Source organism: Athene noctua, chromosome 11 (genome assembly GCF_965140245.1).
Source record: "Athene noctua chromosome 11, bAthNoc1.hap1.1, whole genome shotgun sequence".
Classification (NCBI taxonomy): Eukaryota; Metazoa; Chordata; class Aves; order Strigiformes; family Strigidae; genus Athene; species Athene noctua.
In genome coordinates this window covers 24,965,178-25,032,366 of record NC_134047.1, presented here as the reverse complement: position 1 = coordinate 25,032,366, position 67,189 = coordinate 24,965,178, and the positions used below count along the sequence as shown (strand labels likewise).

At 54.1% G+C, this 67,189-nt stretch overlaps 2 protein-coding genes across 2 annotated transcripts; one reads left to right on the top strand and one right to left on the bottom strand.

The window, feature by feature from the left end:
- Positions 1–8,850: 8,850 nt before the first annotated feature.
- Positions 8,851–16,267, top strand: LOC141964575 (G-protein coupled receptor 83-like). The gene is made up of 4 exons (XM_074915140.1): positions 8,851–9,554; positions 10,332–10,457; positions 11,747–11,880; positions 15,673–16,267. Exons 1-4 carry the CDS (start codon positions 9,171–9,173, stop codon positions 16,265–16,267), a joined length of 1,239 nt encoding a protein of 412 aa, XP_074771241.1. The 5' UTR covers positions 8,851–9,170.
- A 15,356-nt stretch (positions 16,268–31,623) lies between these two features.
- Positions 31,624–45,030, bottom strand: EDA2R (ectodysplasin A2 receptor). The gene is made up of 9 exons (XM_074915406.1): positions 44,965–45,030; positions 40,015–40,125; positions 39,339–39,517; positions 38,633–38,718; positions 38,226–38,390; positions 37,617–37,763; positions 36,666–37,147; positions 36,071–36,119; positions 31,624–35,663 (listed from the first exon to the last, which is right to left on the bottom strand). The coding sequence occupies exons 2-9, from the start codon at positions 40,099–40,101 to the stop codon at positions 35,374–35,376; spliced, it is 1,485 nt and encodes a 494-aa protein (XP_074771507.1). The 5' UTR covers positions 40,102–40,125; positions 44,965–45,030; the 3' UTR covers positions 31,624–35,373.
- Positions 45,031–67,189: the final 22,159 nt, after the last annotated feature.

The following is a 67,189-nucleotide window of genomic DNA, read 5'->3' as shown; positions in this document are numbered from 1 at the left end:
GTAACTTTTGCTCTTGCATCTGGAAAGGGAGAAACCCACAGGGCCGTGATTTAGGTCAGTCCCTCGAACAAGAAAGTGGGACAGAAGCAGGAAATCAACATTCCTGAAACCTCGTCTGGTACCAGAGGTACCTGAGCTTGAGAGGGCTGACGGGCTCTCCTCTGCTCTGACAGGTACTGACCGGCGGAACAAAGCTCCCCTAAATCCAGAGGGAAACCTGAGAGTTTCAGAAATAATTTGAAGCTTCATTTGAAGCCAGTGGCAAGGAGAACACCTTCCAGCTTGGCCGGGGAGGGGGACTGACCCCTGCAGAGGTCCTGCAACCTGGAGGGTATGAGCTGTGGGCAGCGTGCTGCTCCTGCTGCTGTGGTGGCTGAGGGATGACCCCCACGGCCCCTGGGACAGCCTGGGGGGCTTCACTGGCTGTGCTTGCTAATTATAGGTATTTTTTCTTTTTTTTGTGAGAACCTAATCTTCTGGCTTAATGAAGTTGCGTGTTTTTTCCTTAAGTTGGATTAACCAGGAACTGAGCAGAAGTCATCTGGGGATGAGTCTCTGGAGCCGAGGCCCCAGCGCCAGGCCCCGAGGGAATGGCCTCAAGCTGCCCAGGGCAGGGTCAGGCTGGCTCTGAGGAAGGATTTCTGTGCAGAAGGGGCTGTTGGGCGTTGGAATGGGCTGCCCAGGGCAGGGGGGAGTCCCCGGGATCCCTGGAGGGGTTGAAGAGTCGGGCTGAGCCAGCGCTGAGGGATCTGGGGGAGTTGGGAATGGTCAGGGGGAGGGTCATGGTTGGGCTGGAGGAGCTTCAAGGGATTTTCCAACCCAGATGATTCTGGGATTCTGTGAAGCTGGCAAGTGCTTGGTGTTCCCCTGGTGATACCAAACCCAAAGGGTGTGAGTGCAGGTAACCCCCGGGGTGTCCATTTGGGCGGCTTCCAATGGGCACCCCCATGGCCGCGTGTCCAGAGGCTCCTGCAGCTGCCGGCAGAGCAGGGCTGGTGGTCAGAGACCAGAGAACTGCCCCCCTACGAGAGGTGCTACACCCTAATGTATTTCCTTTCTGGTTTTGCAGACTCCTTCACTTGTTCCCCAGTCCCAGTGCCAGAAGATTTAAGTTTAAAATCCAGAGCAGCACCCACACAATTCCCTGGAGGAAGGTGCCGACAGCAGAGCAGCCTCGTACCAAACACGGGGCTCCAGCTGGCTCCACATGGAGGGGAAGAGGCAGGGACTGGCCAGTGCCTGACTTCATTCCCAGTTTAGGCTCTCTGGTTTCTTTTGGGTACCTGATCTTTTAAGAAACAACCTACAGTAGGAAAAACTGCCTTTTAAATATTTATGTGCATGCTTTTTTCTTTTTTTTTTTTCCCCAGAGAAAACTAATACAGTGAAGAGGAAGAAATCGGCCCAGAATTTACCCTGCAGTGAAAGACATATTGATGGGTCTTAACTTTGCCCTGTGTGACTGTTTCCATTTGAGTAAGTTGTACGAAATGTTGCAGATAAAAGAGCCAGAGTTTACACATGTAATAAGTTTTGCCCAATAATTGAAGGTAGGAGCAGCCTCCACAGAGGATGCTGGCTGGCTGCACTCTACAGCCATATGCTAGCTGGGTGGTTTGTGTGTGTATTTCTTGCCTGGATTAAGATTCTGTACCAGTAAGGAAAGAAATGGAAAATTACTACCTTGTCCACAATTATTTCAGAAAGCTAAGTCTCCAAGCAGCTCTGGAAATCTTTCTGTATTGCTTGATCCCAGGTCCAGAGATCACTCCTCAGTGCTCTTTAGTTCCTCAGAACTGCGATTTTGAGGCTCCAATTTTCTCAAGCGCTGCATTTTGATAAGAGACTCAAGCCCCTGAACTGTTTGTTTACTCGAAGGTGTGGAGGTGCCAGTGTGGTGCTGCATAACCACGAGTCTAAACCACAATATTTTTCCAGCACCTGAAACCAGCCCTTCAGCAAAGTCCCAGCACCGCTCAGCAAACCTGAGGCTTTGCACAACACTGAAAACTGCCCCTCTTCATTTCAGATCCGTCAAATCATTCCTCTTCTGTTGCAGTGTTTCTCCTGAGGAATTTCTCTGAGCCCGCAGCCCTGCTGTGGTTGTCCGTGTGCCCGAGGCAGGCAGGTGATGCTGTCCTGGGACAGGCAGACCATTGCTCTCTGCCCGGTTTGCCCGTTCCTGGGGCTGGCTGGGCTGCCCGTGGCCCCGCAGTGGCTCAGTTCCTTCCAGAGCCTTTGTGGAGAAACCCAGCTGAAATCTCCCTGGGTACCAAGCTGGCCCCAAGGGGGTCCTCCTTATCCATCTTGCCTGCTTCCAGCAAGGAGATCCTTCCTCTAAAACAAAGGTGTCTGGACTTTCCCTCCAGCGAATCACATTTCTCCATGTGTGCATTAATCCTCTTTTTCAGGCTGCTTGGAAGGGAAGTTGGCTGTAACATAACCGGGATTGCCCTTGGAGCCCATTTTAGAAAGGATGCCACGTGCCGTGTTCCGTTCCCTCGGTGGTAAGGCAGGCTTACCTTGTAAATTAAAAAGCCCGATAATCAGTAGTGTTGTATTTGAGCTCTTTATCACTCCTGGGGAAGTGTCATTTGGAGTACACTCTTTAGACTTCATTATTATAATTTATAAGCTCCTTTGACTGAATTAGCTGAAAACTATCAATTAAATGCCTGAGTGAGTGACTGTCAAATCCCCTCCTTTCCTGATTGCTCATGCTCCTGCTGCCGTTTGTTTGCAAATACAGAGCGAGGTGCTGCTCAGCCCCCCGTCACCTGCCGGGGCTCAGCTTTGCAGAGGATTTTGCCCCCGTCCCCCCACCAGCACGCTGCTGCCCCGTGAGGCTTTTTCACTGCTCCGAAACCCACCAGAGCCTGGGCACCCCGTCCCCTCAAACCTCCGTGTGCGCCGCACGGGAAGGGGGTCGAGGCAGAGCGCTGGGAGACAGGGGTGACGTGGGGGGGTCTGTCACTGGCCCTCGGGCACCGCTTCTCCCCGGCCTGGGAGGGGGGAACCGCAGTGAACCTTCCCAGGGCCCGGGTTCTCCTCAGGGCTCCACAGCCCAGGCGTTCTCCGGCCTGATGCCTCCGCTAACAGCTGCCCACAAACACGTTTCCCACCACACTGGGGTCCCCAAATCGGGGGTCTGGTGGGTGACTGGGGTCGGGTCAGAGCTCAGGAGGGTGCTGCTGCTGCCGTCAGCTTCTCTACCACTGTCCTTAGGCAACTTTCATCACCTCTCTCCCTTTGGTCAGAGCTGCACAAAGGGACAGAGTTTTAAAGTAAATTACTAATATTTGAGTCTCCTCTTCCTTCATTCCTCCCCTCCTTTGCTATGTGAGTCACCCCAGCAAACCCACTGTGCCTTTAAATTAATCAGGCCTTTAAAGGGAACAGAGATGTCGAGCTGTTCCAGGGTGCCATTATTTAAAAGCCAGGAAAATGTACAGCAAATGTGGAGGTGCCACCTTGGTCTTCCTCACCTTGTCAAGTGCATCTGAACCTCAGGCTTTGCCTCCTCAGCTCATGACAGGTGAGGTGCAAATGAGAGGCCTGGGCAGGCTCTGCCAGCTCTCCTGCCTTCCGGTCTCAGACACCTTCAAAAGGTTCAAAGTAGCAGCATCCCTGCTGCAAAGCTTTGCCTGCGGAGCCTCACATCAGCAATGCGCTCCTAGACAGGCTGAGCTTTAAGTCTGAGATGTGGATGAGTTTTGATCTTTTCATCAAAGGCAACTGGGCTGCTTGTGAACCCAGCAAAGGGTGGGTATAAAGGGAGTTTTTGCATGGTTGGCCCTGAACTAGGGAGTGTCCCTGTTTACTGTTTCTGTCTCTTTACCAGGAGGCTAAAAGCAATCTGCTGGGGCTGCTGCACCCGGGAAAAAGCTGCAGACAGAGATGAAGAAATAAATGTGCACAGAAACAGTCACATGTACATTGCACTTATCTTCCCCACTCCTTGTCAAGCCACTTTTATTGGCAATGAGGTTTCTGTTAAGGAAAACATGGTTTGTTTGCTTTTCTGTCCTGTGCTCCCACACAGAGGGTGAAGAAGAACTAAAGAAGAATCTCCTAAAGGAAAAAACCATACACTAAGGAGTGTTAAAGGCTCAGGGGCTTCCGGAGCCAAGAGTCCGCCACAGCAAAGGAAGGAACGTTCCTCAGATGAGGTTGGAGGGGTTGGCCTGGGGCAGAAGGCTGCTGGCCTGTGAGGAGCCAGGCTGGAGCGCTCAGAGGTGCAGGTAGGAGCTGTCTGTCTGTCCGTCTGTCAGTGTTAACTTCTCGTGAGTCAACCCCGTATGGCCGCGCACTCACCGGTGGGATGGGGGGAGAGTCGGAAAAGGCCCTGACCGTGTGTAAGCCCTGCTCAGCCATAATGAAAGCGCCCCTGCGTTATCAACACTGTTCTCAGCACAGATCCAAACCACAGCCCCATACCAGCTACCGTGAAGAATATTCACTCTAGTCCAGCCAAAACCAGCATATATCTGCTGTTTTTTCATACCACAATGGAAATCATGTGGCCAGCTGTCAGGCAGTAACTGAACATGCTGTCAGTGGCATTCTGCATGATTTCAAGGAGGAAAAAAAGGGGAAAAAAAAAAAAATCAAGGCTGAAGATCCAAACCCCAGTGGAGTCACTAGACAATACCCATCAGGTCAGGAAGAAAGATGATTTACAGCGTCATATTGGTTTTCTTTGTTCTGCCACCCAAACATTTCAGCTGAAAATTCAAGGACTATCAAATCCATTTCAAAGCCTTCCTTTTCCAGCTGCTCTGAAGTTCCATTATTAGTAGCTATTACGTACTTCCCATTTGTATTTCGAATAATAAAGTCTAAATTGCAGCTGTCCACAGAAAATCAAATGCAATTGCTATTGCATTGTTGCTCTTTCCTTATTTCTCCTATTGAAGCCCATTTTGTAAAACTTACCCCTCCACTGACTCACTTGTCATGAATATAAGTGCTATTTAGAATATATGCTAATGAAAGATTTTAATCTGAAATAATGTGTTTGAAAGCACTGCTCCCATTTAGATGGGCAGCCAGTGCCAGATCATACTCTGACCCTGGGGAAATTGTGCCTGAATGTCACTGGAAGAGGAGTTTGCTCTTCCCAGCTCCTGCCACTTGAATTTTAATTTGACTTAAGGTAGTAGATGAATTTAAAATTTGGTTGTGGTTTCCACTTGACATGTGAAATGTCAGTTGTTCAGAACTCTGGGATGTTTATCCCAGGTTGGGAAGCCTCCCCAAGGCTGCTGCTGAGTAGCATTGTCTGGAGGGAGGCTTGTAGTCCCTGCTTAGTAAGCCGAGCTCAAATCAAGCAGTAATTCAATAATTTGAGCCGAGCTCAAATTCAAGCAGAAGGGAAGCGCTCTGGTGTGGAAGATCTTGCTCTGCAGTTCAGCAGTTATTAACCTAAGCCCTGGCTGTGCTGCTGACACCTTAGGTAAAGCCAAGCTGGCTTTTTAAACTTGTGTCTCAGGAGCAAGAAGGCGTGTGTTACCTACTCAGTTCCCTGCTGTGCACATTAAACAGTGCACGCAGGTATAAGGCTCAGTAATAAATATTTCAAGGACTCAGCTATTCCTTTTGTGCCTTAAAATTTGATGGTGATAACAGAGTAGACATCAATATTTTAGAACAAAAGGAGAGTTCTTGCAGCTCATAAGTTATAATGCGCCTAGCGCCTGTGTATCTGTGGTATTATTAATCCATCTGTCTAGAGGGCATCTAGACCTCCAAGAAACAAAAAGACCTGACATTTAAAAAAGTGAGACACAAGAAAGAAATATACTGAATGTCTCTGTGGAGACTTTACAGGCTGGAGATAATAGAGACAGGCAGGTCACTTGAATTTTGCCTGAGAAAAAGAGGCAGAAAACTCTAAGCAGTTTGATTCCACAATACAGCTGTTCCTGCTTCTGAAACGTTTCTGTGTGTCGGCTCGACGCTTGTCTAATGACGTGGAAGACGCAGGTCTGGCAGCTCTGTCGAGCGCCCGTGGGACAGGAGGTGGTTGGCGTGGGGCAAATCAAGATTGTGCAGTGTTGACGTCAGTCAAAGTGTCAGCGTCACCAGAACCTTGGAGCAGAAGAAGACTTGTTTTGTGGCTCTGAATTCTTTTAAAATAGCTTTCTTTAGTCCAGTGCTTTGAACCGTGCCTTTGGGCACGTGACTGGCGATGATTTTGGCCTCCGCTTGGATCTGGGGTTACAGATGGTGCCGGTGGGTTCCCCGAGCCCTGGGGGCACAGGTGCGGGTGGCAGCAGCGGAGGACCACCGCGGCCTGTGACTGCCCGCGGGGCCCAGCCCTGGCTGCGTGGGGGCCAGCTGGGCACGGGGGGTCAGTGCCAGCCCCGGGAGAGTGGGGCGGGAAGGTGAGCGGCTCCCGGGGCTCTTCCTCTTGGCCGAGCAGAGGGCAGCGAGCGGGCCAGAGGCAGAGCCAGCAATGGCAGCAGAGCAAGCGGCGAGGCGGCCCCGAGTCAAGGCAGAGGTCTCCGCTGAGCTCGCTGGGCTTTTCCAGCCCCTCTCAGGAAGGGGGTCCAGGCACGCTCCGCACGGGCTGCTCTGGGAATGAAGGTGGGGAGGAGATGGGCCTTGTACCCTCGGCATCAGTGTGGGTGTGCTCTGGCAACCCACGCAGAAGAAAAAATTCAGGTAATATTCTAACGGCGGTTAATGACTTTTGAGACCAGTCAGATCTCTTAGAAGATGAGGCTCTTGTTCCTTTTTCACAAGAACTTAGCACAGCTCATCCTCAGACGGGACAGTGCCCACGTCCCCACGTGTGCCGAGCATCCCCTCTGCTCTTTCTTACGCCTTTAAAACGGGAGAATTCGGTGAAACTTGTCAGCACCGCTTTGTCCTGCTGAAGGGCCGCGGAGGGACACACGGGTGGATCCGCGGAGTTCTCTGTGCGGACAACTCCGGGCCCCGCCCGCGCCGCTGCGGCACCTGCGAGCCCGCGGCGCACAACCCCGGGAGGATTTTTATGAATGGGAGGCCCCGCCCCTCTCCCCGCCCCTCGCCCCACCACGCGCCCGGATTGGCGGGGGGGCGGGGCGGGGCTGCGGGGTGAGCGGGGGGGGCTGCATCCCGCCTCGGGATTTTTTTTTTTTTATTTTTTTGGGGGGGGGGGGGAAGTGCGTGACTTGCGCGGGAGCGGGCCCGCAGCTGCGCGGGGTTCCGGCGGCGCGGGGGGCGGCGGCTGGCGGGGTCCCGCGATGGGGCGGGGGGGCTGCATCCCGCCTCGGGAGGGAACCGGGAGCGCCCGGCCCGGCCCCGAGCCGGGGCGGCGGCACAAGTTGCGCTGGGGCGGGGGCTGCGGGGGGACCCCCCGTGGCACGGAACCGCGGGCGTTCCGGGGGCTCAGCGGCCTCTCGCCGCCCCTGCCCGGGACGGCCGGGGGTCCGCGCTCTGCCCGGGAGCCCCCGCGGCGGGCAGGAGCGTTCCCCCGCGCCTGCGGAGATCCGAGGAGACGTTCCGGCCGGGAATCGGGGTACGGCTCCATCCCCCAGGCTCGGCCCCCCGGGGAGCCGGTCCCGGAGGACCCGGCCGAGGCTCTTGGCCGCTCGTTTAGTGTCGGGGGGCAGCGGCGGGGCCGCCCCGCCCCTACGGGCCCCTTCCAACTCCAGACACTCTCTGATTCCGATTGGATCGAAAATTTTTTTCCTGGGGAAGAACAAGGTGCGGCCGCGCGGGGGGTCAGGTCAGGAAAGCGATCCGGCTGGAAACGGTTTAGTTAATTTTCAGGTGGATCAGCTCTTTGATTTGACGGTGCAGGGACCTGCCGCCTGACAGCGGCTTTGCTCCAGCGGCATCTGCGAGGTTTTGTCGCGCTCTCTGTCCTTCCCAGGCTTCTTTCGCTCGGAAATTTTCCCAGGAAACGTCCACTGCCTGTTTCCAAGGTTGGTTCTTCTCTCCGTCTCCTGGATGATTCCTCCCTCCTTCCACCCCGCCAGGCTGCTCCAACACCCGCTGGCTGTGCGGCGCATCCCCCCGCGGCCCCCCGGCGCTGCGCAGGGTAAGGACGCACCCAGCCCCCTGCACCTCATTTCTGTCACAAAACTCCCGGTGGCGGTCGCAGCCCAGGCCACCGCCGCGGCGGAGCGTTGGGGTCTGTCCCCGCCTGCCCCCAACCCCCCCGGCAGCCTGCGGGACCCCTCGGTTGGTGCTCACGGGGCTTGGCGGGGTCGGCACGTCCCAAAGCAACCCGCCGCCCTCTCGGAGAGCCCAGCGGAGCTCGGAACGACTTTCTCCACCCGTACGTAGCCTGTCTGTAAAGCCCGGTGTGCACAGTTAGTAGATTCCACCTAATATCAATAGATCAGTGCAATCTGGAATCATCAGAAATATCTAAAAATGGGTATCGGTAAAGCTGAGGAAGCAGCGATTTTTGTCTCTAGGGAACTGTCTTGTGTATCTCGCTGGTGTTGGTGTGTGTATGGTGTAAGTGGCTCCTCTGTGAGCTGCACGCCTCTCCCAAGTCTCACCTTTTGCAGGAAAGACCCTTTTCTCCCTGAAACTGAAACACTGGAAGCAGAATTCAGTTGTTTGGAGGAGAAAATATGAGATAGACTAAAGTCAACTTCTGATGTGATTTCTGGGTTCTGAATTGCTTCAGGATAATTGCAGGGGTTAGATGGAGACAAAAGCTACCCCGCTCTTAAGAATGATCCTCCAAATGGCTCTGCCTTTACATTTCAGCAGGAGAGAACCAAGTGTTCTGAAGTAGAGGCTGAAAGCACCAACCGTGTAGCCTTCTGTGGAACTTGGAGGAAAAATGGACTTGGGTGAGAACAAAGAAGAAAAAGCTGACATGGGATTAAAACATCTTGAACCCCCAGCTGAGGTTTTCCTACATTTGCTACACGCAACAGCTGGTTCTTCCTCCCTGCCCGCCTGTGGAGCTATCGCTCTTCTTGGTGTATGCAGGGGTTGAGGGCGTGTGGTCCCAAACCAGCCCCTTTCCCACTGGAACTGCTCCCCAGTGCTGCTCCTGCCCGGGGAACCCACCGCACCTTGGAGGCTCCCTCCAGCTTCCCGTTTTGAGGTGGTTTTAATGGCAGCTGCATCTTCACCAGCTTCCTGGAGAGCTGAGCAGATGGATTGTTTGCTTTGTCAGCTGGAGCTGTGACCCCTGCGGCCTTGAGCCACCCACCATGCCCCGCTCGCTGCTTCAGTCACACAGGTCACAGATGGTGGAGTTTCTTCAGGACTTTGACCATTACTCTTCCTTGGCCAAACTCATGTCAATCTACCAGGCAACCAACAGGACCACCTTCAACTGGACAGACAGCCGCATTGTTGAGTGGGAGAAATTTGCTGAGCTGGCTAAATATGAGCCAGAATCCCAGAAACCAACAGTGAAAGCTCTTCTAATTGTGGCATACTCGGTCATCATCATCATGTCTCTTTTCGGGAACATGCTGGTGTGCCACGTGGTGCTGAAGAACAAGAGGATGCACTCAGCCACCAGCCTTTTCATCGTCAACCTGGCAGTGTCTGACATTATGATCACACTGCTCAACACGCCTTTTACCCTGGTAAGTGGCCCACGGTGCTGGCCCTTCGGCCAGGAGGGGACTCGCTCACCAGAATCCTGGTGCTCACGCCCTCCCTCTCTGGGCACGCTCTTCTAGGCCTGAGGCGTGAACCCACCACCGTCAAGTCTAGGGGACAGCTCTGCCAGGCAGTAAAGCACTGCCCAGCAACCTGGGGGCTCCCTTCCCTTCTTTAGACTCTGTATCTCCTGAAAGGCTCTAAAGTCTTTCCACATATGCCACCAAACCACAGCAGAGCTTCCTGGGGAATGCAGAATAAATGCCTGGGTGAACACGTACTTCTGGTGTACATGCAGGAGAGCACTAGAGCCGTACTTAAAACTTAGTGGGTCAAAACAACTCAAATGCCAGTCATACTCAGGTGACTGGAAGAACGTAGTCAAGCTTTTCAGAGCTGCCAGTTGGGCAAAGTCTTTGGTGAAAGCTCTCCAGGCCTGAGGGGGGTTTATGTGACCAAAACTCAGCCTGCTTTTTCCAAATATAGTTGTCAGTATAATCAAAAAGGTAGAGCTGCTGTTCACAAATGGTGTTTATACAAATAGGCCAGGAGGGCTACGACACCACCACTGGTTTAATCTGCGGGGTTTGACCATATAACCTCTTATGTAAAGGTGTTTTGAAATGCAAGGTAGCTAATCTTTGTTTGGGTTTCAGGTGGAGCTGCCCAGCCAGCCAGTCAAAACCCACGTGCCAGCTCAGGCTCAATCCAAAGGTTTCCCCGTGGATTTGCTGGCTGGTGACCTGCTGTCTTCCCCTCAGGTTCGGTTTGTGAACAGCACGTGGATCTTTGGCAAAGCCATGTGCCACATCAGCCGCTTCGTGCAGTACTGCTCCCTCCACGTCTCCACGCTGACCCTGACGGCCATCGCCCTGGACAGGCACCAGGTACCTGCCCTGCCGCTCCCCCCCGGCTCCTCGCGAGCCCCTCTCAGTCTCGGTCCAGCCGTGGGTTCAAGGCGGCTGAATCTTAGGGGTTAGACCCAAGAGTATCCAGGAAGAAGGCACTAGAGCTAAATTCAAAGGTGCCCCTCGTGTGTCAGGGGTAGGAAGGCTTGACGGACTTCTGTAGGCTGCCAGGTACGGGGCAGGAGGGAGAAAACAAAATGCAGCATCACGGGTTTCACAGCAAAGTCCCGGACTTTCAGTGGAAGAGGGTGAGGAAACCTTTGTCAAGTAGGTTGGAAGGAGCCAGGTCCAACCTGTCCCCCAAGTACTGCAGGGCAGGTTGACTCAAGAGGCTTTGAAAGGCAGCAGAGCCAACGCTGAGCGCAGTGTGCTTCTTCAGCTGTGCAGGGAACTTCTCCAGGCTTTTTAGTTTACCACCCAAAACCTGTAGATCACCAGGCTGCAGCATCCTGAGCTCAAATTCTGATGCAGTTGCCTGTTTGTTCTTTTGCTCTTCTTTTCCTGTTGAGCATTTGCTGCATCTTCAAGTCACAGGACAATTGGAGTGAAAGGAAATTCTGAGTCTGAAGTGGTCTGAGTCTGCTGTGGAACTAATGCTGGACCAGTATAAAGGGGAATGTCAGAGTGGGAAACACTGGGAGGACACTTCAGAGCTGTGAGAGGCCTGTACCCCCCATCTGCCTGCAGCCGGGCTGGGCCAGCTCCTGTGTGATAAGTGATGTAAATAACGTAGAGGAGAGAGGGCAGCTCAGGCCCTGTGTGTGTCTCTAGAAATCACTCTTCTCTCCCGTACTATCAGTCAAATAGGATCTTCCAGAGTCTCAGGTTTCATAAGCTCTTTGCTTTTTCATCTAACAAAGGAAATTTCATAAAAGGTGAGTTAATGCCTCAGAAGAGGCGTGGAGGGCTCAGCTTCATAGGTTCAGCTAGAACAGGAGACTCTTTATGAAGGAATAAACAAACATACCCATAAGTGAAGAAACTTGTGTAGATATCTTTTTTTTTTTTTTCCTACCTAATGTAACACAATTTAAAGAAAATGGTCCTCACAGAACAAAATAGAGGAGAAAGTTTATTTGAAAGCACTTCTGAGCAGACTGAGAAGTACAATGTTTCCCATTTCCCAGCGTACCCTAATAAGCAGGACATTTTCCTAATCATGACTGTCATTTTCTTAACAGCATCAGATCACGTCGAACAATGCCTCTGCTGTGGTGAAGGGACTTTGCTTTCCCGTGCAATAAGTCACGGTGAGATCTCTGTTGCAGGTCATCCTGAACCCGCTGAAGCAGAGGATGTCGCTGACGAAGGGAGCGCTGAGCATCTCTGTGATCTGGCTGATGGCCACCTGTTTCTCCCTACCCCATGCCATCTATCAAAAGCTTTTCCAGTATCACTACAGGTGAGTTATTTCCCCCTCCAAGCGGGCATGAAGAGGCCTGGTAGCCCGCTGGGGCAGTGGCTCACAGCAGTGGGAGCTGCTGGAAGGGCTCCCAGGCCTGGGGAGGGATGTGGCGGAGTCGGTGGGTTGGTGTGGGGTGAGATCTCCCTTCCCACAGCAGAGGCACAGCCCGTCAGGATGGGCTTTGTCCCGAGGGCCTTTCCTCCCCCCTCCTCACGCTCGCTCAGCACCTTGGACCTAAGAAGACCATCTCTAGCCAGCTTGCTCAGGCAAGGAGGAAAGAGGGAGCCAAAGCTGCAGTTTGAAAGAAACACCTGGTACTGGCATTAGCAAGACTCTACAGAAAGAATGGGGAGGAGAGGAGTGCCTTTGTGAGTCAGGGGCCAGGAACCCTGGATCTCCAAGACTGCATATGCTGATTGACTCATTTTAGCTTCCTTGTACTTCTTCCATCTGAATTTATGAAACGGGACCAGCCTTTCTTAAAGCTGGAGGGTCCTCTGCCCAGTGTTACATAAACCGGAAAAGCAAAAGAGAAACCTCCACCTCCTCCTCTGCGGTGAAGGGCTGGTGAGAGGAACAGTGCTTCGTCAGGGAAAGAAAGTCGTCTCAGCGTGCTGCTCTGCCTTGCGTGGCAGCGAAGGGAGCTCTTTGCTTGGCTGAACACAACAGCAGAAGCTATTAAAAGGAGGTGAAGTGGAATTTCACATCCATGTGAGGACTGCTGAAGTTTCAGAAGAAAGTGAAGGTTCTGATCTAGAGGGGAAAAAAGAAAAGAAAGGGAAAAAAAGAAAAGAAGGGGAAAAAAAGTGCTCCTCTTCCCCACTTCCAGCTGGTCTAGTGATGGCCTTCATTGCTGGGAAGTCATCCTCTCTACCAGGGAGAAATAAAGAACCGGACGATTTGGGTTGGTTTGCCCTTGCAGTCTTTTGTTCCTCCATGGTACCCGACCTGTCCCCCCAGCCCCTGGCATTGCTAGGACTCCTCCTGCCTTGGGAACAGTCCAGCTTCACAGACGGGGGTTTTTCATGGTGTGTGTCGCAGGGCTGGTGCCTGCACTTCTCAGGAATGCCAGGCTCGAGGCCGAGGGGATAATCTTACAGAGAACGGGATTTTCATCCCGAGAGCGTCGGCCCGGGCAGCGGGGTCAGGGGCAGCGATGGGCATCAGGAGGAGGATTTCTGTTGTAGGTACTGAGCTCCTGTATAATGTCAGCACAGCCCATCAGCATGGCAGGGAGGGTGTTTGACTGCCCGCACGGGCTTTTTATTGCTGTGTGTATACGAGAGGTTATGCAAAATGGGACGTGATCTGGGGCTTCACAGCTCTTCCTTACTTGTGCTTGTGAGTGATTTGACTGAGAGACACCCCTGCAGGGGATACAATATCTTTCACTGCTTAGACTTTGTAAACAAAGTGCTGGGTTACGCCTGCGCTGGCATTGCTTCACAGCTGTGCTCAGGGTATTACTGAACAAATTGCTCATGAATGAACAAATGCCGCTATCTGTTTCGTGGCACCTGTCTGCCTTCATCCTTTAGCGCGGCCGGAGGAAACCGAGCCTTGTGCCGGCATGAGGCAGCTCGGCGATATAAGGACTTCCAGGACGAGCTATTCTCATCCCTGCCTTCCATTGAATAAAAACTACAGTTGTAATATTGCTCGTAATAGCTCCTGCGGGGCCGGGGGCTGCTGAGAGTCCCCCCAGGGAGCTGCTGGGCTTCTGGGACAGGAGGAGATGGGCTCCACCAGCATCAAACCTCTTGGCAGTGTGGCCAAGTCCACAGTCATACCACAGTTTACCAAAACACAGCGTCCTGTCTGGTTTTGCTCTCAGCCAGCCTCTTCCCTGATTTCATCACGAGCCTCTCCTATAGCCCTGTGCCCTCCTTCAGAGGGTGTGAGGGAAGGGGGGCATCGAGGGCAGCAGATGGATTTTTGGTTACCTGTGGGCTCACGCTGCTGCCTGCTCTCATCAAACGCGGGTTTAAGCTCCGCAAGCACCAACGTATCACTCGTGCTAGTCCTCAGCTGCACTCCAGCACCGACAGCCACGGCCCAGACACTGTCCTGAGCTCAAGGTGTTCCCCCAACAGCCGATTCCTGGGGGGTTGGTGAGGGATGACAGCCCACGGCTGCCCTGGCACCTCTGCTCTTTCCCTGTGGATTTGCAGGAGGGCAGGGGCTGGCTTCACCCATGGCGGCGGCCAGCTGAATCCTGGGGAAGGACAGGTCAGGAATGTGATTCAGAAAGGATGATTTTCCCTTCTGCACCAGTTCCCCTCCAGAGCAGCATCTCCAGGGTCCTGCTTGGCCACGCTTGTGACCTGTCATCCCCCTGACAGCCCCGTGCAGCCCCTCCTCGCAGCCGTCCGTTTTCAAGCAGTCTTCTATTTGTGGCACAAAAGCCAGCTCCAGAGGTTGAAAACAGGATATTAAAGATATTAATCTGCAAGGAATAATGCAGCATGATGGAGACTAAAGTCTGTGATGAACACAAGTGAGCAGAGGACAAGGGTTGAGAGAAGGGCAAGATGGAATAAGAGAAAGGGGGAAAAAAGGAAAGAAAAGGAGAAAACATCCAGTGGAAATAAATATGAAGAGAAAGGAGCACTCGCATGTTTCATCACTTCCAGACATCTGCTGTGGGACGTGGAGGGGGACACGTGGTGCTGTGTGGAGGGTGCTGGGGTGCATCGGCCCGAAATGGGAAGAGAGCCTGGATCCGCGGGGTTGGACAGGACAGACTGTGCTGTTAAAATAAGCTATCGCTTATAGTTAAAGTCAGCTCTTGTGTTAGTTAACCATTAGAAGTTAAACTGTCAGGCTTAAGTTAGACTTGAGTGAAGCAACCAGTTTTTCCAATAATCATGCCTGTTTTAAGATGTAGCGATAAGGTTTTAACAGCTTGTCTCCTGAAAAGCTGGGGGAAGCGGAAGGGCTGCCTGTGCAGGGGGGTCCGTGTCCCCAGCACCCTCTTCCCCTGACATCCGTAACTCCCCAGCAGCAGTCTCCACTCTGGCCAAGGGGCTCCTGCCCTGCTCAGGGGCACAGGCAGGTCCCCAGCCTGGCAAGGACAGGTCAGCACTCGTCAGTCCCAGCGTTCTGGGCTCACTGGGCTTGGCCAGACAGCGGCTCGTGTAGTCCACACCCAAGAGGAGTAACATATCCCGGGCTGGATTTAGGGTGGGCACATTCAGGGAATCCTGGGCATAACGTGTCCTTTCTCTAGGCGTGCAGGGATCACCCGTGGGACTGGGGGAAAGCAGGAGATAGGTGGGTCTCAGCCCCCGCCCTCTCTCCTCCTGCGCTGGGTTTCTGGGGAGGTGTTGCTGTGCCCGGGCAGATGTGGCCAGGTCAGTGCTGCTTTCACAGCAACCTGAGAATGAGCCATCAGTGCCACCTCTGCCACGCTAAGGGGACACAAGGGACTTGCTCAATTAAAATCAACTGCAAATTCTAAGAGAAAACTCCAGTTTGTCTTTCTAAGAATTTCATTGATTAGCCAACACAACAATTTAAAGGGAAAGGAGATACCAATACACAGTAGCCAGACTTACCCTTGGTGAGACAGGCACAGCGAACGTAACGAGAAGACTTTCTGGGAAATGGGGGTTTGGCTGAGCTTTGTTTTGTTGAGATGGGCGATACCTGTCCCTCCCCTGCCTGTTGTACAAATCTGAGGTGGCTGTTGTGGGTGGCGCGAGAGCCCCGCTGTGGTTTGCCAAATTAGCAGCTTCCATGTGCACAGCACTGGCCACGTGCTAGGTGTGTATTTCTTTGCTTTTCAAGGGAAGCCACTGTCCGGAGTTTGTGCCTCCCTGATTTTCCTGAGCCCGCAGAGCTGGTCTGGAAGTATCTGGACCTGTCTACCTTCCTCCTTCTTTACCTCCTGCCTCTGCTGATCATCACTGTCACCTACACGCGCCTGGCCAAGAAGCTGTGGCTCCGCAATGCCATTGGGGACATCACCACGCAGCAGTACATCACCCACCACAGGAACAAGAAGAAGAGCATCAAGATGCTGATGCTGGTGGTGGTGGTCTTTGCCGTCTGCTGGTTTCCCCTCAACTGCTACGTGGTGCTCATCTCCAGCCTGGGCATCAAGACGAAGAACTCCCTCTACTTCGCCCTGCACTGGTTTGCCATGAGCAGCACCTGCTACAACCCTTTCATCTACTGCTGGCTGAACGAGAGCTTCCGCTCGGAGCTCAAGTCCCTGCTCTGCATGTGCCAGAAGGTGCCTGGGGCTCAGGACAACGCGCTGCTGCCCACGGCCGCATCCTGCCGCGAGGCGTGGATGGAGCAGCCCAGGTACAGGAAGGGACCCGCCTCGCAGACCCTCTGCTCCACCATGAACACCCAGACGGCCAACACCGACCTGTGAGCCCAAGGGCCGAGGTGAGCTCGCCGGATCTGGTGGGTACCAAAGGGCAACCCCCAGCTTCTCCTTGGGAACCCACGTTGCTGCTCTGGTGTCTTACTACTGACTTGGGACTTGTAGGACGGTGGCAGCCCCTTTACTCGGTGCAGTGGGAGTGGAGCCTCGCAAGGACCCTCCCTGCGAGCCCACGGCTGCAGCAGGTCCAGGGAACGGGCGTCTGTGTGGGGGACACGGAGCTTCAGGGACGGGGGTTCCTCATCTTATTTACTCGCAGGGGGGGTACGGGGTTTCTGTCATTGCTGGGGCTGTCCTGACACGGGGGCTTTGCGGGCAGCAGAAAGGGACCCGTTCTGACCTGTGCTTGAAGGAAGGACTTGGACATCCAGCCTGACTCTGCTCACATGGAGTTTCCCCAGGTAATTTATACCAAAGCCTCCCCGCAGAGGAAAAGGTCAGTCAGTAGCAATTCCCCCTTCAGATGGTGCTGCTCATCCTCCCCCTGGCACCTGCCCTGGTTCTGTCCCAGCCCTCCCTCTGCTGCGGCAGAAAAACAGCCCCGGGCGAGGGCAGCGGGAACACGGGAACACTCGCCGTGTCAGCAGCGGCAGCCTCAGGCGGACTAACTTAATCCATTGAGAATTTCTGTTTGTTTTTATTGTAAAGATATTAATTCAGGAAATAAACCTACACTGGCGCTAAACAAAAGGCCACAAAATATTTCATCAGGGCTGTAACATTCATTAACCGAAGAATGAAATCATGCTCTGTAATTAGTAATTGCTGTAAAAGAGTTTCACTTAAGCAACGGAATTGACTCAGACCAAGAGGGAAGGTTTAGTTTACAGTCCCAAGAAAAATGCAGTTTAATTTAGCTACACTTGGGAGTCAGGTGAAAAAGAGGATGCATAACAAAAGAAAGATTTAGTACGCAAGAGAGAAAAAAAAAAACAACATGGAAAAGAGACATTAAAGGTGGAAAGAAATCAGTGATTTCTCAGCAGCATGGAGCAGTGGCGGGGCGCTGGGGGGCAGGAACTGGGAGGACCTCCTGGCCTGGCCAGCGATGTCCCTTTTGCCATCATATCATCCCTCTTAAAACTTGCACCAAGACCAGAGAGGCCAGAGTTCTCCTCTCAGCTTCCCTGGTTGAGCTTGTGCAGGGGACTTCTCTTACTTGGAGAAGACAGCCAAAAGATGGGCAAATATTTACTACTTACCCGTCCAGGCTTTGGGTTGAGTAGTTGCAAGTCCTTTGCAGAATAAAGCTGTGTGTGTTTTGAGCACAGTTCCTGGGTGATCCTTCAAAGCTCGGTGCTGGTGACTGTACATGCTGCGATGGTGGCGGAGGGGCTCCGGTATGGACCAGCCGGGGTAGTTGCTCTCTACTCCTCAGACCTGAAATTCACAGGGAAACATCTCACTCATCACAAAAACCCAAACAAACTGCTTTGGATAAGGAGTATTCAGCACTGTGCAGCCTCACCTTGAGCAGCAGTTCTGGGCCCCAGAATTTAAGCAGGATGTGAAGGTCCTCGAACATGCCCAGAGGAGGGCAACAAAGGTGGTGAAGGGCTGGAAGGGATGTCCTGCGAGGAGCGGCTGAGGGTTCAGGCTTTGTCTGGTTGGTGAAGACCAGGGGATGGTTTTCAGCAGTTTAAAGGCTGCTCGGGGTTGAGGTTATCCCAGTCTACCCTGGCCATAGCCTGGGCTGAGCTTCTGCCTGAGGAGGCAGCGGGGGGACGCAGGTTGCTGGCAGGGACAGGGATGTGCACCCACCACCCTCCTGGGGGAGGGCAAGAGAGCCCAAAGAAGGGAAAGTAGGGATTGAATTTTTTCCCCATTTGCACAGTGAGAGGGAACAGGAGGGGAGGTCCTCATGTCCAGGGCACTTGACCCACTTGGCCACATCCCTGCACCTCAGGTGTTGTTGCAACATCGACACAAGGAGCAGCAGCAGAGGCGGATGAACACACGATCCCTGAGGCCCTTCACTTGGAAACTAACAGTTATTTGAAGATGGGAATTTAAGGCAGCCGGCCACGGGGGTGCAGGCACTGCCCTGTCTGTGTAGAGCAGGGTCCATTTTCAGTTGAAAAACATCACTGTGATTTTTTTCAAACTGTTAAAAGCATCTCTAATTAATGAGCATCACCTCATTTAACTATTAAGATAAGCTGACATTTGCCTTTTTACTGTTCCTCACTCATCAGCTTTTACTGAACAACCCTCAAACTACCATGTATTCCACTTTAATAAAACAGTATTTACTCCCTGTAGAAAGGTGGATGTCAGCATGAAGTTTATGGTTTCTACTACAGAAGTGTAACAGTCCATTTCCACTGACATATCTGCAGAAGTTTAAGGGACTTTTTTCCAAAGACTGCGAAACTCAGCATCCTTCATCCTTTGGTTGCTATAGTACGAGCTTTTAGCACAAGCTGAGGCTGTAAATGAGCCATGCTCGTAAGGTACAGGGGATGGGCTTGTCCCAGGGACTGGAAAGTTTCCTTAGAGAGTGGAAATGTGAGTGATGGCATCCTTGGGGCAAACTGGGAGATGGCCACGAAAAGCCTGGGAGGTACCGTGTTGTATGGGCACAGGAAGGAAAAAAAAGTCCTGGGAGGTCCGGCTTTAAAAGGAAACACTGGAAAAAGCACCCCTGCGTCTCAGAGTCCAGGACAGGGATGAAAAATCAGCAGAAGAGAGAGTTAAGCAACAGTTGGGTAAAGCGTGGAGTCACACAGAACCTGGCCTGGGAGAGGAGGGGACAGACCCCCGGCACTGAGACCCCCCGGCGCTCGCTCTAGAGCTGGAGGACTTGATCTGGGTTCTTGAACTTCCCTGACACGCTCTCGCAGGGCCCCTTCAGAAAACAACGTTTAAACTCACTGTTTGCCAGCAGGTAACAGGATTCACGCCAAGTAATAGGTAGAAAGGAGGAGCAGGAGGAGCCCCCCGTGTGGCCAGGGCCGCAGCGCCCGGTGACCTGCGACAGCAGCTCCCGCCAGCGCTGAGACGGCCGCAGGGCTCGCTGAGCTGTGATTCATGGCCTCATTTGCTGCTCACAGTTACTCAGCTGGTTTAGACAGACACTCATGAAAAACACTACTGGTGTCACCCGAAAACCACGCAGAGTTTAGCAAAAACACTCACCTAAAATTTCATCCTGGACGAGCATATTCTTAATTTGCTCTTTTATTGCTCCAGACAAAACTTTCCAGGGGTCTTTGAGTAACACCTGCAAAGTGAGCATTTCAGAAAGAAACATCAGAAGGTGGGAAATTCTGTCCTGTCCCCCCAAAGCTCTGTCACAGCTCAGGGAGCTGTGCGTGACCCAACCCAAGCGACAGCCCCGTGCTCACCTGCCGCCCTCTGTGTGCCTTTCCATAGGCTGCTGTGCACACAAACCTCACAGTTTCTAAAGAGATATTTCTATGTTCTCCTTCAGTGTACATATTACACATTGGGCTTCTATGAAATAACCATAGCAACAGCGCTAACACTGATACCTTCCATGAGAAATATTAAGCTATGGCTCTCTGAAATGAGATCTGCCTCACTGTTGGCAAATTCTGGGGTATGAGCCAAGCTGGGGATTAAATCCCATCCCCAGGGCTGTTTTACAGTGCAAGATGGATAGATAGAAATTTTCAATAGTTTCTTCAGATGTTTGTCCAAGAATGCTCGTACAGACTGGCCGCTGGTTTCCTCAGAAACAGCCAAATTTCTGGGAAGCAGCAAGCAAAGCCTGGAGTGGTACCTGCCCTGTGATAGGAGAGTTGATCTGTGAGCCCCTGTCATGCCTAGTGCCTGTGGGTGAAGTACAAGTCTCTTAACCTTGTGTTGAGTCCATCTTTAATATTTCTTAGGTTGGTTTTTTCCCCTTCTTTCTTTAAACAGCTGCATAATCTTCTGGAGGAATCAAAGACCTCATGCCAAAGGAGTGGGTCTCTCTTCATAATCCGATCGATGCAGTTCACCATCTCTTGCTGTGAAAAATAACCTAGCTGGTTTTCCTTGGATCTGTCAATTGTAGCATCTCTTCATTGCTGAATTTTTCTCCCCTAAATGGGCATGATGTAAGAGCTGAGTGTATCACATCTTCGTAACAGCTTAGCTATCTAGACTGGTAATTATCAATGCCTCAATGAGATCCAAAGCCTCCCATGCTTTGCCCATTGCCTCGAGGCTCTTGTATCACTTGAGGATGCCCTGACTAACACAGCAGCACTCTCTCAGCAGCATTTAGGCAAATAATAGGATGCACAACATAAAAAACCTAAATAAACTGAGCTATGTTGTTTGACTTGGGCAGGAGATCACATCTCTGCTGGACAGCCGGCGCTAGGCTTGCTGCAGCACTCAGAGGACTTACCTAGCCAAGGCCTGGGAAAGAGAATGTAAGAAATTCTGCTTTTGCTGAAACAAGTCCAGGTCTGAGCCAGCTCAGCAGGCAAATAGATGCTTAAACATTCGTTAATTTGTCTTCAGCCATGCCGCTCACCTGTGGGAACGGCTTCCTGAGGGGCGCCGGAGGCAGCCTGGTGTCCGAGATCAACAGGACCAAGGGAGAGGTTCCAAACACGGGACCCCGCTCCCTGCGGGGTGTTTCTCCCGTTCCCAGCAGGACTGTGCTGGCTGCTGCGGGTTTTGTGCTCAGAGCCCTGCCCTGGCCGGGGCAGCGGGCACGGCAAGGTTGGCTCCCTGCAGCCCGGCGCTGTGGCACCCCAGGCTGGGGGCTGGACAGGAGCGTGGGGCGGGAGGAGAGCCCCCCCCGGGAAGCCTGTGCCCTCCCCAGAGCCCTCATCATCCCACAGCAGCGGGCAGATGACTGGGACCCGTTCCTGGCAGGCAAAGCCCTGGGGGGCGAGGCCCTGAGGGTGAATTTGGAAGGCAGACTGCTGAAACACTGAGTTACCAGAAGTCTACTCCAGAGAAACTATTTGAGCACACACAAATCAGTATGCAGGGATCCAACAGAGACATGTCTGAGTGATTAACAACCCAGATTTATTAAGGTTAGCTCATGCCAAATGCATCTAACTGCCTTCAGCATAGTTGCTGATGAAGACGATAACAGAGAACACAGTGCAGGGGATACCTGAATTCCAGAGACAAATCCCCTTATATAGCCCCATCGCATAATGAACAAAGAAACCACAAAATGCCAACTAGATTAACAAAAAGCAAGCAGAAGAAAAAACCACAATGAGTCAGAAAATTAGCTCAGGAAGGAGAAACAGAGTACAATTATCATCAGTTAGCTCTTCAAGTGGAAAACAGTACCGAGGGGCTGTCCAAAGCACGCTGAAGGAATAAATGGAAATGTCCTCACTTGAATGCAGATCCAGGCCCAGGCAGAGGGGAAGTAGGTGGGTCAGTGTCAGAGACCATCCTCTTGCACCAAGATGTAACTCAGCAGATCAGGTCACTCCCAGACCAGGGGGAGATGAGGGAGGAAAAAGCTGGAACCTCACCCAGGAGGTTCAGGTGCGAAGGGCACACCCAGAATTAACACCTGGAAGCTAACGAGCAGACACGCTCTGCCACGGGCAGCGAAGGAGAGTCTCTCCCTCCAGTCAGGGCAGCTGGCTCTCCCCTCGCGCGGGCGTGGAGCAGACACGCCTGCTCCCCTCCAGCCAGCACCTCCTGCGCTGCGGCGGGCAGAAAAATGCTTCTGATCTGCCCCGACTTTGGCTGCAACCCCAGCAGGAACACTGAGAGGCCAAGGGCAGGTTCAGCACACCCAGCACCATGCTGCAGCCAGCTCGGGGTTTAAAGATTGAAGGGTCTCACAAAGCTGCCCTGTCCCTCCAGTGCTCAGCAGTAATCCCTACCCAAATTCCAGCAAATATTCCTAAACCACTCCCCTGAGCCCGACGGCGGGCTCAGCATCCCCAGGAGCCTTCTGTGCCAAGCAGGTACGTCAGGGGAGTGGTGGCAATGCCCCGTTTCGGGTGGCTGCGTTGGAACAGCACTGAAGTCTTTGGGGGTCACTGGCTGACAGTGCGGAGCAGGGGCACAGGAGCAGGCTGCCAAATGCTGCTGCAGCTCAGGTGAGTGCCCTGGTGATGAGGGTTGAATTAATGCACCTGGACCTTGTAATGAGCTTTTCTTCTCTCCTGAGCCCACACTGGCCAATAACACCCTGTTAGCAAAGCCAAGTTGCAGGAGGATGCTGCCCTCTGCAACGAGCTGCCAGTGAAGAGCAGCTGCCACTTATCAGAGATGAGAGGAAAAAAAATAAATAACCCACCCCAAAAACCAACAGGCTGAATCCTACAGAAACCATGTGTCTGATTTTGCAACACAATAGCCTGTCACTTGAAGAGTCTTTTCCATGACAGGCCTCATAAAAATCTCCTTGGCAGATAAGGACAGACGAATTGCTTTATAAATGAGATTGATGGACCATCTAATTCCTCTGCTGGAGATAAAAGCAATTGCTTTATGGGACACCATAAGGGACAGTTATAGTGAGTGTCCCCCTTAATGGAATTTCTGCTTATTGCCTCGCAATTAAAGCTGCTTCAGAGCATAAAGGTTTACATCTGCTCCAAGTGTCACCTCTGCCTAATGCACCCGCATGCTGTAGTTGCACCTTGTCGAACCTCGGTGGTCTCTGGCCCCAAGGATTCCCCTCTGCAAGGAGCTTCAGCTGGTGTTTGTAGCTGAAAGTAGTGACAGTGATTTTCAAAACATGGCTTTTGATGGTTTCATGCCGTTTTACCAGAACTGCAGCACGTTCCTCGGCCAGGTCTCCAGAAGTGATCGCGACTTCAAACCCACGCCTGCAGCCCGCGCGAGTGCCGTAATCAGTCTGAGCCCAGGCTGGCCAGACGCTGGGTGTTGTTAGGAGATGGTTTATGATACATAATAAAAATGATGGCAGGCAAGTTTTAGAGCAACAGATTGTGTTCCTTTTTTCCAGACGGAGATGGTGATTGCTTGCTGCCACATCTTGTCTCTGGCAATTCCCATCAGGAGTTAAGCTAATCAGTGTCCTAAACCTTTGGCAGCTTCTTTCTCCTTCCACTGCTGCTTTTGATCTTTTACTGGTCATGCGTGTCAAACAAGGCAAAATTCAGAATTCTAAGGAGTTTCTGGATCGCCCAAAACTTCCATGATGGATTTACCCCAAAGTTCAGTTAATGAGGAGTTGCAACAGCCTGGAGGACGCTGGGCTATTTGGGAAAGGTTTGTTTCCGTCTGAACCTTTCACATCAGTATTAATAAACCAAGTTCCTCCTAAAGAATGCAAAGGAAACAAGTTCTAGTTTTTACCATTACAGTATTTCTAGAATTCCCTTGGAGTACATTTGCTTTCCTGAATCTGCCTTTACACGTCAGTTATTTAACAGACTCTCTTAATTTTCCACCCTGTTCTTGAATTGAGTGCACCAGAGGCTCTTGCTTATGAATAACACCGACAGGGCCCTGCATGGGGATGGCAGCAGCTACAGCTCCGAATAAATACTTTAACGCAGTATCCCCTTTATGTTCACATTTCTATTGCTGCCTATAGATTTTTTTTTCCCTTTGTTAAATTTGAAGGTTAGTTTTAAGAAACCTAAAGCTAAAGCTGGCTTGAACATAAGGTCACCCTGTGTTCTATTTAAAAGAATTATGCTAAATTGCATTACCTTGCCTTCTATTTAGTGGAATATAAGTATTCTGTTGTCCTTCACAGCTTGCAGGGCATAATGTAGAAATACATTAATTCTCTAGGTGAACTGTAAGGAAGAACATAGCTAATAAAGACGATGAATATTTAGCCATATATTCAGACATCTCGGCTATAAATGGGAACAGGTTGAAAATTAACCTTAAGCTTGTCTGATCCCCAGCATTCCAATGCCGCAGGCGCCGCCGCCGTCCTCCTCCCGGCAGTCTCTGGGATGAGCAACTTCTCATGACGCACGGGTGCCCGTCTGAGATACTCCTGGTGAGAAGCTGGAGGATTGTATCTTTAAACTGTACGTTGCAAATATAAAGTTTAGTGCCTGACGTTCCTCACTCAGGGGGCACACATTCTAATTTAAGGGCAGATTGTTATTTCATTTACAGTGTGATTCACGGTGTGGATGGAGAAGTGGTGAGACAGAAAAAAAACCAGGGAAAAGTCACTCTGAGGGTCAGTGACAAACCCAGCTGGGGTGTGCAAGGCCTTCCCAGGTGATGCCTACGCTCCTTCCCTCGGCTCTGTCCACGCGCCCCGGCCGAGCATCCCGCTGGGTGCTGGGGGTTGGCCAGAGCCCTGAGCCCAGGAGACCCCCAGCCAGTCTGTTAACGCCACCTCGCCGTGGGCCGGACAGGAACGGGGCTTCCTGGGGTTTTGGCCGGGCACTCAGCAGCCAGGAGACCCCTTCTAGTCCTCGGTGCAACCCTGCAAGGTGGTCCGTGCGTTTTAAACCAGCGGGGCTGCTAAACCCGTGACAGCAAAGGGAGGCTGGTGACCTCAGGGAAAAGGACTGGCTCTGTTCTCTGCTCTTCTTTTCCTCCCAACTCAAACAGTATGAAATGCAGCTGGCTCAAGTGTTCGGGCCACCTGAAAGGTTATTTATCACCGTGGCCTCTAGGCCTTGTCTGAGAACGACAGAAGAGCTTGCTGGAGGAGAGGGCAGACGCTCCATCTCTAGAAGAGGCTTTAAAGGACAATTCTCTCCCTTCCTGTGGGTGATGTCGCTAATCAGCGCTGCCACCGGCGCCCGCAGCCCGGCCCAGCCAGATGTGGCACAGCTGTCCCCAGGGCAGCCCTGCGCCAGGACCTGCTTTGGGAAGAGTCTGACCCGCAGCACAGCCGAGCGCCCCCAGACTGCTATAAAAACGGCAAGGAAGAGAAAGAAAAGGGAGGACACTGACAACAGCAGCTTGGCTAGTATCCCTTGTTACAGAAGCTTAAAATAGAAAGCACAGGCAGCTCAAATCATGTAGTTTTCCATTATCCTTATTCTCCATATTCTTGGAAAAACTAAAGCTCTGTTAGAAACTTTAAGAGTTCTGTTTTACAACCTTTTATCTGTTTGCTTCTTCGAGCCCTTCCCATAGCGAGGCACAGTGTTTGGTGAGTGAAGAACACTGACTGTCTTTTCATTCTCCTAGCACACTGGCATAGCAGCAAATCAATAGAATAGAAAATAGAACACAGGCTGTGGATAGAGCTGGGGAACTAAAAGAAGGAAAGGCAGGGGGAAGGGCTGCTTTATACTCATTGACAGGAGTGCACCGTGTGGGCAGCTGGACCCTCCGAGACCCGCTTGTCTTGGCAGGCAGCAGAGGGGCCTGGCTGGTTTCACCAGAGGGGAAGGTTTGTCCATTGGTGGCCCCGCACCGTGATTCCCATGTGGCACCAAGCGTGTGGAACCTGGAATGGTCACACCAATTCATGGCAGTCTAACTCCTGCTTCGAAAAGATGCTGAGATCTTCCTGGAGCTCCTCTCCGGGGGGGGGGGGGGGCTGTGTGTGGACACAGTGTCTCGTACCAGCAGAAGGGAGCGGGAGGGGGACACCTGCAAACGTTGCTGCAGGTTGTGCCCTCACTGGCACGGGCTGCTGGTACCCCGGGGAGCTGGCGTCTGCCCTGGCCTGCAGGCAAGAGCAAAGCGTTCGAGGAAGTTATGTTGGGTTTTACCAAAATATGCTACTCCAGAACATTGTAAAACATGGCTGTAAAGAGCACGAGAGTTGGAGAATCAAACAGTAAAAAAGTAGGAAACTAAAACTTGCTGTGAGAGTTGGTGTTCAAGCGTTCCGGTGCAGGTACTGCCACCAAGCTGTTGATTAGCCAGACATGGCTAACGACACCTGACATGCACGCGTGTGTCGAACACGTGGGCCACTGACCTCATTCCTGGGAAATGCTCAATTCTTTCATCTGGAGTTTTCCGATAAAAACACAATTAGTTCAGAGAGTGTGGTAAAACCCCACAGCGGTTACATACGTTAGTGGCCAGGCAAACCAGCGCTCTTTGCTGGGACGTTGTGCTCACAGCCCCTCACACCCAGCCCACGGCCCCTCGCGCCCGGCTCTGAGCGATGGCCAGGTGACAACGTGAACCTTCAGCTCCCGCCCTCATGGAGACGCCCCCCTTGCAGCCCCCCAGAACTGGGGTTCCCCCCCCCCAGTTTGCCTCTCCTGCATCCCAGCTCCCCCGGCCTCTCCCCGCTGGCCCCCTGCGCTGCTCTCGGCTTGTGCCAGGCTAGTAACAGGCTCAGCAGCCAAGCCCAAACCCATTTACCTGTTTTTTCTGAAGCCAAGCTGTCAAATTTTTTGGTTTGCCTTTGTGTTTTCCCTGGTCATTGCAAAGGAGAGACTGAGGGTGAAGGGGGGAAGAACTGCAGCATTTTCCTACTTCCTTTTTTAAGCATCGCTAATAAGTTCTCTGCTCCCCCTCCCGGTACAGGGAGGAGGATAAGAGCCTTTCCTCCCTTACATTTCATTTCTATTTACATGTATATTTATGTAGGCATAGCTGCACACACTGCAGATGCCAGGGTGCCATTTCACACACCTTTCTGTGGTACCTGTGCTGTGGGACAGGAGCAGGTCTCCATCGGTGCCTGGGGTAGGGGGGTGCACACATTGGGGGGGACCCTCTTGTGCACAAGCAGGGTGAGAAGCCCTTTGGGGGCAGCTGGGGTGAACACTCCTTTTAAATTAACTGTAGGAGGCAAGAAATTATGAAAATTGGCCCTATTGTTATTGTATTTGATTGGGGTATTTATCTGTAATCCAGTAATTCCCTAAATCCAGCTCAGAGGAGGATGTGAGGGGGAGTTTGAAGAGGTATTGAATGGGTTGCAAAACCACTTTAGTCTTTTGCTGAAAATCTGTTCCCCAGTGGAGCTGCATTTGGATCCAAAATCAGTCTACTGGCTCCCGTTGACATTGTGATTGTCACGCAGAAAGAGGCTGTCCAGTCTCTAAAAGCCTCATTTACCACCAGGACTCAGGGAAGGAACACAGGAATTTCACTGGGGTAATAATGTATTTTTGATGGGTAGTAATAATTATTGGCATCACGCTGTCCCTGAAGACAAAGAGCGTTTGTTTTTCATCAGCCAGGCTCTATGGTTGGAGTTGCAATGTTTTCCCTTAAAAATGAACTTCTGCTGCCAATAAAAGGAGTCAGGCTCCCGTTTTTCATCTTAGTATTTTGGTAGTGGTTGCTGTTGCCCCCAGGTTGGTGCCAGGTGAGGGGGTTTGCTCTCAGTAACGGACCCCCCAATCCTCTAAACACTACGCCCAGTTCCCCAGCCCTCCGTCAGCATGGCCGGGGCAGCATGAGCCAAGGTGGGGGGTGGTGGTGGTGGGTGTCTCCTTCTTCAAATTTGGAGGGAATCTAATGGCAGAGGCAGTCCCCAGGCCTGGGTGCAGTTCCTTCTGCCCAGCAGAGCCGCGGGGTGATATTTGCACTTACCGCCCGGGTGATGCAACGTGGGGGGAGCCGCTGGCGCCCCAAACACACACGCTGCAAAGGCTTTTAGCTGCTCTTTGAAAACGGCAGCTGGAGAGTCCCTATGAGTCAGCCCACAGGTTTGAAAGGTGACGTTTGGAAGGTAGAAGAAAAATAAGCTCCTGTCTCCTGGCAAACACATTCAATAATTCAATAACGTGCTGTAAAACCTGTGTTTTCATTCACTTGTAATTGCCCTTGTGTCCTGCAGAGCAGCAGTAATACGAGAACCATGCACACAGGGGAAGGCCTATGGAAAATACAAAATGGGAAAATCAGAGAACAAACAATAAAAAGTCATCTGTGGGGAAGGAAAGTGAAGGAGGAAGGAAACTTGGGACTGGAAATTCAGTTCTCGCTAACGGATTTGAGTCTTCATTTTTAGCAACCGAAATTTAATTGCCTGTCCTCTAGCCCCGACGCAGAGGAGACAGGAGCACCCAGAAACGGGGACAGAGTGGCCGTAAAAGATTCGGTGCCACAATTACCCTGTCAAAGAGAGCACGGAGGTGCAGGGCTGAGCAAGATGAGCCCAGCGGGAGAATGGTTCATTACGGCACTAAGTGCAACCGACGCCTGCGGGGATGAGTAATTCCCACACGGGGAGCGGAGCGTCACTGGGCCCGGCCCTCCTGACAGCAAAACGAGCTGAAATTTAATTACCGGCTTTCTCCTTGAGTTCACCCCTGTGAATCCCCTTCTCTCCCTGCCATTGCTCCCCCGGGGTTTCTGCACTTTCCCGCTCCTAACGGACGTGCACGGGGAAGCTGGAGAGCGGGGCCGGACCCTGCGCCGCAGGCGGCCGCTGCACCCACCCCTCCAAGAGCCGCTGGGCCTGGGCACACGGGGATGCTCGCGGCAGGGCCCTGGCTCCCTTCCCTGGCTGGGCCGGGGACAACCTCATGCGGGGGCACCGGGCTGAGAGCAGGGACCAGCAGCACCTTCCTCCCCTCCTTCCTCTTCCCCACGGCTGTCCCACCCTTGGGCCCGGGGACAGCCCGTCACGGGCGTTTGGAGGAACCTTTGGAGGAACGTGGTTCCTTACTGGTGAGCCTCCCAGTGCAGGTGCCGTTTGGTGCCCAGCTGCCTACCTACATTCCACCACATTATTCATGCCGGGGAAGTAGGTGTTAAGGGCTTGGCTGAACTTACCTTAGACTGCCACAAACGTTTGGTTGGACAGCTTTCCGCCCACGTTTAAATGTCACAGCTTTCTGTAGGGTAGGTGAGACAAGAGCAGCCTTTCTCTGGTCACGCCGTCCCTTTTCCCGCCCTCTCCTCCCTGTAACTACAGCTTTTTGGTCTGTGTTTTCATGCAATGTTGGTTTTAGTCCAGATCATCTCAGACTAGAGATGGACAAGCAAACACAAGGTCTTACTGTAAAAGCACTTTGTCTGTGCATCCAGAATCTGCACGTGAGAGAAACCTTAGAAAGCTCATCTGGCTTCACTGTTAACAGATGATGCAGTCTTTGTTAATACAGGGCTCCTGCTGTGCGCTGCCAAGCTGGATCCCACCCGGGCGTTTAATTAGTGGGAGCATCTCCTTCAGCCTGGCCAGACCTCCCCATCAGCTCCCCTGTGCCTCAGGTCCCTGGGCAGGACCTGTCCTCAGGTGGGAAGCCCCCATGAGAAGGATGCAGAGACCCTCTTGACTTGCAGCAACACCTTGGTAGGTTGTGGGTAAAGTCCGCTCTGGGTTTACTGGTCTACACAAGGACAGAATCACTGGTCTCCACCTCTGCAGTTACTTTGTCAGGGGATGCAAGCGATCTCTCAACACCCCACGCGCTTCAGCCAAGTTCTTTAGAGCAAAACCCCACGGGTCAAGAGTGTTTGGCTTGGCAGGGTCCCTGCCTGCAGGCTGGGGCTGCTGTGAACGGCAGGACACACGTCTGCATTCCTGCACCAGAGGCTCAGCAGAAGGCCCAGGGCAGATGCCTCGTGTGGGCCGAATGGCATTCACTGGCATCCTCCTCTGGAACTGGAGCCTTGTCGAGCAGTTGGCCCGTGTGCTCCTAATGCCTTCATACAGCTTCGCATCCCAGCTGGAGATGTTCCTCCCCGAGGCAGCTGAGGTGAGGACCGGGTGTACCCCAGCACCCTGACATGCTGCCAGCCTCGGCACAGACCACGGCTGATGAGGCGCCAGGAACCCGTGAGGAAGGAGCCAGCCTTGTTCTGGCCCCCTCAGAGCGGGTTTTCAGCCCCACACTTCCCGGCTTGCATGGAGTATGTGGGTTCCTCCTGCCAGCTCTGGTCCTCAGACGTCTAACCCCTCATCGCGGCGCCGAGAACAAGAACCTCAAGCGCTGCGAGGGCAGCGTGGTTCATCGCCGCTCCCTGCGCGCCAGCCAGAAGTCAGGCGGGACCAGACAGCACAAACGCTCGGAGGCACGGAGCAGAGTGGGGGCAACACCCTCCTTCACAGGGAGCGCCCGACTTGGGTGCATGTCTGCTTTGCACAGGAGTGGTCGCCCCAGGGAGCTCTCCTGAGAAGCAGACCCCTGAGGGGGGGCCAAACACACCCACACTTTCCCCACTGCAGCCTGTCCAGCCCAGACACCGAGAACGCCAAGCCCTGGCGGGTTACAGCCCCCAGCCAGTAGCCACCCCAGGGTGAGGCAGCGGTGCTGCGATTCCCACCCCAAGGGACGCGGGAGGCAGCTCTCTCAGCGCTCCCCTCCGCGCGCAGCCCTCCCGCAGCGCCCGGGGAAGCGGCTGGGCCTGGCCGGGCTCAGCCCCGGTCCCCAGACCCGCGGGAGGGCTGGGCTGCTCCCCAGCACAGCGCCCTCCACCTCCCCGATATCGGGGCTGGTGCAGGCAGAGACACCAGGATCAATCACTCACCCCTTCTCCACCTCGGGTACGGCTGGTTGCTCTCGGCACAGCAGCAAGTTCATCCCCTTCTTAATTATAACATGGTGCGTTATTTTGAGCATCTGTGAAAACGGAGGCTCCGTGCACCCAGGGAGCTCCACGGGAAAGGCTTCCTTGGAACGCCCACACGGTGAATACCTCCACCGACCCTACGGCTTTGTGTTCAGTGATAAATTGCTGGTTCTGCCGGGCCTTGATTTTGAGGTTTTTGCCCGCACCTTTGTGTGGCGTTAAGGGCAGAGGGGCAGCTGGTGATGCAGGGCTGCAGGCAGCAGCACCGCGCGGGATGCTCCTCGCTAGGCATGAGCTAGAGCAGTATAAGCACCTACAAAGCCTGTGAGAGTTTGGACAAGTATAATAGCTTTAATTAGGAAAGAAAATCATCGTATCCTCCACTCTAATAATTATTTTAAAAGAGACCAAGTGTGAGGGCATGAACAGACTTATCGAGCACTGTAATTACTGAGCTTAGAGCACAACTGTTCCTCAGCGAAGCTTCAGGAACGGGAGCTCCCTGGGCACCGTTTATGGGGTCTCTGCCTCCTCCCCGTCCCCAAGGCCACACGACAAAACCCCCGGGGACAGGACCCTTCCAAGGAAGATGAAACCCGCACAACAAACAGCAGCTGATGCCCCCGCACCTCCCGGGGAAGGGGCCACGGCCGCTCTCCTCCGGCAGCGCCTGTCTTGGCTGTACCTGCCCCATTTCCACGCCGGCCTGATGAGGACAAGGGGCTTGGCTGCAGCTCTGCAAAGTGCCCCCAGCCCCAGCAGACACGGCAGGACCCTCGGCAGGACCCCAGGGCCAGCACACGTGTCCCTGTCCTCGGCCAGGCAGGGGGTTCGGGGTCCCGCTTGTCTGTGAGCTCCGGCCAGAGCCACGCGGGCAGGAGCAGGGAGGGACCCAACCTCACCCACCACCTCCGCCTCGGGGGCTGCTTCCCCTCCAGACACCAGAGCACCAGGTCTGGGAAGAGCGGGGCGCACGCACAGCCCCCGTGCTTAACAAAGAGGGCAGGAGCTTCAGCTACAGCTTTATTTGAATACAGACATCACCCCAAAAACAACGGGAACAGCTACTGCAGAATTACAGTGGTAACCACACAGAATTTACAAAAATATAAATAACGTATTCGTAACCTTAAAGAAAAATAACATCCACCATAAAAAATACTATGTATTCCCCTAGGTAAACCATGGCTACAGAAATGTTGGTTTGTTTTATTTTAAAAAGCACCAGAGTCTGCATTATTAAGTAATCCAAAACACATAGGGCATTTCCCCCTAACACTTGCAGACTTTTCTAACTGTGCCCAGACCATTAGAACTGAGTTTTTTTTCAGTACTGCCCGCTTCTGTAAGAGCATATTGAAGGTACAATTCTTATAAGCACCTTGTTCAAGAAAAGCACCCAGGAATGCTCATGTTAATGAGCACTTTCATAGGATTTAAGTATGTGCCTATTTTAAGTCTATGCTTAAGAGCTTTCCAGAACAGGGCTGGACTATCATGTAAATTCCTCTGCACATCAGACTTCCAGACAAGAGTGGTGTCAAAAACAATTGCTTGTAAAGAAAATAATCCCACCGCACGAGAGTATTTCCATTGTTCAGCCCCGGCTAAAAGTTTGCACAGATGCTGAACTATTTGCTTTCTTTCAACTCTCTGAGCCATGCCAGCCTGGCGCGAGCAGCTTCCTGATGCTGCAACGCGAGATCCCGCGCTACGGGAATTACCTTCCTTACATTCCACGTGCTGTGCTGAAAATACCATTAAAAAGCAGAAGTCAAGTATCGAGTCCGCTGGTTCCCAGCTGAAGAAATTCACCGCCCAGGGACGGCCGCACCGCAGCATTACGCCCCGTTTTCCAGGCTCTGGCGGTTCCCCGTCTCCTGAGGGCCCCTGCTGGGCTTGTGGCAATCCGGCCAAAGGGGTCCTGAGCTAACGGCCCGTGTAAACACAGCCGGAGGGAGGGTGCAGCCACGGACACCGGCGAGAGCGGGGAGCAGACCCTGGGGAGGCTGCACCGCTGAAGAGCCCCATCCCGCAACGCTCCTGTGTGGGGTCATCACCCCCCCCGGAGCACCCCCGCTGGGGACTGGCACCGAGAGCGTGTGTGAGGTAATGAGGGCAGCGAAAGGACACCGAAACCCAGCCCTGCCCGGTGCTGCCTGCTCCTGCCAGCCCAGCGCCGCGGGCAGCGCGGCCAGCGCAGGGCTGGGGCTCGAGGGGCTGCGGCACAGCACACCCCCCGCACACCGCACAGGGCACAGCACCCCCCCCATCCACCCTACACAGCGTATAGGGCACGGTGCACCCCCCTATGGACCCTACAGGGCACACAACCCCCTGCGCACTCCAGGGCACAGCACACCCCCACCCCACGCGCCACCTTCTTGGCCTCGAGGCAGAGGTTAAGTTTTGACTGTGAATAATATTGCTCAGACAGCAAACAGCTGAAAAATAATCGTTTACCTTAAAAACTTGGGGGAGTGTGATTTCTTTAAAGAAGGGAAAAAAAAAATGTAAAGAATAAAGCAGTGGGTAGGCCCAGAGCCCACCCACCAGCACACCAGCAGAGCCGCCCGGCCGCACGCACGCGTGGCGCTGCCTCGTTATTCGCCATTTTTAATTGAAGAGCCTTTCCTACCCAGCCCTTGTGGGACGGGAGGAGGCTGGGGCTGGGCACCCCGAGGATGACCCGCTGGTGGCATTGGGGACACACGAACGCGGGGACAGGCGGGACCAGCCACCCACACACGTTCCAGCTGCGGGGCCAGAGCTGGTGAGTCGAGCCACAGGAACGCTCTTACTCAGACCGTGGTAGGTCAATTTATCTTAATTCCCGCTGGAAGTGACTAAGCGTGTCCACAGAAGGATTAAATATTTATTCGAGGTTGTTACGTGATTAATCCAAATGCTCTCTCCCTGCCACAAACCTCCGACGACAAAGCCCTGACCCCAGGCTGCGTTTGCCTCGGCAATACTTTTCCTGACTGCTCCGTAACAGCCCAAGCATGTAACGAGAGCCTGACTAACCCAGCCTAAAACAGGCACAAGGACTAACACTCCTGGGTCTAGCAGAGCAAAGAGCAGTAAAACGACCTTGACTTTGGAAGAAACAAACAGCAGGGAAGGGAAAGTGTCACATCCAGCTGGAAGTGCCCGTGCCTCCCGTTACCACACCACATCCTGAGCGTGTTCAAGTTTTAACAGCATTTCACGGGGAAAGGAAAAAGCACAGCAGCCGTTAATACCCGAGCCCGGGCAGGTCTGGGGAGAGCGCTGCCTTCCCAGAGGGGCGCCCGCTCCTTCCAACTCCTGTGGTCAGATGAAAGGCAAAACTTGCTGAGCCGGGGATGCCTGGCAGGGTAACAGTGCCGCTTGCTGGCAGCCGGCACGGCCGAGGACCCCGGTGACGGTCACTAGAGCGCTCACCAGACACGGCCGGGTACGGGGGGACAAACCCGAGGGACAAACCCACACAGCGCCGGCGCACGCGATGCCACCCGCGGGGTCCCGGCACAACCCGGGGTGACCCTCAGGGATGCCACCGCAGCCCCGCTCCGGCTGCTCTGCCCATGACCTCAGCAGGAACGGCATCCGCCGGCCCCGCCGCGCTGGCCCCAGGCCGGGGCAGCTCGCCGCATGCCTGGCCACCCCCGCGCCGCCTCGCCCCCGCCAGACACGCCGGGCTGCCGAGACGGGGGCTGGAGCAACGCTCAGCCCCAGCCAGGGATCCCACTGCGGCCCCCGGCTGCCGGCAAAACCCCGTGTAATACCCCAAAGGCCGGGGGCAGATTCGGCGGGATGGCCCAGAGCCCTGCGGCCACCAGCCCCAGGCACGACCCCCGAAATGAGGGGCACCCGGCGCAGGCAGGACCGCTGCAAACTCTGACAAATCCTTCGGGAAGAAATTAAAAGCAGAAGGGTGCTCTCCTCCCTGGCAGCCACTCCCAGAAATGAGAAGATTAGGCCATTTTTAGGCAGAAAAAAAAAAAATTTAAAACAAGCCGATGCTGCCGTGACCAGCACAGGGACATCACCGCTGTGACATCATGACCCAGCCTCCCGCCGCTGCTCCCCGGGGCACAGCAGCCCTGCCACGGGGCGCTTTGCCAAGCCTCAGCGGCCGGAGGCAGCGGTCAGGGCACACAGCGGGAGCGTGGGGAGCGAGCCAGCACCCTCCCCAGGCCGGCAGCCACAGCTTCGCGCTGTAACGGGGACACACGTCAACCCCACCCTGGGGATCAGCCCCCGCAATACAACCGCACGGCTTCACAACAAGGGCACCGAGGGGGAGGCGCCGGGGTGGCACCGGGAGGCCGAAGGGCAGAGCCCAGCGCAGCAGCCGCGGCCAGATCCTCTGCCGAGGGATGTCTCCGGCACAGAGGGAGAGGAGCGAGCGGAAAGTAAATCAAGAAAGCGGCGGCTGGCACCTGGGAAAGCAGAGCACGGGCCAGACAGAGGACGGGAAAGCTGGAATGGGAGGGAGGCGATGGCTGGGCCCGCAGGAGGTGGCCGCTTGCAGAGACTGAGCCCCGCGGCCAACGAACCCTCCGCAGGGATGAGGCAGGGCTGCAGCCCCCCGGCACTCCCCGGAGGGGGGACACTCCCCCCGCATCCTTCTGTCCCACGATGCAAAGACCATCTCCACGTCCTCCCCAGGTGCACGCCAGAGCTTGTGTGACCGCAGGGCTACCGGCTCCTCTCCCGTGCCAGCAGACACCGTGCCTGGAGCTTCCTCCGTCCTGCCCCTGCCCTCTCTAGCGCTAGCGGCGCTGGGCCTGGCCGAGCGCCAAGTGGTCGCAGAGCAGGAGCAAGGCATCGAAGCGCTGGAGCCGCTGCAGAGCCTGGGCCAGGAGCGGGACGGTGACGGCGTCTCCCGAGTAGGTGAAGTGAGCGACGAGCTGCTCGAATCCTGAGATCCGTCCCAGCAGCTGGGGCGCGACCCCCAGCTCCAGTGCCACGTGGCTGAAGTTCTTCGCACCGTTCAAGGAAGGATCCAACAAGAAGGCGAGTGACTGCACCAAGGATCGGGGCAGCTCCGCCACCGGGAGACCTGGGGCAGCGACATGGCAAAGCAGGGTTAGAAACCAGCCTGTCCAGCTGGGAGAAGGACAGATTGAGCAGCCCCTGGCCCTATCGAGCAGGTGAAAGGTCACACCCTGCCAGGGCGGTTGTCCCAGCGCCGCTTCCAGAGCTCAGCAACACGGAGCTGGCTCAGCCCAAGGGAGGCTGGGAACTGGCGACAACTGGGTGTCCATCCGCCACCCGCCCGCAGATCGCTCAAGGCAGCGGCACAGAGAATCTGCCCCGTGAGGTGGCACTGAAGGCCATGGATGTCCAGTAAGTCCCCGTGATGACTGACAGCTCCAGGCAGCCGTGATGGAGCTCCCCTCCAAGAACCTGCCTCCCTCCACCACCCCAATGCGCAGGGAACAAAGGCGAGGCTGGAAGGACACTCACCCTTGGCCGTGCTGCTGATGCGAGTCACGAGGCTCTGGGCATCCTCCACCTGGCAAGACAAAGCCTTGGGGTTGGCAGCTGTCTGGTGGGACCAGCACCGCCATCCCACGGAGCCAACAGCCTCCTCGGGGCCTCCCAGAGAACTGCTTCCACAAACACTCCCCTGGAGCTACGCTGGCGCCCGCTTCCCTCTGCCAGGGATTTCCTGAGCCCCAGTGGTGTCAGACACCGGGGTCACGGCCAGCTCCCCCCTGCCAGGGCAGCTCTCCCGAGAGCGAGAGGACGAGAACCGCTCACGAGCACGTCAGTTAAAGACGTGCTTATACATTTAGTATCTCAGCTCTGGTCTCCTGGGTGTTTGAACCCGCCCTGGCAGGTCACATCTCCGCGGCTGGTGGCCTGTTGAGTGACACCTCGCTACACATTCGGGAAATCATTTTTGGTAATTGCCCGTAAGTCCCTGATATGAGTAACCCTTAGTCTACACCCCTAAACCCTTAGTCTACACCCCTAACCCACCATCGAGCCCAGGACCCTGAGCCCGAGGCCCCACGTGACCAGCGTTTGGCAGAACGACGAGGCCAGAGAAACTCACCGGCTGCTCCCCACTCTCAGCGGTGGGATTCGGGAAGGTGGAGGGTGGGTGCCGGGCCCCCTCCCGCCCCGCGCCGCCGCCCTCCACCGGGATCCTCTGCGCTGCCCGGCTCGCCGCCTCCTCTGGCCGTTCGCTGCCCACGAACTCTGCCTGGGTGGAGAACTTCTGGAGGTCCAGCTCGGTGCACTCCACCGGGGCGTGCGGCCACTTGTGCTGCATCTCGGAGGCGCAGGAGGACAGGGGAGCCAGGACCTCCGCCGAGCCCGGCTGGCCCTGCCTGGGGTCGGGGGGCGGCAGGACCCTGGCCAGGCGGTCGCCGCGGCCCGAGGCCCGGAGGAGGGGCTGGCTTTCCAGGAGGCTCCTGCCCAGTTGGGCTTTGGAGGCAGCACTGCCTGTTGGCAAGTCCATCTCCGGCTGGAGAGAGGGGAGCTGGAGACCCACGGCCTCCCCGTCTGAAACAAACTGCACTGCTTCCACGGGGCCTGGAACCACAAACCAGCAACGGCTCAGCGAAGTTCCGCATCTGCCCTGGTCCCTTCTGGGGGTCTGCCAGCCCAGCCACTAAACCCACTGGTCCAGGGCCTCGGACAGAGCTGGGAGCAACCCAGCCGGAGGCCAGGCCCCTGCCCTCTGCCCCACCACAGAGCAAAGCCACTTTTGTGCCTTTATGCAAAGTTTTGAGTGTGGTCGATCCCTCCCCAAGTCGCAGGGCAAGCAGGAGCGGGCTGGGGGTTCAGGAGCCACGGGGGCTGCGTGCAAGCACGGCTGGCACAAGGTCTGCAGGTGTTTGTTAAATGAGACCCCAAATTTCAAGTTGGTGGGACTTGGACACTGCCCAGCTCCATCCTTCCTGCCCAAGGACATCTCAGTAGGTCCGAGGACCATGTGAGCAGGAGCCCAGCACCACCCTCCTTCCCCCCAGAGACAGAGGAGGGTGGCAGGAACAGGTACCTTCTGCCTGCCTGTAGCAGGGGCTCAGGTTCTTCACACCCAGGCAGCAGGGACCGGACATCTGCTCCTCGCACAGGAATCTGCCGGGCGCCGCCGCGGCCGGGAACGTCGCTCGCTGGCCAGAGAAGTTCTGAGTCCTCAGGAAGACTTGGAGGATAGAGGAGAAGTGCTCTGAGCGAAGGCTTGGCTCGCTTCCCCGGCATGTCCTCGGCTGTGTGCTATGTCTGTGGCGAGGAAGCCGGGAGCCAGCAGCTCCCTGGCACGCTGCGGGATGCCAACGTGCCCCAACCCCAGCCACCAAACCTACAGCCCTGCAAAGGGCCACGCAACCTCCGCCTGCCCCCGAGAAAGCCCAGGGAGAGAGGATGGCCAGTTCTGATGGAAACGGCCTTCTCCTCCTCCTCTTCCTAATTACGGTGCTGAGGAGGAAGGAGGCTCCTCCGTGTCTCAGAGCAGGGAAAGCACCGGAGGTCCTGCAGATGTAAAAAGCAGGATGAGGTGTTTCTCCTGCCAGAGCAGAGGAACGTCTGGGTCACTGCAAGAGCGGCAGCGCGGGGCCACAGGCACGTGTGAACGGCAACGGGAGGAGAAGGAGCAGCACTGACTCACCCCGTTGGCACTGGCTCTTCCAAAACCGCTTGCAGTAGATGATGGAGAGTGCCAGAAGCACCAGTACGATGATGACGAGGGCACTGCTGGTCAGGGCAAGAAGGGCCGTGTCCTGCGGTGGTACGGTGGGGACGGCTACCTTCACCAGGTTTGTTCTGGACCGACCTGCAGATACACCGGCCACTCAAGGCTGGAGCCTCGCCCCGATGCTTGGGCCACCCGCTCCCTGCCCATCCCTCTTCCCCCGGCAGCTCTGTGGGGCAGCAGCTCACGCGGCGGCCAGCGGATGGGTGAAGGGAGGCTGCATGTCCACACACACGCCCGCGGCACGGCCACGACAGCTTCATGTGCGTCATGAACCCGCTCGGCCCACCCCAGCCCAGCACGGCTCGAGGGACGGCACCTACACTGTGGCTCGGAGGAAGGCGTCTGCTTGGTGCAGGGGATGCACTCCCAGTCCAGCTGCCCGTTGATCCGTGCCTTGCGGTAAAACCTGCCGGGAGAGCAGAGGGTCTCACAGCGCTCGGCCCGCGGCCAGCCCAGTTCTGCCCAGACAGGCGGTTTGTCCGTCCCGGGGCAGAGCCGAGCCTGCTGTGCTCCTGCCCGGCAGCCTGGGATGCCCCAGGTCTCTCCATCACCATCCAGAGCTGCCCCTGCAGCTACTTTTTCATGTTTAGGCACTTTTGCCAAGGAGCAGCATCGCTCAAACAGCCTCTGCCCCGTGCCTGCTGCGGTGCGTGACAGCGACTGATAGCTCAGAAACGCCCCAGCCCACAACCGCGTCTGCGAAGAGCCCCGTGAGCCAGGGCAGCGCATCGTCTGCAGACCCCCCTTCAGTAACTCCTTCTACCCACCCCTCGAAGCACGGGCTGTCCTCCTCTTGGGGCACCACCAACGGCAGTGGAGTGGCAGTGGACTACAGCCACTTGTCTCAAGGGCTCGGTGTCCACAGGAACAACCCCTGGGAGGAGCATTCTTCCACTGCTCCTTCAGGCTCCCTTCTCTGAGCTACAAGGCCACCACCAATGGGGTGGCTCAGATAAAGCCCTCTCTGCCCGTGCCCCCCCGTGTGACCAGCACAGCTCCGCCGGAGCCAGGCCCCGGCCCGCTCACCCCGGCAGACACTCCCCGCAGACCGCGTTGGTCGTCGCCGTGCAGTTGGACTTCTGGCTGCGGTTGATGAGGGCGCAGGAGAGGCAGGGCTTGCAGCTGTGGTGCCCCCAGGTGTCCTTGAACTTCCTGGGGGGGCAGGCAACGCACTGCGCATCCCCCCCGCCGCCGTCGCCGCAGTCCTGCAAGACACGGGGTCGGTCGGGTGCAGCAAGGAGCCGCGTTGGGTCCCAGCGTGTCCCTTTCCTGGGCAAAGGGGCTCCTCAGAACCTGGCCGATGTTTAGGGATGGGGGAAGCTCCAGCAGCAATGCGCCGTGGGACGGGACCCCGCTGGGTGCCTGGGCCCCCCTCAGTCACGTCCTGCTCACACCCACCCAGTGTCCGGCCTGGCCGGGCAGCGCGGCCTGACCTGGGGCTATGGACTGGGAGGAAATCTAGATTTCCATCGGCAAAAAGGGTGGAGGGCAACCCAAAATCCCTTCCCACTGCTGCCTCGCCCTCCTATCCGGGGTGAGAAAAGTGGCTCACCGCCCCTTCCCACCGAGTCCCAGCTCTTCCCAACATGCCGGGACTCAAGATTATCCCTCCGAAGGAAGGAAGGCTGGCAGAGGAGTCACCCAGCACTGTAAAAGCCTCAGTGCTAGATGGCTCCTGGTCCTTCCAGAGCAGCAGATTCACCTTGGAAAGTTCCTGCCCGGGCATGCAGCTTCTGCAGGGAGCGTGTTTCTCGTGCTCATCCATGTAGTCGCTCTCCTGGCAGCCCATCAGAGCCGGGGAGGGGCAGGGGGCCTGAGGAGGAGAGAAGGCAGAGAGGTCACAAACAGCCCCAACACTCTCAGGGTGAGCAGCGTGCCCCTCTCCGGGCAGGGCTTTCGGCTCTGCCCGGGGCTGCGTTTCTCCTCTGCATCACGGATGGTGCCCTGGCAGAAGGCGGCTCTGGAGCAGCTTCCCAGCAAGGCTGGGGAACCACTGCCTGGCTCCGCGGCCGGGCCACAGCCTCCGTGATGGAGCAAATGCAATTTCCTCTCCGGTATCAAGGCAGACCCACCGATGGCTCGGGCCACTGACTCACAGGAGGCCAGCAGGTTCTGCCAGCCCTGCCTGCAGGCCTGGGTACCCCAGCACAGAGCTCAGTCCCAGCAAAGCCTCAGCATGGCCACGTTGGTCAGACAGGGCCAAGCGCCAGCACGGGTTCGCTCACAGCCATCTTGGGGCACCCACCTCCCCCAAAAACACCATCTGGAGACTCCCCGAGGTGGATTAACAGCTCAGCCACTGCAGACAGCAGAACCACCCCGGCTTGTGCCCTCAGTGAGGTGGCTCACGGGGGAGCACAGAGCCAGCGTCTCACTGAGAACAAGTGACTCGGGCTGAAGCTACAGAACGGAGCAATTTATTTGGAGTTTTGGGGCTTTCTGTCCATCTCCGCGTATTCTAGGTGGGTTCTTACCACGATGACAGAAACAGAATAAAATCCATCCCACTAGACCAATCCTCATTTTGCTTTTCCCAACCACCTTGTGCAGCAAATCAAGAGACAAACAGTGTTCTGCCAGCCTCGGGAGCAAGACCCCTTAACTTCAAACCACCTACAGGAATAGGCAACACCTGAAAATGCTCTTTTGAAGACCCTCACCCCCAACAGCCTGAACCACCTGGGAAAACCTGGCCTCGCCACCAGAGCTGTCCTGGGAGGAGGAAAGGCTTGGCCGGGACACCGGGGCTTTACCAGCGGAGCGGGGAGGGAACAGCAGAGCCCCCGAGCACCCCCCAGCCCTTTCCCCGGGTGCCCACGCCCCGAGCACACCGTCCCACAGCAGCATTCCTCCGCGGGCTTTTTCTGCGCTCCCCAGCCTAATCCCCCACCACTCCCTCGCCGGCTGCCTCTTGGCAGTGGACACTTGGACAGGCTCCCCAGGCTCGGAACGACCGAGATTCATTCGAGATGAAATCTGCCCCGGACGAGCATAGAAAGTGAGTCACCGCCCGCCGTGGGTCCCACACACAGCCAGGTCTCGTTCGCTGTTACAAGGAACGGCAGCGCAAGCCGGCGAGGAGAAGCCAAGGGAGCTAAATTTATCTTGCAAACATCTCGGGAGGGGCATGATCACAGCCTATAAATAGCGTAAAGGTTACTGCCACTGCCGAATAAATAAAGGGGATTTGTCACCATCTCCGAAGGTGGCGAAGAGGCAGCTCGGTGCCAGTGCCCCCGGAGGAGCACAGGGGTCGGCGTTAGGGATCAGCTACGGGCTGAATGCGGCAGGAAAAAGAGGGGACACGGGCCCCAAATGGGTGACACAGAAACGGCTTCAGAGGGCTGGCACACTCAGGGCCCAAACCCAGCCCCTCGGTGAGCTCAGTGCCTGCACCCCCCCCCAGCCTGGTGGGTGCCTTGGCCTGACGCGGGGGGGGGCAGCACTGCGGGTGCTCTGCCCCGGGGTTTGATTTTGGCTTTTAATGATTCTTTTGGCTTTTAATGATTATTTTAATAATTCTCCTAATGAGAGCATGAGATGAGTGAAAGAGAGCTGCGGGCCGCAGAAAAGGAGCCAAGACACCAGAGTCTGGAGAAGGGGGGGACCCATCTTCACCCGCTCCCCAGAGCGCTGTTGCCACATGAGTACTGACGAAGAAACACCCCACCAATCCCCCCCAAACCCAACCCAGCAGTCTTTCTGGTGAAACCGTCCCGTGAACGGAACACGACCACTCTCCCCCACATATTTAGAGACTTCCCTGCGCTTCAGAAGGGCGCCCAGCCAGGGGTGCATCCCTCGCAGCCGGTCCCTCCAGAGGCAGCGGTGCAGCTTAGACCAGTTTCCCAAAAAGAGAAAGTTACACAGGCAAAAGGAATCCGGTGCCAGCGCGGGGCCATCTGCCAGCGTGACGGTATTGCTCGGGGATGGCGGGGGAACGGCACCGCACCCCTGCCAGCAAAACTATTAAGTGTAGAGCAGGCCTGCTGTTCCTCGAGCCACGGAACAACGATATGTGGACTGAACGCTTTGTTAAATATCTGGCATGAAATTCAAAGCTGTGGGATCTCTGTGATGCTTCTTTTAACACCACGAGAACCGAGATGTGCAATTTGTAAGTTGGAGCACACGTCCAACCCACACAGCACCACCCCGGTGAGGGAGCAATTCCTGATAGTCTAACAAGCCGCTAAAACAACGCGTCCTAATTAGCCAAAAGTACAAAAACAAACAACAAACCCCTCCCACCTCTTTGGAAGCTTCACAGGATCTCAGGGCGACTGCCAGAGCCCCAGATCTTTTTTGCCAAAGAGGAAGATAAAATGACACAGTATCGCTGCGCTTACAGGTTGGGGGGAGGCAAAATGTCCCACGAGATGCCTGAAACCATCTAACTCAAAAAAACATCCTCCTTCGTTAAAGAGCTCTTTGATTGTCTTAAAGAGACATCTTGTCTGAGCAAGTTGTAACTGCGTTACTACTCCAGAGCCAGGAGCTGCCGAGTGAGTTCCGCTGCGGGAGCTGAGGAGAGTTTCAGCAAAGCTCCAGCGCCTGGTGCGGTTCATTCACCGCTGCGGCAGTTCTGGAGCGCTGTCACGTTCCTTCTCCTGTGAAAACGTAATTTTCAATAATATTAGACCACAGAGGAATCAAAACTATTATCTGTGTCCAGCTAATGGATTCTGGTCAGAAAAAGGGGGTAAAGAAATGAGAGACAGGGTACAAAAAAATCCTCACTGAAAGTACTGGCGCTTCTGGCCCTCCCGTCCGAGCACGGCCCGGCAGGTACCGGGGCAGGCAGGGCCAGGGATGGGCCAGGCCGGTCCCTGCCCCGGCTGTGGGCTCCGTCCCCTCGATCTGGGGGGCAGGGGGTGCCGACACCCCCCCAGGGGCTCTGACACCCGCACACCGATGGCAGGTGCCCCGCGTCACCGCGGAGGTTTGCGCTCCGCCGCAGGACAGACCTGCGGGGCCAGTGGCTGGCGGGGGATGCTGGGACACAAACGAGAGAGCCGAGACACGAACCGTGAGTCAAAAGGAGGTGGGAAAAATTAAATGTCATCTGGAAAACGTTCCTGCGCACGGCGGTGCCCAGTGCCTTTCCCGCGCTCGGCGGCTCCTCCGTGCCCGTTTGTTCCCAGCCGCGCTGGGGCTGACGCCCGGCAGCTGAGGGGCCGCTCAGAGAAGCAAAAATTGGGGGAAAAAGGCTGAACCTGAACTTTTCCAGGGAACTTGGAAGTCGTCGGGTTTTCCAATATATTTGGAAATTCTACTCTCGGGACCGCGCACTGATTGATTCATTTGGAGCGGTTGGGCCCTTAGGCTTGCTCCGGGCCAGAGCAGCCCAGGCTCCAGGCTGGCGCCCCCTCCTGAGCCCCCCCCGTGAGCCCCCACCTTCCAACACCCCCTTCTGCTCCCGCTGTGCCGGGGGGGGCAGCTGAACCCCCCCATACAGGACAGAACCCTCCTGCTCTTGCTGCCGTTCCCGTTCGGCTCTGGGGGGGTCCCCGCCCCCCCCCTCCGCCCCCCGCGTGCCAGATGGGGGCCGGTTGCCCTGGGCGAGCAGGAGCCCGGCTACAAACCGCCGTAGGCAACTGAGGCTTGCGAGGGGAGAGCCCAGGGTCCTGGGGGACCACGACACCGCCCCCCCCCCCGTGCATGGGTGAGTTCAGCCCCCGGGGCTGCAGCCTCGGGGCTCTGTTCCTACAGTCACTGCCTAGAGGCTTGACAGAGATTGGGGCTGTAACTGCTGACTTTTGTCAGGTCCTGGCTGCCTACCTTGGGCATCCCCACTCCGCCTGATGGCTACCAGACCCCCATCAGTGTTCACAATCCCGGGGGCTCTGCCCCACATCTCCTTACTGATGGCCACTCGCGGCAGCGGTTCCACCCGCAGTGCTCCTTTTCGGTGCGGGTTTTTATCTCCCCCGCCGTCCTCAGCACCACCCTAACGCGGTGACCGGGATCGCACCGAACAGCGCCGAGCGCCCCCAACACCGGCCGTTACAAACGAACCGGCCACCGCTGCCCCCCCCACCCCGTGCGCCCTCGGCACCGTCTGACCGCTGGAGACACCCGCGCGCTCCCGGGGGGGCCGCACCCCACTCCCGCAGCCCCGGCCACCCCCGAACCCCCCGCGGGAGCCCGGCACCGACCCCCCCCGGCTGAGAATTTCCCCCTGAAACCAACCGAGCGGTGCCGGGGGCGGGTCCCACCCGTGATGGCAGCGCGACGCGTGGGGCCGCCGCTGCCCGGCTCGCCCCCCCGCGCCCCCCCGGCCCGACCCACGCGTGGAGCGCGGCCCAGAGCGGCCGGGCCCGGCCCCGCCGGCGCCCCCCGCGGGAGGAGCGGGCAGCGCGCCGGGATATGCCCGGGCACGTCTCGGCGAGGGGCTCCCGCCCCGCCCGGCACCCCCGGGACCCCGCACCCCACACCGCGGGACCCCCCCCCGGCCGCCGCTCGCAGGTGCCCGCCGGAGCCGGCTGCCCCCCACCCCCCCGCCGCGTCCCGCTGCCCTCCGGGTGCGGCACCGGCCGCAGCCCCCGCCGGCTGCCCCCGAGCCCCGGCACCGGGGAGGGTCGGGGCCGGGCGGCGGCGGGGGGGCGGCGGGGGGGTGCGGGGGAGGCGCGTGCGCGGCCCCCGCGCTCACCTGGTGCCGGGGCCGCCGGGCCGGGCGGGCAGCGCGCAGGGCTCCGCGGGACGCGGCGTGTCCCGGCCGGGCGGGCGGGCGGCGGCACAGAGCGCCCCGCCCACTCGCCGGCCCCGCCGCCTCCCATTGGCGGCAGCGCTGTCCGGGCGGGGCCATGCAAATGAACGGAGCGGCGCCGGCCGGGAGCGGCGCGGGGGAAGCGGGTCGGCGCCACCCGGCGCCGGGGAGAGCAACGGCAGGAGAAACCCCCCAACACCCCCCCGGGCCACTCGTGTCGTGGGGGATCAACAGCCCCCGGAGAGGATCTCCCGTGCGGGAGCGCCTGGCTCGGGGCGGTGGAAGAGCCCCCGTCCCGGACCCCACGGCCAGAGACTCGAATCGATGAATCCAGGAACCAATGAGCCACTGAACCAGGGAATCCATTAATCAATGAACCAAGGAATCAGTGACTCAGTTAATCAACGAACCAGTGATCAATGAGCCAGTGAATCAATGAACCAAGGAACCACTGAATCAATAAACCAGTGAATCAATTAATCAATAAACCAAGGAATCAGTGACTCAGTCAACAAATCAGTGATCAATGAGCCAGTGAATCAATAAATCAGTGAACCTGTGAATTAATGAATGAATCCGTGAACCAGCGAATCAATGAATCAATCAGTGAATCGATGCACTGTCTCTGCCTGTGGCTCTGCCACACCACGGGTGTGACCAGGCAGACACCGTGTGACACTGGAGCTCCTGGGGCTTTCTCCCCGCTCACAGTACAACCTCTAAGGGCATCGCTCGAATCTCTGGGGCAGTTCAGGGGCGTTACCCTGGAAACACCCCAGGGTGATTGTGCAAAAAACTTGCTCCATCCCAGTGTCTACAAACGGCCACGTGGAATCTTTCCTGGATAGGTTGTTTTCCCAGTAGTACTGCTCCTGGCAGTCTCTGTGGTTTGTCGTGTCCCCAAACCAGGCAACTCTTCAGTTCTGATCTGCCAGGCCCGTTGCAAACCCCCACGTGCTCCCCAGGTTTGGGAGGGGGGCGGCAGGCACGGTTCATGCTGCTCGGGCTGGGGGCTTGGGCAGCAGCTCCCAGCGGTGGGTGTTACACAGGGATGTACACCTGAACTGTCTCTGGTTATAAACCTGTTCTCTTGGGACACTGTCCCCATTCCTCTCTCTCTTTTCAAAGTTCAAGCGATCTCTCTCCAGCAAATGCTTTTGTAAAGTGACATAAGTTCCCCACCGCCGTTGCGTGAGCCCCTGTCTAGAAGCCAGGCTGGAGAAACTGGAGGGATTTCACCCAAAATTCAGTTAAGCACTCAACTTCCTCACTGTTCTCTCACCTGCCCTTCTGATCCTCCTCAGCTCGGTGCTTCAGCCAGGCTCCTGACACGATCTCCGTCCGCAGGCAGCAGGCACTCAGCGCGAGTGGTTCTGTCAGGGCTGAGGATGAGGATGGCTTCTGCCTCGCGTGGGTCCGTGTCCGGTGCAACCGCCCTGCGCTGCGACGCCGCTGCCCCTCTCACATCCCGTGGGAGCGGCCCCGGGGGCAGCCAGGGACACGGCCCCCACCCTGGCACCTCGGCGGGCTGATGCAAGAGCTCGGTGAGGAAAATGACCTCAGCAGAGGTCACCGTGGGGTTATTTGCCGCAAAATAGCTGATCGAGTCACGGTGAAAGATTTGCATAAGGGCATCCAGCTGATGGGGGGTTATTCGCAGAGCTGCCCCAAGCCCATGTGGTCTGGGGGGGTCTGAGGGGGTCTCTGGGGGTCTGGGGGGGTCCCAGTGGTGTCTGCAGCCTGAGCCTCACAGGGCAGCCCCGCTCTCACCTCAGATCCTGTCTATGGGGTTCTGCTGCCCCCCACCTCGCGGCCTCATGGGAGCTGCAGCAAACTGCCAGTTGATCTGGAAATGCAGATACTGGGGTGGGGGTTTCTCCCAGTCAGACCAGCACCTCGCACCGCACACCCCACACCAGCGCTGCCCTGGGAGCGCTGTGGAAGGCCACGGCGGCCTGGGGAGGTGGCAGTGCTGCGCTTTTGGGGTACCACAGGCTCAGAGAGGCTTTGCCAAAGCGCTCCAAGGGGGCCTGTGGGATGTTTGCCAGATTTCTGGCACTGCCGATGCAGGGATCGCCGTGCAGCCAGCAGATCCGGGTGTATTTTGCAGGCTGGGGCCTTGGAGATGTTAGCTTCAGCCTGCAGAAACCTGCCCTGAGGTAGCTGGTGCCGTGCCCGTAATGCTCAGCATCACGGTGTCTCCGTTAAGCTGTAACCACGTAGCATAATTAACAGAATTATTGTATTGCGAGCTAGCAAACCCGTAAATTCAGAAGCAGGGAATGTGTTTTGCCTTTTTTTTCCCTTGCATATCGGAGTATTCACAACGCTAGAGGGCACCAAGCTCAGGCAGGAACCTCTGGTGGGGGCTAAGCAGAGTGTGACCCCCCCGCACAGAGACAGGGACACGGACACACAGGCCGCCCGGCACAGCGCGGTCACCCGCCTAGCGCGGGATGTTTTCACAAGTGGCAGCTGGACACTCGCCCGGGCCCCTTGCGCCGTCGCCCCGTTTCAGAGCCGCGCTCAGCCCGTCCCTGCCCCGGGGGTGCCGCAGCGCGGGGTCCCCTCCGCAGCCGCCCCGCCGGGACCTGCGGAGCCGAGCGCGCCCGCCTCGGCCCCGGCACCCCGCAGCGGAGGGGAACGCTCGGTTCTTCGTGCTGCCAGGGGGACGACGAGCTCGGACCCTCGTTGTGCGTTGGCTGAGCTGCCTGCGGGAGCCGCTGCTCGGGCCGGTGTCAGCAGAGGGCACCGGGGGCCCGCTGGGAGCCGCCGGGACCCCCCACCCCTGCGCCCCGCAACGCACCCGCCCTGCCCGACCTGAGCTCGTGGGGGCCCGCGACCACCGGCACGGAGGTCACTTCACCTTGCCGTAAATCCTCCTTTTCCTTCCTTCTACTTGCCCCCCCAGTTTCACCCGTTGCCTCCAGATTTCCTCACCACTCCTCTGCCGGGTGCCAGGTTTCCCGTGCAGCTGAGAGCCTTCCCCGCGATCTCGCTGACCACGCTCTTCACCCCTGCCAGCCCAGGCGGTCGCTCCTGTCTGACGGGACGCTTTGGACCCCTCTGTTCCATACACTTGCGCACAACAAGCTGCAGCCTAACCCTGGGAGCAGAAGCAGGCAGCGCGCCCGACGGCAGAGGTGACGTGTTCGAACTCAGCACCGTACAGGCAGGTGGCCCTTGCCTGCACCCTGTTCTTCTCACCAGCGAGCCCCAAAGTTGTGCTTTGCCTCGCTCCACTGTTCGCTCCTCCCCACACCAGTGCCCAAAGCCTCTTTGCTCCCCTTGTTCGTCCAGGGCAACACTCTTTTGCTGAGCACTGACAGAGCCGCAGAGGGGCCTGGCGGTCTCTGGCAGCAGGGAAGAGAACAAAAAGAAACTCTGATTTGAGAGAAAAAGGCCAAGGAATGGTTTTACCTTTTTCACGTTCCCAGCTGGGAGGCTCTGAAAGGTAGAGGCTGCACACCTGTGAGTCACAGCTCCGGCCAGCTGGGCCGCGGGCCCTGCCGCAGGGATTAGGAGCATTCAGCATTCAGCTCCTTGCCCGCGTCGCAGTTCGGTCTGGGGTTCGGGTTTGGAGCCCTCTATTACCACCCAACATTCACTGAGGGACTGCGGCGGGTGAGGGCCCGTTCCAGCTCCCACCGCAGCGACGGGACGCACAGAAGCCGCATCTGGTGTTGTGTCCCCCTGGTACGTCTGGTGGGGCCCCACCAGGACACTCAGCGTCCAGAGGAGCAGAACCAGCCTCCAGGGCCACACCTCAGCCCGGGACCCCGATTCTGACAGCCGCCAGACACCGAGACAGGCAGAGCAGGACAAAAACACAGCACAAACGTTTATTTAGTCAACCCTGATGGACTTCTCTTCCTCGAACTCCCCAGTTTGCTCCCAAACCCACGGACAGACGTAGCATGCACAGGTGAGGAGTTCTACGTCACGTGGAGCAGCACCTCCTTTTATTTGGCCTGAACTGGAAACCCAGAGCTTGTTCGACAACCTCCAGGTTCTGCGTTACAGGGAAAAGCAAGCAATCCACCCCGGCCGAGCAGGGGAGCAGGAAAGAGGACGTTCCTGTTTCGGGGACACTGCAGCCGGGCCCTACTTGTTTACCATTTACTCTCCTCACTTGTATGAGTGTCTGCAGACTGCAGCTGCAAAGACACCCCAACATTTGATATCCATCCTCCAGCCTGCTTACAGTAAAGAGAAGGGCTTCAGCTTTCTGCAGGGGAGGGTTTCACTTGTTACCAGAGTCCCTCTGATTTTGCAGACGTGTAACTCCTCCGATTTCCACAGCACACAGTCCATTTGCAGCTGAACAGAAGTCAACCTTAAACGTGTCTGTAGATTGGGAGCCAAAGCTGCAGTCAGGAATAAATTTTTGAGCAGAAACTCAGCAATGGCAGTAGCAACCTGCGGCCTAAAGTACCTCTGTAGGATTAATGCAAATTGGCTGTTCTTAACTGTACACGGTTACACAGCTACAGTGTTATTGTACAACTAAATAACATCCCAGCCTTTGACAAATGAATATTGCAAAGAAGTGTTTCAGAAGCATGAAATCAGCTTAAATCAGTGCGATTCTTTAACATACCAGGATCTTTGGGCAGCCTTTTGCTATCACTTGTACCCGCAGCCTCATTCAATGTCAATTGGTTACATTCTTTGAATTGAATTTTCAAACTTTCAAATCCGTTCCTCTCTATAAGAGACTTGGCACTGTTCAGGGGCTACAGGCATTACTTAAGACTGTTTTCCACTAAAACTTAAGCCCTGACCTTGCATCTTAATGTTGATCTGTGGAAGCTAAGGAAAGCAGATTTTTATTTTTTTTTTCAATCACTCAAAAATTTCTGGTCAGAAAAGGCAAGTTCTTTTGTTGAATAAAAAACATGCTATTATCACTTCTAAGGATAAATTAAACATTGTTTATAAAATGTCAGTGACCTGGTGCTGGCCCATGCCCCGGGGGAGTGGGTCACGCCGTGGGTGAAGTCGCTGAGCGTCCCACCACCGGCTGTGAGGCTGCACGGCCACCGCTCTCCCTGGGGCATGAACCGTGGGAGTTAACGTCTGTGCACAAGGTGCCAGGGCTGGAGGTCTGCTACAGATCCTGCTTCTCTCTCCCTTAAATATCCAGCTGTTTTCACAGGCACTAGAAGGAAGAGTTAATTTTCAATTTTCTCTCCCGGAGCGGCTGCAGGCAGGAGCAGAGAGTCTTTTAGGGAGAACTGAGCACTGTCAGCTCCTTTGGAATCTGCCGGCAGCTGAGAGAATTCACTAAGTAATATTTTTGTTCAAAAGTATTGTTTTATTAACATCTAAATATTGCTGGGAATCATGCTGATTTATCAGGAGTTTTCATGAGCTTTCTGAGGTACTCTCTTTCAGTGAAGGATGGATTAAAATTAAAACACTGGCTTTTTGCTCTTCTTCCTAAAAGAGGTATTTCAGCACAATATCATGTCACAAATCCACAGGAGAGATCTTAGTTTAGGATTCAGAATGGACTTTTTGCTCCCTGGAGGGTGGCTTATGCCGTCACTCCAAAGCTTGGAATCAGAAACTTCCGCATCACCCCAGTATGAATTTGAATTTGTCTGTAATGGAATAACACAGCCAAGATGCAGCCTTCCCTGGTGTGAAACACCTGCTTGGGGCTGGCCGCTTGGTTGGTTTGTTTTGCTGCTCAGTGCCTCACACCTAAGCTGCTGCCCCTCCAGTAATGTCACACGTCTGCAGAGTCGTCCCTCAGATCCCCTGAACCCCATGGCAGGTTCCACACAAGTGCGTGCCTCTGTAAAATCAGTCAAATAGATCATATTTTATCTATTTTGCATCTATTCTTTCTCATTTAAAAAGGCACGCCCCAGCGAAGCCGTGCCGTGTAGGCTGATCTGCAGCATTTTGCGCGCAGACAAAGCGCTGCCAGAAGCGGGTCCAGCCCGGCCGCCCTTGTGAGGGCCTGAAGGGCTGGAGACGCCCCAGCTGGGGGCTTCAGTCAACTGCTTTAATAGAGGAGTGAGGAGAAGAGTCCCTTGAATAAACAGAAAGTCAGCTACAAGCTTTGTTTTCACAAAGTCAGCTTTGAGTCATTCCACCCCCAGCATCGTAGTCAAGATCCCTCTTTTCACCTTTTTCTGAAGGCAGAAATGCTTTGCTGCACTGTCCTTAGAATGCGATATTTAAGTCAGGAAGAACCAAAGCGAGGGCCCCACAAAGTCCAAGTTTCCCAAAGACGGGGAAAATGCACGTAAAGCTTCAAGGCTCTGAATGGTTGCTCAGGAAAGGGTCTGTGGTGGTAACCTGCACGTACTGCGGATTTCATGAGGCCTCTGCGGTTCTGCAGCTCAGCGAGAGCCTTCACCCCCTCTCAGTGAAAATTTAGACTTAACTTACAGGAAAAAAAAGCCTAACGGCAGCAGAGCTGAGATCTGTAGCCAAGTGTCCCCCCTGCAGCCCACCGCCCTGTGCACGGTGCAACCCCCTCGCAGGAGGCCAGCAGAGCTGCATCCAGCACTGCCCTACAGGCCAGCAGGAGCGACGCCTTTCTCTGCCGCTCCCCGCTCTCACAGGGCTACACCCGCAGGCACGGACCCCAGAGGGCTCTGCTGTCCTGCACCCTCGGCTGCGGGGACACGCAGCGCCTCTGCCAGGGCTGCAGGGCCGGGCAGCCACGGCTGAAAGGATTTGGGAGGAGAGAGCGATGGTTGTGCTGCTCTGAGGTGTCACCCCGGGGAAGGGTTGGTGGCCAACACCACACGGATGGGTGATGTGGACAAACAGCCATCAGGAGCCACAGAGATGGACAGACCTTGCTTCATTTCAGATGCTGGGCAGGGCTGGAGCAAGGTTTCCAGAAATGAGACAGAGAACTTCAAAGTGCCGGCAGTCGCCGGAGGGTTGTAAGCGAGGACAGGCTCTCATTCACTGGCCCCAACTCCCACCTCCCATCGAACAGGCAGCAACTTGCCCTACAGGACACGTTCCAAGCTGGATGCCATGTGTATGAGAAAGCCTGTAGTTATCTACTCTCCATCCCCATATTTATAGCCTTCATTTATGGCTGTGTTATTGTTTGGTGGCCTTTTGTCTTTTTTTTGGCAGTGACAATGACTTTTCTGCCGTAACAGAAACGAGAAGCCGTGTCCATGAGCCTATTCCAGGTCATCGTCACAGAACAGTGGTCACAAACACTGGCCAGGCCGCCTGCCAGGACGTCCCCGCCGGCCCGCGGTGGGGCAGGGAGCTCCAGCACTGCCACGCACGCTGCTGGGTGGGTGTGCAAGAACAGAAAGCTGGGCCATAAAGATGGGCCTGGGCCATAATTTCTCCTGATAGACTTCACGGAGAAAGTGGTCAGAGCGTGAATCTTCACTGAAGGGCGAGTGGTGACATTTGCACCAGGACCTGGTGCAATCAGAGCTTCAGATACTCCTTGGCCCAGGCTATTGGAGCTCCTGGGAAAGCTGCTCAGGAATCCAGGCAATGTCACTGTTTGATTTGTTTCTTCCTTGGCTCATTTTCTTTCAGAAGATAGAAGCAAACCGATGATCTTCTCCTCCTGCCTCCAGCCTTTTCTCTGGCTGACTTCAATTTCAGCACTTTTATACAGCTCTTATTTTGCTCACCTAACTGCAGACTTCAGCTTTCCCAGAGTCTCTGTTTTTCCCGGAGGATGAATCACGTTTTTGGACAAGCACAACCTCAGAGATTCCCCAGAGCGGGAAGACTCGGTCAAGCCCAGCTCAGCAGAGCCCAGCTCAGCAGAGCCCAGCGGGTGCTGTGAGGAGAGTCAGGAACTTCTGAGATGCACAGAGGAGACCGACCCGAGACCCTCGTGCCTGGCTCGTCTCCGGCGGGGTGGAGGCAGCTGACCCTTTGTAGCCACTTGCACGACTCGGGACCCCACAGGCACAGGAGAAAACAATAGATGGATCTATCCACCTCATTCATTACAGCTGGCTTTGCCCTTGACTCTGTTGATCTTTTCGATGTAAATATCAAATAAAGCCATGGTGGAAACAAACTGCCACAGATTTATGACTTCAGTTCTTAACTGAACTTTCCTTTTGTAGCTGCTCGCTCACAGGCAGCACTCTCAGCTCCACAGTGACCCTAGAAGAAGGTAACAAATGCAGCTTTGCCCTCCCGATGGGTAACTCTCCCTTCTGGCCCGGGGAGAGATCCCTCACGGCTTCCCTGCTGTGAGCAGGCGGGGGGCCGGGCTGTCCGCAGGGCCAGCAGGCTCTCAGGCAGCCGGTGACCCTCCCTTGCTTCTGACTCCGCGTCAGCTCCACCTTGCCTTGACCTTTGGCAGCAAGCCAGTCACGGCAGGGAGTTGCTCCCCACCTCTGCTCAGGGCATGGATGTGCCTCTGCCCGCGGGATGCCCGCTGTGTGAGAACCCCCAGCGAGAGAAGGCAGCCCGTGTTAGCGCTCTTGGCTAGCGGGAAGCATTTCTGGCCCTCAGCAGCCTGCCTTCTGACCCAAGGAAAAGCCCCGTTACAGGTCGTTCAGAGGACACGCGTAGAGCAGCCGTCCGTGCTGCGTTTGTTCTGGGTTTTAGCTTTGCACATTTTCCAAGTGCATCACAAGAAGACAAACGAAGCGAGCCCAGGGCCAGGCTGCACCCGAGGGCAGCTCACGGCAGCCGGGCAACGCGCAGCAGAGGAGGGAAGAAGTGAGAGAAGAGTCCCCCTGCCACGCGCTGAAGAACACGACCTGAAGAGGATTGGAATAAATGCCCCTAAGACATGGAGAGGAAAGTAAGAGATTGTGAGGAAATAATTCTGACTGTGAAATACTTCTTGCTGTAATTTTTGGCTTGTTGAACAAGGGACCTCGAAAGTACTTGTGCTTTGGACCACATTTTATTGCACGGATATTTTTGTGGACATTATCTGCTCCCTTTTGTGTTTCTGGGCACAGTTTCCCTCCCAGTGGAACCCTCTCAGCATTCCTGAGAGCTGCAGCTATTTGCTGTGCAGGGAAGTAGCATTGGAGGAGTGAGCTGGCCAGATCAGACTTAAGGCAATTATTTTTGGAGTACAATGCGTGTTGGAATTTATTCCGCTTCTAAGGGTACACTATCATCACAAATCTGACCATTCACAAAAGTGCTTACCCCGTTCTTCCAGAAATGTTCTTGAATTCAAATTTTAATGACGTATTTTGTCTTTTTAAAATGCCATATCCCATGTTTAGAGCAATACATTTTCTCACTGTGAATCAGTAAAATAATAAATGCAATTACGAATTCTGAAAATATTTTCAATGAAAATTTGGCAAAGCATACTGCAAAACTATTACAGCACAATGCTGCAAACTGTTCTAAGGTAACACTACCTAAACCATTTGCATTTAAGGGAAGGTTTTTCACTCAAAAATAAGTGTGGAAAAGCAGCGACTGTTTTGTGTAAGAAGCACGTTCCTGGCTCTTTGTATCATGAGGTAGGAGCCGACCATCAGCAGAGAAGGCAGCGAAGGGGGGCATTCCCCCGTCTCCTGCCTTCCCCTGCTACAGATCGCGCCTAAAACTCATTTCACCCGGGGCAGATTTCCTCTGCCGCGGGGTCCGGCCGCACGGCCCCAGCCCGGCCAGCCCTGGCGGGGAGCGGGCGCGGGGGCTGCAGCCGTCCTGCTGCCCGCGGGAGGCCGGGGCTGTCCCGGAGCCTCGACGCTTCTGCTGTCTGCACAGGCCAGTGTGGGCACTCGCACTGCACGTCGGCTCCGTTTGAATTTATGTTGCTCTGGGGAGGCAGAGTGAGAAAAACCAAAGCAAACCGTGAACAGGCTGCTCACCATAGAGCAAAAATGCGCATTTGCGAGATCAGACTGATGTGATTTATTACTGGACCCGCGGGGATGCTGACAGCATCTGTTAGCAGACAGTCCCCCAGGTCTGTCCTGGCCGCTGCCCTCGCCGTGAGCGTTTCCATCACACACAGGCCTTACCCTGGATGACCTGATCGTTTCAGCTGGCTTCTGTTGACAGCAGTGAAGGCTGGATTCAAACATAAGGTCCTTCTGGAAATTAAGAAAACCAACAAAACAAGATTTTGCTCCTAGAAGCCCTTAAGCACCAATATTCTTCATTCCTTCCACTCTGTCCTGCCTGTCACACCAGGGAGTATGTGCGGGAGGCAAAATATATTTTATTGAGGGGAAAAAGGAATCAAATCACTGTGCGTGTACAACTAGTAACTGATCTCCACCCCTCTGTGGAGCTTGCCACTGCGATTCCCCAGCTGCCAGCACCATGTGCCATGAATAAATGTCCCTTTAATGTCACATGAAGTGTCACTCTTTCTTCCACCCCCTGTTCTACTACTGATTTTCTTGTAGGAAAAACCTCTCTGTGCAGGTGATGGACGCGGTGGGTGTCCAGCTGCTCCCTGCCCTCCATGCCAGCCCCTTGCACCGGCACCCCCAGCCCAGGAGTGGGGTGTCTTGAGCACCATGAGCAGCAGCAGCGTGCCGCCCCCCTGCCCCGGGCTGCGATGGAACCCTCCCGAAAGGGTCCCCCCGGGGGGGCGGCTGCCAGGCGGAATCGTTTGCTGGATTCCTGCTCTTTAGCTGGAAAATGGCTGGTGATGGAAAGTGCATTCCCTTGGGAGCTCTCACCAGAAAGCTCTGGCAATATCACATCTGCAGAATAGCAGCAGTTGCACGAAGGAAAGTAAAAGTGATTTCTCGCTGCATTTACTCAGCCAATTTTAAAGAAATCACTCCTGTTTGTGATAAGCCTTTTGAAGGCAAACGTTGCTGTGTGTTTCCAGCTCCGCCTGTTTGTCCCCCCACCTCCTCAGTGACACACAGGTTGACACAGCACTGTCAGCTGTCTCTGTGTGCTAAACCCCTCAGTTTTCCTTCCATTGTTTTCTTTATAGACAAAAAAACCCAAACAAGCAAAGCTTTTGGAAATGGTTTTGAAAAGAAGAAACTGCATTTAATGACTCTGATTCCATAAAGAAATTTACGTATAAAGAACGGGCCAAATTTTATCTTTCTTAATCTCGACAGGCTCTCTGGTAAGCATCAGTGATGAGTGGTGTTTTCTTTCACAGGAGACTAAGGTAGATTTTTCTTTGCCTTGTTGCATGACAAATACCATGAAAGATGCCAAGCAAGCACCTAAGCATTTCCCTTTCTTAGATCCCATCCAATAGATAGATACTGCTGGGAAGAGTCATGTAAGAAAATTTATCACAGAACAGAGCATTACTGACATCCAAGTACGTTAAATGAACAAAACGGGGGAGCTGAGATACTCGTGGTATGTATTTAATAAGAAGACCCTTTTTGGTCACACCTGGCCCACTAAATAGGCCAGTTTGAGACTGATGATGTCAGTGCCCCTTTTACAGAAAAGTTTTAAATGATCCGGGTGGATTTTACAATAGATGCTTCAAGCCCAAGTTCCCGACTATGTTCAGATCACTTTCACATTCAGGCTTCCTTTTACCCACCCTTTCACTTGCATGTTTTGATCTTCAGGTTGTAGCCAAAATAAATTAAATTGACAAATAGAACTTGGCCCCAGTATACAGTTAGTGGCATGTTTCCTTATTAAGGAAGAGAAAGTGAAAATATAGAACAAATTACGCAGATAAGTATCAGAGAAGTCAGAGCTAATCAGATCTCAGCATGTCCATGTGAGAGACCAGGCACAGAATGCACTCTCCTTGGACTGAAACATCACGCTCCCGTACAAGATTCTATCCCTTTTGCTTCTTCTTCTTCTTCTCCTCCTCCCCACACAACTTCCCCAGAGCGGCCTCCAACAGGAAAGCTGGGAGCCACAGTCCCGCTCCGGCAGCACGTCTGCTGCCGTGCCCGCGACGGCTGAGCCCGCAGCCCTGCGCCGGACTGCAGAATCCACCCAGCTCCTGGAGCTCCAGGGGTCACTGCGGGACACAGATTCAGGAGCTGAGAGAAAGAGGCTGCAGAAATGAGCATGAAAATTACTATTTTTCTTCTTTTTGCATTTCACATACAATCAACAGTGCAGAAGTTTGTGAGGCGGTTGATTGTGGTTCTTGGTTCTTCAAAACAGAAAATGTTTCACAGCAACAGCTCTCCAGGTCCATCAGAAAGACTTTTTTCATCAGTTCAGGGGAGGAAACTGTGCCTGGACCCCATGACTGGCTGCACCTGTGAAATCACAGGGAAGCAAACAGCGAGCCCTCAGCTGAGGGGTCAGCGCGCAGCCCGGACGGCAACAGCGGGAAATTACCGAGCGTGAAGACGGTGTGATAACACCATAGATAACCCCATGGTAACAGAATGGGGGAACAGCCCAACCACATGTAACGGGGTTTCCCAGGAGGTACCATTGCTTTACAGGCCATGACTGATTCACAAAGCCTGAGACAGTTTTAACCTCCTCAAGTGTCAGAATCAACCGAACGTCACCTGCTTCACACACAACGAAGGCGCTCGTGCTCGGGGGTGCAGGACATGGGCACCTCTCCCGGCAGAGGCACTGAAGCACGCTTCGCTGCTTTTGTTCAGAAGCCCTTAAGAGAGGGTGTGGAACATGAACTCTAACTAGACCAGGTTACTGAGTATCTTGCTCAGTAACTGAAGCCCTTGATGGATCCCTGGGCTTCCAGAAAATACCATCAGCTCCCTCAGAGCAGCACCCGGCTGCCAACCACCCCTCCCTCCTAGTAGAGATGCCAGCCCAGCTGGAAAGGAAGCTGACGGACCTGTGGAGGCAAGTAGCTGGAGCATGAAATGAAACTGCTGTTCGGTCCTGCTCGTGGAGCCACTGGAGGGAGAATCTGCGGCTCAGGCTCCAGTTACTGCACAGGAGACTGGTGTCCACGTTCATTCCGGTGCTGAGTGGATGGTGAGTGGAGAATTCAGACGTGTCCTGAGGTTTCCTAAGAACTGTGACTATCCCTGCCACATCACGGGGGTGTGTGCACTGTAACACGCTCAAGAATGCGCAACCTGCGGTCTGGTACGAGGGAAAGACTGAAACGAGACCTCTGAACATTGGCCTCTGTACATGTATTACACAGCAAAACACGTCCCCCAGCCTCCCAGCCAGCGTGCTCCGGGGCAAATCCTGCCACCACGTCAGGGCAGGAGGAACGTTTAGGGCAGTCTTGTACCAGTGCAGCAAGACCTGACTTCCTTCCTTGCGCAGAGGGTTAGAACACCCCAACAACTGTCTCGGCGAAGGAATGATTCCTGTAAGAGGCTGAGCCTGCTGCAGAGCTGTCTGTTGTGAGCAAAAGGCCCAGACAGCGTGAGGCCTTTTACAGACAGCACCACTTCAAAGTGTTAATGATTGCGAGCTTCCACAATCACCGGGGGTGTTCCTGGAGCACACGGGGCATGTGGCTGCCGTTATTTATTACCACACTGCCAAAGCCCATTGCATCAGACACGCATCCCGGCAGGTGACCCAGTGAAGTACATGTGCAGTACATCGGGTCTCAGTTACAAAATCATTTCCATATTTTTCAGCGTGCATGTCTGTCCTTGTAGAATATTCTCGAAAGGCAGCAGCATGTGGAGGTTTTACCGCTTGCTGTAGCATACAGAGGTGGATAAATTCCAGAGCAAAGGAGGTCGAAAGGGCAGTGTGAGGGGAGGTGTTCCTAGTACTTCTCAGAAACACACTAAAATAAGTGTTTATCTTTGCTGAGTGCTGTAGGAGACCAGACACTGGGGAGATTATCCCCTAGAAGATACTTTCTGTTGGCCAGACGTTGTGCATTAACATGCTGATCCTTTACTGCAGCGTGAGGTATCCATGGTTCCAAGAAGTTCAGTGGAGCACTATCAGATCATCACATTTTTCAATAAGCAGAGATGATCAAAGCCAGAGGGTAACTCGCAGGCGTTCGGGGAATGCCACGCTCAAAGCTAACGATAGACCGAACACCGGATGCCATTTCATGCCAGCACTGATGCCAGCCAGACTGCTTCACTGATCAAAAAGACTGAAGTTGTACCTTCACCCTTGACCCAGTGATTCCTGTGGAATTAAGATTTCAGCCCTGCCCGTTCAGAGGCACTGGGTGCTCAAAGCTTCCACTGGTCATAAAGAAAAAAACAACTTGGTCTGAAAGTCAGTGCTGAGCAGACTTTGAGAGGGAGAGGTCATGTTCCAGAGGAACTGCCCTCTCCTCCACCTCCAGCAAGACTCCCTCAGCCTTGTTTCAACATCACCAGGCCAGAGAACTTACTTGTCTAGAAAGTCCTGTGGAGAAAACTTCTTTTTCTTCAGAACAGTTGCTACGTACTATAAGGGTTAATCCAAGCACTGTGTAATGAAGAAAAAACCCATTAAAAATGTAGGTGGGGGGAGATTTCACACACCTATCTTTATGCTTTTAACTCAGAAGAGCCTGTCTGAGCACGCCGTAAAGCTGAGAGAGGAAAAGAGAGATTCCTCTTCCAGCTTTGGCACCTCTGCAGCCTTCAGGTCTGCCTCGCTCCCTCCGCACCCGTGGGGCACCCGGGGAACCGTGACCCTGCCCTGGACCTGCAGGAGGTCAGGGCTTCAGCCCTGCGCGAGGACCCTGACGAGCTGGATAACGAGCTGGAGTTTGTTTACATCATTTAAATACCTAGGAAAAAAAATAAGGAACTTTCACATTGCTGAGATAATTTTTTATTTGAATGATAAAACAGGAATGTCTTGGGTTCTTGTGCTGGGGCGGCGTGTATAACTGCGATTAGTTCTGCGCCACTCTTCTGTGTCATTCCTCTCTATCACTTCTTTCTCCAGAAATCAATTACTCTTGAATACAGAAATAACGGAGTCTTATAATTAAATCTCATCCTATCAAACGCAACGGCTTAACTGTGACTTGTGAGTGACAATAACCCTTTGAAATAAAAAGTTCTATCAGTAGGAAAATTGTGCATCCTGTACTTCAAATAGTTATTTCAAGTAATAATCAATAATCATGGGAATTGCTCTTGCAGGTGTAGAGCATAAAAATGATGTGCTCATTTCCATTTGCTCATTAAAACTGCACAAACAAAAAATACTGAACCTATGTTTCTCCCTGCTATGCATGGATTAACAGTGATTCAGCCCTTAATATCTAAAACATCCCTGTCTAGATAAATAATCCTACCTCCGATTAAAAAAAATCACCAGAAACAGTATTATCATTCCTCAAATTTTAGTTCTGCTTTCTTGATATTAGGTAGAGAAAAACCTACAAAGTCACAGTTATGAACTTAGCATAAAATAAACTTTAACGGGGAAAAAACCCAAACCGTTATGAGGTGTTAATACAAATCTCAAAAGGTTATTTTCAATGAACTTCTCACCCAGTCTCACAAATTGCTTTGTACAGAGAAAGGAATCAAGTTAAATGTTTTGCAGAAAAAGGAAACACTGAGTTTCTTCAAGGAGCAGGGGAAGCACATGGAGATAACTGTGTGACACTTGGATTTCAGCTGGATTGCCACTCACTCCACGCTGCCAACATCCAGACTTTCATCATCAACCCCACAAGGTTTGGGTTTTACAGCTTCAGCTCCAGGTGCCGGGTGACTGCATTCAAACATCAGTCTCATTGTTTCGTTGTTTTGAAAGTAGAATTTTAAAGCAAATCCCTCCTGGTTGCACAGGATAACAGGAAAATGGTCTGAAAGTTTAAAAACAATGATTTTTTAATTTTTTTTTTTCTCCACAGTGCTCTTTTCAGAAATATGAATAATGAATGATTTCGAAGCACTGCCTCCTGGTATTTTAGAGCCTCACCTATGATTCTGGTAGCCAGGATAACAGCATTACTGTTTACTTTCCCTGAAAGAAGGGACCAGCAGCAGCCGCCTGCCCAGGTCTCCTCTTACCCTGGGTTCCCACGTGAGGAAGGCTTCTCCCTCTGAACTGCCTCTGTTGATGCACCAGCTTGTTACTGGCCTCCCTGGTACTCTGTGAGGCCATTGCTGGTTCCACTCAGATGTGGCTCAGCAGCAAAGGTCTTACAGAAACCCAGACACGGCAGGTTCTGTGCCATCAGGGTGGCGGTGATGGATGGGAGAGGTCCCGGCGCTCCCTGCGCCCCGAGCCCAGGGGCGGCTCCCCGGGGCTGCGCCCGGGCGCTCGGAGCACGGGCCTGGGGGTGGAGGAGCAGAGATGGATCAGACAACACGGGCGGGCTCTGCCGCAGATGTCAGGGAGCTGTCGGGAGAGGTGAAAAGGGATGTGCGAGGAAATCGGGTGGCAGTGCTCAAAAGGCAGCTTGTTTTCAAGGCACCTTCCCTTTTGCTCCACACGGCTGGTCCCTGAAGCCTCGCTGCATTGTTTCTGTTAGGAGATGGGAATGATGATGTCAGTCAGATCTTTTTTCTGTTCGTTCCTTCCTATTTACAGGTGTTGAAAATTCTTTTCTGCAAACACGGTAAAGGTCAGCAATAGCCAGAAGTTTCCATGCTAACAGTTTCCAAGCACACTTTTCTAGCCAGTTCTGTGCCCTGATGTGCCTTTTTGTTCTCTCCTCACGTCCAACCTCCAGTGAGTTCTCAGGCTTTCCAACTGCCTTCCAACTCAAACACAAAGCCAGAAAAATCTGTGATGCCCCACAAGCGCTGGTAGCCAGTTTCCCAGGAAAACATCTTGTTTTGCCACAGTTATTTTTTGTTTTGGACTTGCAAAGCAGCATTTCATCTTGGGCAAGGGTTTCTGCTGTTTGTACTGTTATTACAGAAAGGTGCTTAGTGATGTCTTCCATTTATCAAGACCTTTGGTTCCCAGCATTCCAGTCATGTTTGTTAACCATCATTAGTATCTCCTGGGCTAACAGCTCTTTTTCCGTATGGAAGCAGACTTAAAGAGTGATTTCCACCACTCTTAAGGAGGTGTGTGAAGGAGGATTTATTGTTCAGTGGAAGACACTTATCACGCTATTACATGACTGGAGAAACAGTAAAGTGAAAAAAAGGACTTGTTTTCTAAAAATGGAGCCTTATCATGCTCTGTAGCTGAAGTAAAAGTTGGAACATGCGCACAAGTCATAGATAACCACAGACAGCAGATATCCTGACTTTAGATCACAGATTGCAACAAAACGAAGCTGAAATATGAAACCAGCAGAGATGGAAACCAGAAGGGTACAAGCACATGTTAGTGATGGAAGAGCAGAGAGTAACAGGAGGTTCTGTTACGGTTATGGAGGGCAGAGAAGAACCAGATCCGAAGAGCTGAAAGGAGGAGGACTTGCTGACTGATTTGCTTCTCGAGTTTCTAAGCAAACTCCAGCACATGACAAAGCAATCAAGGAGATGGAATATAATTTTTTTTTTTTACAGCTGAAGCCTTCATATTGATCTCACATACCCGAACCGCTAAAGACGAAACAAATCCCCTGTGCCTTCCGGTGGCCCTGCTGCAGTTAACGCGCTGGGTTTGTGCCTGGGGCTTGGCTGCTTCGCTTCGGAACCAGCAGCAGGGTTGGAAAAGGCACAAAGCTGGACTTGTGTGGAGGGGGAGAAAAGGCTGCCTGCTGTTCCACAGTGACCCTCTCTGACTCGCCGGGGAGCGGCTCAGGTCTGCGGCAGGCGGAGGAAGTTCTGACAGGGAAAGGCGAGAAGCTTTACGCCACTCACTGCTCCTCGATCCCTGCGTTCTGCACGTCATCAGGGAGATCCTGCTGCAGGGAAGAGAGGAGTTTTTGGGGACCTGGAAGATCCATGCCGAGAATCACCAGTGGTGCGCTTAGGTGGGCCGAACTGAAACTCAGTTTTATTTCCTCAGGGGCATGGCAGGACACTAGACAAGAGGCAGGGACATCAGGCTCCGCGGGAAGGCAGTGCCGTGCGAAGGCGTTACTGTCTGACTGGCGACAGTGGCGGGTTTATGGGCTGGGCAGGAATCCTAAACCTTTGGGAAGGAGACCAAAGCAAGGAAACTAGAGAAAAACCAGGAGAGAGTGTGAGCTCTTGATCACCACTGAGGGAAAGTTCAGAAGGGTGGCCTGGCCAGGGAACTGTATGTGAGCAATGACAGCCAGATGCTTGCATCATGAAAAAGGCATCTCGGCCTCTTTGGACGGCATCTTTTTGTTCTAGAAAGAAGAACAAAAATAGTACCATTGCTTTGTGTAACTCACTGGCCTGTCTTTTGCTTGTGGAATGAGTTCCAGCTCCTCACATTAAATATGCAGCACCACGTGTCATTACTGCAGGCGTTCCCCCTCACGCTGTGCCCTCTCCTGTGACCATGGTGACAAACCCCAGGCGGCTTTTTGGGGCGTGAGGGGAGCGTCGCCAGGGGCTCTGCAGGAACTCTTTGCCTAAAGGGGAACGGGCTGAGTCTAGAGCGGGGCTGCTCCCTTGGCCAGAGCTCTCATGCACAGGCAGCTTTGCCGAGGGTGCAGAAGGAGGGGAGCATCGGGAAGGTACCGGGTGGATGTCACGAGCTTGAGCCATTCCAGTACCGCTGTTGTAGCTGCTCACACCAGGGCTGCATTGTGGCAGAGGGCAGTTATGTTGAAACAGTCACAGCTGAGGTTTGAAACCGAATAAAATGGATTCCCATCATTGGGAAACAGAAGCGGGTTTCTCTGCAGGAAGTGAAGGAATTGGTTTTCATAGGATCATAGAAGGGTTTGGGTGGGAAGGGGTCTTTAAAGGTCATCTAGTATCCCCCCCCTGCCACGGGCAGGGACATCCTGCACCACAGCTCAGGTTGCCTAAAGCCCCGTCCAACCCGGCTGTGAACACTTCCAGGGATGGGGCATCCACAGCTCCTCTGAACTCGGTATGAGCAGCCCTGTTGTGCAAAGCGAGCGTAGGGACACGGAGAGTGAATCAGTGTGAGAGACCAGGGCAACAACGTAGCATGAGCTGGCTGAGGTGAAGATGTTCACCAAAGGATTTATATTAATCCCGTGTGATCTACACGCAATGTCCACAGAAGTAAGATGAAACAGCGAACAAAGTGACCCCGAACTCCTCCTATGGCAGATATCCACCAGCTCTCAGACCTTTCATGGCAGTTTGACATCATGTCTGTGCCCTCCTCTGAGGCTTCTCAGGGGCACAAACAGTCCTAAAATTTTACTTTTTTTTTTCAGTCCTGTATAATTTTCTCCAGTCTTTCCAAGTACTGGCATACTGCTCTATTGCTCTTCAGCAGTCCTAAAGTCTGCACTTAGAATTTGCGGTGAAAGACGGGTCGTTAATATGCAAGAATATTTGTAAGTTAGTGCTATTAAAACCAGTGCAAGAGACTTAATGGCCCTTTAATCCCCACTTCATTTTTTGGCCTCTCCACTGCCCTAATATGTTTTCCCCTTGATGGAACAGTATTTATGCTCCATATTTCATACATAAAATGCATTCCCTTGTGATTTTGGAACAAAAGTAAGAAAACATTACCTATGCAAATGCTTTAGCTAAATGCTTTCCTCATTGTTCCCAAAAGGAAAAAATGAGACAGTGTGTAGCCATAATGCTCATCTACAAAATTTCTTTCCTTTAGTTTTAGTCACACTTATTAGGGGCCCTCGTGAGGTAACACTGCTTATGCTACTCTACTGGATGTGGGTTTTTTTACTGTAACGGTTTGTGAATACCCGTCCTCAGTGAGATGTTGAAAATAAGCGCAACATTTCCAGAAAGATGCTCCAGCAAACACCCAAAGTGGGGAAATCACAAAGAAATCATCTGCGGTCAAGATGAATGAAAAATCTTTATTGTTGAACTATAGAATTTGCAAAATTTAACAGAAAAATGGTCTAAAATTAGGGTTACTGAAGGATTGCTAAAAGCATTCCCACCAGTGGAAATTGTTGGGTTTTTTTTCAGATTTCTTTTTCCTGGCTGTTGCCATCTCTTCCGTCTCTTCAGAAGGTGCTTAAAGGTGGCTGCTGCAGTTTCGCGGGGAGGAGTGATCTGCAGCGGGAACTGGAGAACTAGCTTTATTCTGTGACTTCTGGCATTTTTTCCCCCATTTCATTATTTTGCTTTTAACCTTTGCCCAAAGAAGATTCACCAGTCTGTTAGGCTCGAAGGAGCAGCTGCATACCCCCGTCCCCCAGGCGGGGTCAGCTGTATTTGTAGGATCCCCAAAGGCATTTTATTTAAAGACTGTTGTGCCAACTGTATGCTTGTTCTTCCACGTGTGCCTGTACATGTCCAGATGCTGCAAGCAGGGCAGCGTCCCGTTAACAGCTCTGTGCACACACCTGTAAAGTCTGATTACGCTGTTACGTTTTGGCTGGTGAGGTAATTTTAAGCTGGTAATACAGAAAGATTTGGCTACTCTGCACTATGATTCTATGCACTGCAGTGCTGTTGTTTCACTAACGTGACGGCCCGTGGCACCCACATCACCTGCTCTCAGACCGACGTGGTGTGAGTTACCGTCAGACCTGTCTGGGACCCCCCTGAGCAAACCACAAACCGGGGCTCAGGACGGGGAAACCCAGGAGAGCCCTTAGATCTTCTGGGTCAATATAGTAGATGTGGGTTCATCTTTCCCCTGTGTGTAAAAATGTAAAGTCAGGTTTTAGAGAGAAGACTATAATCTGCCGTGTCTCTGGATTTTATACACATCAGAGCTTTCAGGGATCCATTTTGGTTTTGAACCCTGTAGTTTAAGATTTAATACAATTTATTGAAAGCTTTTTGGTGGAGACAGATGACAGTTAGCAAACTAGTCTTAAAGAGCAGTCAGAATTTTCAAGGAAAAATGTATCTGTAGTAAGAAAAGGATAAATTGTCAAGATATTTATAACTTCCTTAAAAATAATGTGATTGTGATTCCAATCAGATCTTTGAACTTCCAACTGTTTGGCAAATTGCATATGCAAATCTTTCTTGGTATATCTTCTTTTCATACTAAAATTGTGGTGATTGATATAGAACTTTATGGGGAAAACACCCCAAAAAAGCTTTGGATGTTTGCGTAACCGCTGCTGTGCCAGGTGAGGCAGGTCCTGGTGACATCAGCTCAGGTCTCTCTGTACTTCACTGCAGCCGCTCCTGAAGGAACAGGCTGGGCATCTCCAAAATCTTCATCAAACAAGTGATTTTGATGGGAGGGTAATCTCCTGGTTAGTCACTCCTGTCATTGCTCAGTGGATGACTCAAGAAATCTGCAACAACAACAAAAAAGTGTGTTCCTTCATTTGGAATTTAATTCAAAGGTGGAATAAACCTTCTGTGTCCAAACTGGTCGGGGAGTGTCAGCACCACCAAACCTCATGCTGCTGTGACTGAGATTTCACTGTGCTTCTCAGGGTGGGACCCTTTAACTTACAAACCCTGTACCTAAGGAACTGCTATTCTTTGTTTTTCTTTTCCTTACTCCGATGCTATATATGAAGACAGATCACATTCTACGTTAGGAATGAGTTCTAAGCTCGACTGTGTCAATGTCTCCTTTAATTTGCCACATGAAGAAACGAGAAGTTACTCAAACGGCAGCTGCAGAAACTGCCCTTTTGCAGAAACTGGACAACATGGCAGATGTTAGATAGTATTAGAGTTCTTAATACTCCTGGCAAAGAGGAAGAATAGGAAGGACTGGGAAACTCTAGGATGTGGTAGAGAGAGGACAAACAGATCAGTGGGGTTGGGGAGGGGTGACCAGGTGCCCAGATCCAAGGTGGGCAGTGAAGGGCTGTCCAGAGGGGAACGTAGGGTTGTAGTGGATCACAAACTGAAGACAAAACAAAGTCTTGCTGTTTTAAAGAAGACTGACAATATGATGTTTAATTAGGTGTACAGCCAGAAAAACAGGTGAAGAAATCTTGTGGCTCAACTGAGTTTTGGTAAAGCCTCAAATAAAACATTTAGTTGGGGCTGCTCTCCAAAGAAGATGTGAACCAGCTGGAGAGGCTGCAGACAGGATAGCAAAAAATCATCAGAGATCCTGTAACCTGTCTTTATAACCTATAAAGACAGATAACTGTCTGTAAACATGTAAAATGCTGTTGCACAGAAGGGAATAATCTGTTCTCTGGGCTCATGCTGGATGAGACAAGAAATAATGTGCTTAAACTGCAGCAAGAGTGACTAAAGCGAGACATAGAGTAAAACCAGTATTGGCCAGGGACAGTGAAATCACTGGAATAGATTGCCTGGGGAGGTGGTGGAGTCTCCATCAGTAGAGGTCTTTAAAAACAGGTTGGACATGCATCTGTCAGGAGTGGCTGATTTTGATTAAACTGGGT

Excerpts from the sequence above, each read along its gene's own strand:
- EDA2R (XM_074915406.1), bottom strand. The coding sequence starts at position 40,101 with ATGGGCTGCCAGGAGAGCGACTACATGGATGAGCACGAGAAACACGCT. Across the intron at positions 36,120-36,665 it reads CTGAGAGTGGGGAGCAGCCG|GTGGAGGATGCCCAGAGCCT; the intron begins GTGAGTTTCTCT and ends TTGTCTTGCCAG. Across the intron at positions 35,664-36,070 it reads CATCAGCAGCACGGCCAAGG|GTCTCCCGGTGGCGGAGCTG; the intron begins GTGAGTGTCCTT and ends TCGCTGCCCCAG.
- LOC141964575 (XM_074915140.1), top strand. The coding sequence starts at position 9,171 with ATGCCCCGCTCGCTGCTTCAGTCACACAGGTCACAGATGGTGGAGTTT. Across the intron at positions 10,458-11,746 it reads TCGCCCTGGACAGGCACCAG|GTCATCCTGAACCCGCTGAA; the intron begins GTACCTGCCCTG and ends TCTCTGTTGCAG. Across the intron at positions 11,881-15,672 it reads CTTTTCCAGTATCACTACAG|GGAAGCCACTGTCCGGAGTT; the intron begins GTGAGTTATTTC and ends TTGCTTTTCAAG.